Below are 72,089 nucleotides of genomic sequence, written 5' to 3'. Positions count from 1 at the left end.
ACCAGTGGGAAGAAGGGAGTGGGGAAGGGCTATAAAGGTGTAGGGAATTAAGAGTTATAAAATATTATGTACAAAATAAGCTACAAGGATATATTGTGCAACATGGGCATTATAGCCAATATTTTATAATAACTATAAATGGAGTCTAACCTTTAAAAATTGTGAATCATTATATTGTGCACCTATAAATTATACAATAGTATACATCAGCTATACTTCAATCAAAAAAAAAAATAAGAGACAACTTAAAAAAAAAAATAGATGAGATATGTTACAATCACACCTCTGCATGTAAATAATGTGATATGGCAGAGTGCCTGCCATCTTTGGATGGTAAACGACTGCTCCATGTTGACACAGTGCCCTGTTCGGAAGAAGGTGAACTGTGATTAGCCTCAACAAAGACCTCAGAAGATCCCATGGGAAGCTCTGGAACTGGGATAGTCTTTCAGATTTTCCCAAGTCAAAGCAAGGCGGAAAGACTTTGTACTTGTGTGTCAAACAATCATTGCAGACAGGCTGTCCCCAGAGAGGAAATGTAACCTTGGTTGAGGCAGCCCCCTTCAACTGAGAGCAATTCTCAGAGAGAGACTCAAAGCTACCAGCCACCAACATTCTCATAGACTTGGGGAATTAGTGCTGCTGTCCTGAAGGGTTGCTGCTCCACAGAATCCACTTGGAGAGATTAAACCACTTATCAAAGGTCACATGGTTATTACTTTTTGGTGCCATAATTAAGTCCAGGTCTATCTGATTCTGGATCCATGTTCTTTACCTTAAAATTCTTCAAGTAACTTTACTGTGATATTGTGATTTATAAGAAGAAATATATATTTAGTCTTCATCCACAGTTCCTGGCTCATGGCTTCCAAACCCCTTGGAATTTTCAGAATTAAAAGAGCAATGGGTGCACCTCTTATTATAATGTTTGGTCTCTAGTCTAAGTTCCTGAAATTGATTCAGAACCATACAAGTGAAATGGGTGTCATTATTCATAACAAGCCCCTTTCCAACACAATTGTGTTTATGTTAATGAGGTGACTTTGGGTAAGCACCTAAGGATGGCAGCTTATTGCCAGTAGAACTGGCCATGAACAGAGGGTTGCAAATTTCAGGCTCACCCCCTGATTTCTGGGGAGATGAGAAGGGCTGGAGGCTGAATCAATCACCAATGAGCAATGATTTAATTAAGCATGCCTGTGTAATGAAGCCTAAATAAAAATCAAAGGAGGTGATTAAGAGAGTTTCCAAGTTGGTAGACCAGAACGCTTCCACGTGCCCCCATACTGGACCCCAAACTCCATGAGGACAGAAGTTCCTTTGTTCAGGACTTTGCCCTATGTATCTCTTCATCTGGCTATTGATTCAGATCCTTAATATCCTTTGTAATAAGCCAGTAACCTAGTGAGTAAGTAGGTTTCCTGAATTCTGTGAGCTGCTCTAACAAATTAATGGAACCTAAAGTGGGGGTAGGAAACTGCAATCTGTAACCAGAAGCTCAGGAAACAACCTAAGTTTGTGAATGGTGTCTGGAGGGCAGTCTAATGGGACTGAGCCCTTAACCTGTGAAATATGATGTTATCTCCAAGTAGATAGTGTCAAATTGAGTTGAATTGTAGGGTACCTGGCTAGTGTCCAAGAGTTGCTTGATGGTGGGGAATGCCACACCTCCTCATATTGAAATTGGAGTCAGAACCCATGTTTACTGTAATGCAGCAGTGGGACTGGAATGTTCTCATAGAAATGCAATTGCTAAGTGAATCTGCATTATGAGATCAAAGCACAGGCCCCATGGAAATACATTCTGGGCAGCATACACTTGAAATCATGTCATGTCTCTGACCATTATCTCTTCTGGTTTCTGTTTATTTCATGATCGGTCACTCCCTCTGATTAGATGTCTTCTATCCAAATGAATTTCTTCAACCTCTGTTTGAAGGCTGATTTTGACCATCTGCTTCCTAAAACAGTTCCTTGATTATGTGCACTTGCCTTGAACAGCTGTTCTATGTGTATAACCAAACTTGTATATATATATATATATATATATATATAACTAAATGTATTTTTTATATAACTACTTTTAATGTCATTTGCCTTGGCATTTTGAAAAACTTCCAGTGTGACCACATGCATATCCTATGAGTCAAAACATTCATTAGAACACAAAACAATGACAGAAAACAACATCACAAAAAAGTAAACATAGAAATTAGTGGGAGACATTCAAGATGGCAGAGGAGTAAGACGTGGAAATCACCTTCTTCCCCACAAATACAACAGAAATGCATCTATATGTGGAACAACTCCTACAGAACACCTACTGAACGCTGGCAAAAGACCTCAGATTTCCCAAAAGGCAAGAAAATCCCCAAGTACCTGGGTAGAGCAAAAGAAAAAAGAAAAAGCAGAGACAAAAGAATAGGGACAGGACCTGCACCTCTGGGAGGGAGCTGTGAAGAAGGAAAGGTTTCCACACACTAAGAAGTCCCTCCACTGGCAGAGATGGGGTGTGGGGTTGTGGTGGGGGGGGGAGGGAGCTTCGGAAACAAGAGGAGAGCACAGCAATAAGGGTGCAGAGGGCAAAGTGGAGAGATTCCCGCAGAGAGGATTGGTGCTGACCAGCACTCACCAGCCTGAGAGGCTTGTCTGCTCACGCACTGAGGCGGGTGGGGTCTGGGAGCTGAGGTTCAGGCTTCAGAAGTCAGACCCCAGGGAGAGGACTGGGGTTGGCTGCGTGAACACAGACTGAAGAGGGCTAGTGAGCCACAGATAGCTGGAAGGGAGTCCAGGAAAAAGTCTGGAACTACCTAAGAGGCAAGAGACCATTGTTTAGGGGTGTGCAACAAGAAGGGATTCAGACCACTGCTTAAACGAGCTCTAGAGACAGGCACGAGCTACGGCTGTCAGCACGGACACTAGAGACAGGCAAGAAATACTAAGGCTGCTGCTGTAGCCACCAAGAATCCTGTGTTCAAGCACAGGTCACTATCCACACCTCCCCTCCCAGGAGCCAGTGCAGCCTGCCACTGCAAGGGTCCCGTGGTCCAGGAACAACTTCCCCGGGAGAACACACGGCACACCTCAGGCTGTTGCAATGTCATGCCGGCTGCTGCTGCTACAGGCTCACTCGCATTCTGAACCCCTCCCTCCCCAGGGCCTGAGCGAGCCGAGTCACTGAATCAGCGGCTACTTTAACCCCATCCTGTCTGGGTGGGGAACAGACGCACTAAGGAGACTACATGCAGAGGCAGGACAAAATGCAAAGCTGAACCCCAGGAGTTGGGCGAACAAAGAAGAGAAAGGGAAATCTTGTCCAGCAGCCTCAGGAGCAGTGGATTAAATCTCCACAATCAACTTGATGTACCCAGCATCTCTGGAATACCTGAATAGAAAATGAATCATCCCAAAATTGAGATGGTGGACTTTGAGAGCAACTGTAGACATGGGGTTTGCTTTCTGCATGTAATTTATTTCTGGTCTTACGTTTATCTTAGTCTACTATTTAGAGTTTATTACCATCGGTAGATTTGTTTATTGATTTTGTTTCTCTTTTCCTTTATATATATAGATATAGATATAGATATAGATATATGTTTTTTTTCCTTTTTCTCTTTTTGTGAGTGTGTATGTGTATTCTTCTTTGTGTGATTTTGTTGGTATAGCTTTGCTTTTGCCATTTGTCCTAGGGTTCTTTTTGTTTTTTCTTTTTCTTATTTCCTATATTTTTATTTTTAATAATTTAATTTTTTTATTTTAATAACTTTTATTTTATTTTTCTTTCTTTCATTTTTTCTCCTTTTTCTTCTGAGCCATGTGGCTGACAGGATCTTCATGCTCTGGCCAGGTGTCAGGCCTGTGCCTCTGAAGGCAGAGAGCTGAGTTCAGGAAATTTGTCCACCAGATACTTCCCAGTTCCATGTAATACCAAATGGCGAAAGCTCTCCCAGATATTTCCATCTAAGCACTAAGACCCAGCTCCACTCAAAAACCAGCAAGCTACAGTGCTGGACACCCTAGGCCAAACAACTAGCAAGAAAGGAACACAACCACACCCATTAGCAGAGAGGCTGCCTAAAGTCATAATAAGGACACAGATACCCCAAAACACACCACTGGATGTGGTGCTGCCCACCAGAAAGACAAGATCCAGCCTCATCCACCAAAACACAGGCACAAGTCACCTCCACCAGGAACCTACACAAGTCACTGAACCAACCTCACCCACTAGGGGCAGACACGAAAAACAATGGGAACTATGAACCTGCAGCCTGTGAAAAAGAGACCCCAAACACAGTAAGTAAAGCAAAATGAGAAGAAAGAGAAACACATATAAGATAAAGGAGCAAGGTAAAAACCCACCAGCCCAAACAAATGAAGATGAAATAGGCAGTCTACCCGAAAAAGAATTCAGAGTAATGATAGTAAAGATGATCGAAAATCTTGGAAATAGAATGGAGAAAATAAAAGAAACGTTTAACAAGGACCTAGAAGAACTAAACAGCAAACAAACACTGATGAACAAAACAATAAATGAAATATAAAATTCCCTAGAATGAATCAATAGCAGAATAACTGAGGCAGAAAGTATAAGTGACCTGGAAGATGAAATAGTGGAAACAACTACTGCAGAGAAGAAGAAAGAGTGAAGAGTATTGAGGACAGTCACAGAGACCTCTGGGGCAACATTAAGCACACCAACATTCTAATTATAAGGGGTCCCAGAAGAAAAAGAGAAAAAGAAAGGGACTGGAGAAAACATTTGAAGAGATTATAGTTGAAAACTTCCCTAATATGGGAAAGGAGGTAGTTAATCAAGTCCAGGAAGCACAGAGTCCCATACAGGATAAATCCAAGGAGAAACAGGCCAAGACACATTAATCAAACTATCAAAAATTAAATACAAAGAAAAAATATTAAAAGCAACAAGGGAAAAACAACAAATAACATACAAGGGAATCCCCATAAGGTTAACAGCTGATCTTTCAGCAGAAACTCTGCAAACCAGAAGGGAGTGGCAGGACATACTTAAAGTGATGAAAGGGAAAATCCTACAACCAAGATTACTCTACCCAGCAAGGATCTCATTCAGATTTGACAGAGAAATTAAAACCTTTACAAACAAGCAAAAGCTAAGAGAATTCAACACCACCAAACCAGCTTTACAACAATGGCTAAAGGAACTTCTCTAGGCAGGAAACACAAAAGAAGTAAAAGACCAACAATAACAAATCCAAAATAATTAAGAAAATGGTAATAGGAACATACATATCGATAACTACCTTAAATGTAAATGGATTAAATGCTCCAACAAAAAGACATAGACTGGTTAAATGGATACAAAATCAAGACCCATATATATGCTGTCTACAAGACACCCACTCCAGGATTTCCCTGATTCTTCCAGTGGTTAAGAATCTGCCTTCCAATGCAGGGAACACGGGTTCAATTCCTGGTCAGGGAACTAAAATCCCACATGCCACGAGATAACTAAGCCCTCGAGACAAAGACATGTATGCAGAAAACTCCAAGACACTGATGAAAGAAATTAAAAATGATACAAACAGATGGAGAGATATACCATGTTCTTGGATTGAAAAAATCAGCATTCTGAAAAAGACTATACTACCCAAAGCAATCTATAGATTCAATGCAATCCCTATCAGACTACCAATGGCATTTTTCACAGAACTAGAACAAACAATTTCACAATTTGTATTGAAACACAAAAGACCCCGAATAGCCAAAGAAATCTTGAGAAATAAAAACACAACTGGAGGGCTTCCCTGGTGGCGCAGTGGTTGAGAGTACACCTGCCGATGCAGGGGACATGGGTTCGTGCCCTGGTCCGGGAAGATCCCACATGCCATGGAGCAGCTGGGCCTGTGAGCCATGGTCGCTGAGCCTGTGCGTCCGGAGCCTATGCTTCGCAACGGGAGAGGCTACAACAGTGAGAGGCCCACGTACCACCAAAAAAAAAAAAAAAAAAACCACAACTAGAGGAATCAGGCTCCCAGACTTTAGACTATACTACAAAGCTACAGTAATCAAGAGAGTATGGCACTGACACTAATACAGAAATATAGATCAATGGAACAGGATAGAAAGCCCAGAGATAAACCCACACACATATGGTCACCTTATTTTTGATAAAGGAAGAAAGAATATGCAATGGAGAAAAGATAGCCTCTTCAATAAGTGGTGCTAGGAAAACTGGACAGCTACATGTAAAAGAATGAAATTAGAACATTCCCTAACACCATACACAAAAATAAACTCAAAATTGATTAAAGACCTAAATGTAAGACCAGATACTATAAAACTCTTAGAGGAAAACATAGGCAGAACATGCTATGACATAAATCACAGCAAGATCCTTTTTGACCCACCTCCTAGAGAAATGGAAATAAAAACAAAAATAAACAAATGGGACCTAATGAAACTTAAAAGCTTTTGCACAGCAAAGGAAACCATAAACAAGATGAAAAGACAACCCTCAGAATGGGAGAAAGTATTGCAAATGAAGCAACTGACAATGGATTAATCTCCAAAATATACAACAGGTCTTGTATCTCAATATAAAAAATCAAACAACCCAATCCAAAAATGGACAGAAGACCTAATTGGACCTTTCTCCAAAGAAGATATACAGATCACCAACAAACACATCAAATGATGCTCAGCATCACTAATCATTAGAGAAGTGCAAATCAAAACTACAATGAGAGGGGCTTCCCTGATGGCGCAGTGGTTGAGAGTCCACCTGCCAATGCAGGGGACGTGGGTTCATGCCCCGGTCCGGGAGGATCCCACATGCCACGGAGTGGCTGGGCCCGTGAGCCATGGCCACTGAGCCTGTGCATCCAGAGCCTGTGCTCCACAACGGGAGAGGCCACGACAGTGAGAGGCCTGCGTACCACAAAAAAAACCCAAAAAAACAAAAAAAAAAACTACAATGAGGTATCACCTCACACTGGTCAGAATGGCCATCATCAAAATATCTACAAACAACAAGTGCTGGAGAGGGTGTGGAGAAAAGGGAACCCTCTTGCACTGCTGGCAAGAATGTAAATTGATACAGCCACTTTGGAGAACAGTATGGAGGTTCCTTAAAAAGCTAAAAATAGAAGTACCCTATGACCCAGCAATCCCACTACTGGGCATATACCCTGAGAAAACCATAATTCAAAATAGTCATGTACCACAATGTTCATTGCAGCTCTATTTACAATAGCCAGGACATGGAAGCAACCTAAGTGTCCATCGACAGATGAATGGATAAAGACGATGTGACACATATATACAAAGGAATATTACTCAGCCATAAAAAGAAATGAAATTGAGTTATTTGTAGTGAGGTGGATGGACCTAGAGTGTGTCATACAGAGTGAAGTCAGAAAGAGAAAAACAAATACCATATGCTAACACAGATATACGGAATCTAAAAAAAAAAAAAATGTGGTTCTGAAGAACCTAGGGGCAGGATAGGTATAAACACGCAGACGTAGAGATTGGACTTGAGTACACGGGGAGGGGAAAGGGTAAGCTGGGATGAAGTGAGAGGTTGCCATGGACATATATACACTGCCAAATGTAAAATAGATAGCTAGTGGGAAGAAACCACATAGCACAGGGAGATCAGCTCAGTGCTTTATGACCACCTAGAGGGGTGGGGTAGGGAGGGTGTGAGGGAGACGCAAGAGGGAGGAGATATGGGGATATATGTATATGTATAACTGATTCACTTTGTTATACAGCAGAAATTATTACACAATTGTTAAGCAATTATATTCCCATCAAGATGTTAAAAAAAAAATTAGTGAATAACAGTCAAAATGAAGAAAGAAAACTCAGTATGTGCCCCAGAGTTCTTTAACAACAAATGGAGACAATAGGTCATGAATGTGTGATGGGGTCCAGCTGATGGGGTGATGTTCAATTTACCATTCACAATGATAACAAGAAGTAGATACTAAGTGTCCTAGTCAGTAATGTTATACATATGCAGGTGTGTGTGTGTTTGTCTATCTGAGATCAATAGTTTTATAATTTGCATTCTATGTATCAACTCTCAGTAAAATAGTTTTCCGAAAAAGAAAAATCATTGCATTTTAACTGTACATGTACGTTTAGCCTACGGAGATGCCCAGTCTGTTCTAAAGAAGCAATTCAACCCTGCTTTTCCTTGTACTGACTTAGCATCAAACTAGGTGAGGCAGAAGAAAATCCTATCTCACCCCCCAGCCTTCCTCAGGTAAAAAGGAGAAAGTTTTTTCTATCTCAGAAATTCAGATGCCAACTTGAAAGGATAAGAACAATCTCATCAGCTAGAGTTTTGGGAAAATGGCACTTCTTTGAACAAAGCAGTCTCCTGAGGCTAATTATTTTAGCGCTTTTTGCCCTCAGATAGCTTCACCTTTGGTGCGTCACCCACCGTCCACTTTTTCAGATTAAGTAACAAAGGGATAGAAAGGTCAGCTGGCTTTTCAAGATCAGGAAAACATATCAAGGGGTTAGATTCACAACTTTCTTATTTCCAGGAATTGAGCTTCTACTACTAGGCTGGCTCTGTTCTGGATACTCTGTTTACATTCAGAGGCTGTTGTAACGTTTCCTTGGTATACAACAACTTTTACAACACTGTCACAATCTTTTCTGTTTATCGGGTTTCTCTGCAAATTTATTATAGCAGCTGCTTAACTTATATAAGTCTCCTGATTCTAATTGTTGAGTTCATTCATCCCTGGTGTTAAGGGTGCTGATAAAGTCTATCTTCCAAAGGCCCAGAACTGAAGGCCAGATTCTGATCCTTGGTGAATTGTCCAAGGCAAATACTCCTTGGAAAGTCTTTTCAGCTAACAACCTGGTGTAGCACATGAAACTGTCCAAAGCTATGAGTCACCAATACATTAAATCACACGGCTTGCATAAATGGTCTGTAGACTTATAATATGTTGGATGAGACTTCCTTAAACCAGTCTAGGAAGCAACCAAGACGCAATAAAAGGCCAGAAGGTATGGCTCTAATTTGTCTAAAATTATTAAACTGATTATCAGCTAACTCAGTTCAAATTAATTGCAATCATGATTTGACTGAAGGTTCATTAACTAACGATACCCTCATTTTGGCAACAAGGTAAAGATAAATCTGTAATAGAATTCACTTCACTGTCAGGCAGTCCACAGTGTAATTGGCACCCCCATCAAACACTCTGAAACCTCACATGTTTGTGAATTCTAAGTGTGAACTTCACACTTCACCTTGCATTTTATATGCTTTCACTACTACTCAAATGGAAAAAAGAAATAAAAAGACAAGTGGTTGTCACTTATGGAATTATTTAATCTCAAATTACATTGTCTTTTCTGTTTCTTTTTGTGTTCCCACTTTACCAGGTAAGAATGTCCCCACCCTACCCGCCATGGGGCAGAAGCAAGTTTATGATGTTCTCAGAGAATTAACATCTTACAGAAGTATTCTTAAGACTTATCCTTCAGTTGCTGAAGAACTACTTTGGAGTATTCTATGAACTCTTGACATAGTGGGGGGATTGGGGCTAGGCATTGTGCATTTGCCTGTACTGGTGCTTGATCTTGGTTAAATGATAGGTCCTCAATGTTCAGTTGACATCCCTAAAGTACCACAGTACCAAATGCTAGCTTCAAGATGCTCTATTCTGAGATATGCCTGCCTTTGGCTAGCCGAGGGTATGTGTTCTTATCTTCTTGGGAGTGTTATCTTTCATTTTAGAGCAAATATAGAAAAGCTGTCTATTTTTCTTTGGCTAAGGTTAAGATGTCTATTTAAGACCCAAAGGAGAGTTCTCTTGGAAGAGTCAAACACAAGTTCTCAGGTGTCTCACATGGGAAGAGTTGTGAACCCACCTTCTATATCCCCTGATGGGAGGAAGGGAAGAGGTAAGGGGAGTTGGAGCTCTTCTCATAGGTTGAAAAGACGAGAAAAATTTTCCATCACTGAAAGGATGAGAGACCCAGCTTTGCAAGGAGAAGCAAAGAGTTCAGGAACTTTGGAGTCAGGGCTGGTACAGCTCAGTGATGTTAGCCTTGTGAAAATCCTTCCACAGAGAGGCCTCAAGATGCCTATCATGGTTTATGCAACCCGGGTGGTCTCCCCCACCATTGAGTACCAGCAGGAGAAGAGCCGGTGCAGGCGGCCACGAGCAGGAGAAGGAAGCGGCCAGAGCGCATCCTGCGCAGCGTCACCCCCCTCCCGCCTCCCCAGTAATTTCTTTCCTTACCTTAGCCAGTCTACAATATAAATACAGAAGGAAAAATTTTCCCCGTTTATCAGCAGAGAAAACAGAACTTCAGAGAGGCTCATGCTTGCCCCGTGTGTCAGGAGTTGGTTCTGTTTTCTTCCGTCGTCACCCTATGTCTCTCTCTAGGTCCCATATTACTTTTCCTTTTCTATCCCACTCCTGCCCTAAACGTATGCACTCAGTATGCAAAATAGCCCATTTACTGGGAAAATCATGCATATGATTATTTAATAATAATAATAATAAGCCTTACCTAAATGTTAAGATCTATGCAAGAACTTTTGCAGATTTTGCCTTTTTTTTTTTTTTTCCTATTGTGGATTGACTTTGCTTTTCCTCATTGTTTTTTACAAAATGCAGATTTTAAAAACTAAATTGAAATGTTTTAACTCCTTCGTAATTCTGATTAAATCTCTTTTATATAAAAAGGCAATGGATTTGTATTTTCTTTAGAAAATGTACATCTATAGAAAGAGGTAACATGCAGCAGTGTCCCACTTTTATAAATTATCCAGATTAACAATTCAAAAATATTTTTCCTATTTTATCTGCCTGAAGTAATGTTCTAAATCATTTCTATGAATCTGAGAGACTTAAAAATGAGGAATAATTCTAATTTACTTTTTTAGTTGTTGAGTATATTGTTCACCTCAACTGTTAAGAAAAATAAGAACAATAGATGAATATCTCCACCTAGAGCATGTTTAGGAAAAATGTAATTTCTCAAAAGAAGTCATTCTGTATTCTGATAATGGGCTGCAATTCAACAGCTCATCAGTATGTCAGGAGAAAACATCAAAGACATGACTAACCTCAGTTTGGGATGGACACAGATTTATATTCTCTGGGATGCTGGTTTAGTTTCTATTCATGTGTCCTAAGATGGCTGGGCACAAAGTAACTCAATGTTTTATAACTCAGATGAACCAAACAGAGCTCAAACCTCTCTCTGTGCCTGATACCAACCCTGCATAAGCAACAAATAAATTATTTGGAGCCTGTGTAAATTCCATCATAAAAATAAGCAAAGAGTGCATTGGAAAGAAAAGAAATGTTACTTAAGTCATGAAAAGGTATTTTTGTTTTTAATGATAATTTTATTTAAGTTGTCTTTATGGACATTTTGAGTTTTAGTTATAAATATTCACACACACCCCATTCCATCGCCTCCTTCATCTTACTCTATCAATTATTCATTCTCTATCTACATTTATTTATCTCTACTTTTTTCCATTTCTAAGGGGACCTTTCCCTTGGCTCACTCTCAGTTCTTCTTTTACTTATTTGATTTGTCAGTCCTTTGTGACGTTGTTTAATACATCTTCCTCCCAGAAACCCTTCCCTTGCTTCTCATGGCACTAAACTGTAGCAGCTACTGTTAATGTTCCATCCTTAGCTCTTAAGACTTTAACATTTCCATGCATGACAGCCCAGACTTACAACCACCAGCACATGATGCTCTTTTGCCTGAACATCAGAATCCACTCTTACTGCACATGTGTTAGGCCAGCAGTGCCAGGGAATTAACCCCTGAGACACCCCCCCCAAGGCAGTGACTAAGAGCAACTGGTATACAAATATTTGTGCTCATTCACCCCTCATGCAAGACAGTTCTGCCACACATGTCTACACTGTCAGAGTTCTGCAGTGAAACTAAGCTTCAGTTGCTCACAACTAAAAGCAACCTTTATTGGCTTTATTCTCTTCTTTGTCTCACCGCTTCACTCATCTATTGCTATGTCTTAGGATCATTTACCAACTAAATTCCTTGCACTCAAACCTTGTCTTGGCATCTTCTTATGGAATCCAAAGATAAAATTTTAGTTTTATAGTTACTTCCCTAAATTGTTCTTTTCAAGATTTTTTTCTCTCCCTGAAACTCTTTAACTATCGGGGATTTCAAAGTTTCATTCTCTGGTCGAGCTCATGTGCATTCTTGTTTGCACTGACCATCTATAGATTGGTGACTCTCAAATCAGTTCAACTAGCTGTATAAATTTCAGAGATGTTACTGTCCCCCAAACTACTGTGAATTCTTTGAAGACTGGCCTATCTTTTTTTATTTCTTTATTTCCAGGCTTTAAAATAGTATCTGACATGTCCATACATATTGAGTAAATGATATTTGAATGAAACATGAAAGCACAGGACAAATGTCAATTTATTGCATACACGCAAGTACTAGAATCATTCTGTGCCTACATAGTAACAAAATAAAGATCGTTTAATCAATTAATATGAAAATATATTCAAATCTGTGAAGAAGGAAAAACCCTACTTTTTTTGGAGCATGGTAACATAAATCACCAGCTGACTGAACATCCCATGTTCTGACTGAATTTACTGATAAATTCAACAATTAGAGTATTAATTGCTAAATATCAGTATTTAATAGCTGTAGCTTTTGTTCCCCTCTCAGTTAATCAGCTATTCAAAAAGTATCTTGCTCAACTGAAGTCAATTTGTCTAGTTTTCAGGATATCTGTTAACCACCAGGAACTATATTTCTTATATTTAAAATAAATGAGAGCACCAGCAAGGCCTCTCCTTTCCATTTAGAAAATGGAAGGCTGCCAGATAGAGTACCTAGATCAACTCCTGACATTTAAATAGATATTTGCTTAATTACAATGAAGTATTTCATGTGTAAGAATTAAGATTGTGAGCAATAAATTAGGCACATTTTTGCCATGAATCCTTTAAGGAATCATCCTCTAGAGTAGCAGAAATTTACTGTTAATTACAATTTAAGTCAAATGCCTTATTTCAGAGGGAAAGCAGCTGAGATCTAAACACATGGAGCAGCTTTTCTAGAGCACAGCATAGGTGGTGAGCTGAGACGAAGGCATCACCCTATGGTTTATACCCAGGCCCTCCTGTACCCCATTTGTATATTGCTTCAAAAACTGTAATGTCAAGATGGCGGAAGAGTAAGATGCGGGGATCACCTTCCTCCCCACAGATACACCAGAAATACATCTACACGTGGAACAACTCCTACAGAACACCTACTGAACCCTGGCAGAAGACCTCAGACCTCCCAAAAGGCAAGAAACCCCCCACGTACCTGGGTAGGGCAAAAGAAAAAAGAATAAACAGAGACAAAAGGATAGGGACGGGACATGCACCAGTGGGAGGGAACCGTGAAGGAGGAAATGTTTCCACGCACTAGGAAGCCCCTTCGCGGGCAGAGACTGTGGGTGGCGGAGGGGGGAAGCTTCGGAGTCGCAGAGGAGAGCGCAGCAACAGGGGTGCGGAGGGCAAAGCAGAGAGATTCCCACAAAGAAGATCAGGGCCAACTGGCACTCACCAGCCCGAGTCGCTTGTCTGCTCACCCGCCGGGGCGGGGGTGGCGCTGGGAGTTGAGGCTTGGGCTTTGGTCGAAGTGTCAGGAGAGGACTGGGGTTGGCGGTGTGAACACAGCCTGCAGGGGGCTAGTGCGCCACGGCTAGCCGAGACGGAGTCCAGGGAAAAGTCTGAATCTGCTGAAGAGGCAAGAGACTTTTTCTTCCCTCTTTGTTTCCTGCTGCGCGAGGAGAGGGGATTAAGAGCGCCACTTAAAGGAGCTCCAGAGATGGGCGCAAGCCGCGGCTAACAGCGCGGACCCCAGAGACGGGCATGAGACGCTAAGGCTGCTGCTGCTGCCACCAAGAAGCCTGTGTGCGAGCACAGGGCACTATCCACACCTCCCTTCTGGGGAACCTGTGCCGCCCACCACTGCCAGGGTCCCGGGATCCAGGGACAACTCCCCCGGGAGAACGCATGGTGTGCCTCAGGCTGGTGCAACGTCACGCCAGCCTTTGCCGCTGCAGGCTCGCCCCGCACTCCGTGCCCCTCCGTCCCCCCTGGCCTGAGTGAGCCAGAGCCCCCGAATCAGCGGCTCCTTTAACCCTGTCCTGTCTGAGCGAAGAACAGACGCCCTCCGGTGACCTACACGCAGAGTCGGGGCCAAATCCAAAGCTGAGCCCCTGGGAGCTGTGAGAACAAAGAAGAGAAAGGGAAATCTCTCCCAGCAGCCTCAGAAGCAGCGGATTAAAGCTCCACAATCAACTTGATCTACCCTGCATCTGTGGAATACATGAATAGACAACAAATCATCCCAAATTACGGAGGTGGACTTTGAGGCAAGATTTATGATTTTTTCCCCTTTTCTTCATTTTGTGAGTGTGTATGTGTATGCTTCTGTGTGAAACTTTGTCTGTGTAGCTTTGCTTCCACCATTTTTCCTATGGTTCTATCTGCCCGGTTTTTTTTGTTGTTGTTATTGTTTTTAATTTTTTTCTTTTTTTCTCTTAATAATTATTTTTTATTTTAATAATTTTATTATAATTTATCTTACTTTATTTTACTTTATCTTCTTTCTTTCATTTTTTTCTTTCCTTCCTTCCTTCCTTCCTTCCTTCCTCCCTCCCTCCCTCCCTCCCTCCTTTCTTTCCTTCTATCTTTCTTTGTTTCTTTCTTTCTACTTCTACTAATTCTTTCTTTCTACTTTTTCTCCCTTTTATTCTGAGCCATGTGGAGGAAAGGCTCTTGGTGCTGCAGCCAGGAGTCAGTGCTGTGCCTCTGAGGTGGGAGAGCCAACTTCAGGACACTGGTACACAAGAGACCTCCCAGCTCTACATAATATCAAATGACGAAAATCTCCCAGAGATCTCAATCTCAACACCAGCACCCAGCTTCACTCAATGACCAGCAAGCTACAGTGCTGGACATCCTATGACAAACAACTAGCAAGATAGGAACACAACCCCACCCATTAGCAGAGAGGCTGCCTAAAATCATAATAAGTCCACAGACACCCCAAAACACACCACCAGACGTGGATCTGCCCACCAGAAATACAAGATCCAGCCTCATCCACCAGAACACAGGCACTACTCCCCTCCACCAGCAGCCACTGGGGACAGACACCAAAAACAACGGGAACTATGAACCTGCAACCTGCAAAAGGAGACCCCAAACACAGTAAGATAAGCAAAATGAGAAGACAGACAAACACACAGCAGATGAAAGAGCAAGATAAAAACCCACCAGACCTAACAAATGAAGAGGAAATAGGCAGTCTACATGATAAAGAATTCAGAATAATGATAGTAAAGATGATCCAAAATCTTGGAAATAGAATAGACAAAATGCAAGAAACATTTAACAAGGACCTACAAGAACTAAAGATGAAACAAACAACAATGAACAAAACAATAAATGAAATTAAAAATACCCTACATAGGATCAATAGCAGAATAACTGAGGCAGAAGAATGGATAAGTGACCTGGAAGATAAAATAGTGGAAATAACTAGTGCAGAGCAGAATAAAGGAAAAAGAGCAAAAAGAATTAAGAACAGTCTCAGAGACCTCTGGGACAACATTAAATGCACCAACATTTGAATTATAGTGGTTCCAGAAGAAGAAGAGAAAAAGAAAGGGACTGAGAAAATATTTGAAGAGATTAGAGTTGAAAACTTCCCTAATATGGGAAAGGAAATAGTTAATCAAGTCCAGGAAACACAGAGAGTCCCATACAGGATAAATCCAAGGAGAAATATGACAAGACACATATTAATCAAACTGTCAAAAATTTAATACAAAGAAAACATATTAAAAGCAGCAAGGGAAAAACAACAAATAACACACAAGGAAATCCCCATAAGGTTAACAGCTGATCTTTCAGCAGAAACTCTGTAAGCCAGAAGGGACTGGCAGGACATATTTAAAGTGATGAAGGAGAAAAACCTGCAACCAAGATTACTCTACCCAGCAAGGATCTCATTCAGATTTGTTGGAGAAATTAAAACCTTTACAGGCAAGCAAAAGCTGAGAGAGTTCAGCACCACCAAACCAGCTTTACAACAACTATTAAAGGAACTTCTCTAGTCAAGAAACACAAGAGAAGGAAAAGACCTACAATAACGAACCCAAAACAATTAAGAAAATGGGAATAGGAACATACATATTGATAATGACCTTAAATGTAAATGGACTAAAGGCTCCCACCAAAAGACACAGATTGGCTGAATGGATACAAAAACAAGACCCTTATATATGCTGTCTACAAGAGACCCACTTCAGACCTAGAGACACATACAGACTGAAAGTAAGGGGATGGAAAAAGATATTTCATGCAAATGGAAACTAAAAGAAAGCTGGAGTAGCAATTCTCCTATCAGACAAAATAGACTTTAAAATAAAGCCTATTAGAAGAGACAAGGAAGGACACTACATAATGATCAAGGGATCGATCCAAGAAGATATAACAATGGTAAATATTTATGCACCCAACATAGGAGCACCTCAATACATAAGGCAAATACTAAGAGCCATAAAAGGGGACATCGACAGTAACACATTCATAGTAGGGAACTTTAACACCGCACTTTCACCAATGGACAGATCATCCAAAATGAAAATAAATAAGGAAACACAAGCTTTAAATGATACATTAAACAAGATGGACTTAATTGATATTTATAGGACATTCCATCCAAAAACAACAGAATACACATTTTTCTCAAGTGCTCATGGAACATTCTCCAGGATAGATCATATCTTGGGTCACAAATCAAGCCTTGGTAAATTTAAGTAAATTGAAATTGTATCAAGTATCTTTTCCAACCACAATTCTGTGAGACTAGATATCAATTACAGAAAAAGATCTGCAAAAAATACAAACACATGGAGGCTAAACAATGCACTACTTAATAAGGAAGTGATCACTGAAGAAATCAAAGAGGAAATAAATAAATACCTAGAAACAAATGTCAATGGCGACACGATGACACAAAATCAATGGGATGCAGCAAAAGCAGTTCTAAGAGGGAAGTTTATAGCAATAAAGCCCTACCTTAAGAAACAGGAAACATCTCAAATAAACAACCTAACCTTGCACCTAAAGCAATTAGAGAAAGAAGAACAAAAAACCCCAAAGTTAGCAGAAGGAAAGAAATCATAAAGATCAGATCAGAAATAAATAAAAAAGAAATGAAGGAAATGATAGCAAAGATCAATAAAACTAAAGCCTGGTTATTTGAGAAGATACACAAAATTGATAAACCATTAGCCAGACTCATCAAGAAAAAAAGGGAGAAAGCTCAAATCAATAGAATTAGAAATGAAAAAGGAGAAGTAACAACTGACACTGCAGAAATACAAAAGATCATGAGAGATTACTACAAGCAACTCTATACCAATAAAATGGACAACCTGGAAGAAATGGACAAATTCTTCGAAAGGCACAACCTGCCAAGATTGAATCAGGAAGAAATAGAAAATATGAACAGACCAATCACAAGCACTGAAATTGAAACTGTGGTTAAAAATCTTCCAACAAACAAAAGCCCAGGACCAGATGGCTTCACAGGCAAATTCTATCAAACATTTAGAGAAGAGCTAACAGCTATCCTTCTCAAACTCTTCCAAAATATAGCAGAGTGAGGAACACTCCCAAACTCATTCTATGAGGCCACCATCACCCTGATACCAAAACCAGACAAGGATGTCATAAAGAAAGAAAACTACAGGCCAATATCACTGATGAACATAGATGCAAAAATCCTCAACAAAATAGAATCCAACAGCACATTAAACGGATTATACACCATGATCAAGTGTGGTTTATTCCAGGAATGCAAGGATTCTTTAATATATGCAAATCAATCAACGTGATACACCATATTAACAAATTGAAGGAGAAAAACCATATGATCATCGCAGTAAATTCAGAGAAAGCTTTTGACAAAATTCAACACCCATTTATGATAAAAACCCTGCAGAAAGTAGACATAGAGGGAACTTTCCTCAACATAATAAAGGCCATATATGACAAACCCACAGCCAACATCATCCTCACTGGTGAAAAACTAAAAGCATTTCTGCTAAGATCAGGAACAAGACAAGGTTGCCCACTCTAACCACTCTTATTCAACATAGTTTTGGAAGTTTTAGCCACAGCAATCAGAGAAGAAAATGAAATAAAAGGAATCCAAATCAGAAAAGAAGAAGTAAAGCTGTCACTGTTTGCAGATGACATGATGCTATACATAGAGAATCCTAAAGATGCTACCAGAAAACTACTAGAGCTAATCGATGAATTTGATAAAGTAGCAGGATACAAAAGTAATGCACAGAAATCTCTGGCATTCCTATACACTAATGATGAACAATCTGAAAGTGAAATCAAGAAAACACTCCCATTTACCATTGCAACAAAAAGAATAAAATATCTAGGAATAAACCTACCTAAGGAGACAAAAACCTGTATGCAGAAAATTATAAGACACTGATGAAAGAAATTAAAGATGATACAAATAGGTGGAGAGATATACCATGTTCTTGGATTGGGAGAATCAACATTGTGAAAATGACTCTACCACCCAAAGCAATCTACAGATTCTATGCAATCCCTATCAAACTATCACTGGCATTTTTCACAGAAGTAGAACAAAAATTTTCACAATTTGCCTGGAAACACAAAAGACTCTGAATAGCCAAAGCAATCTTGGGAACGAAAAATGGAGCTGGAGGAATCAGGCTCCCTGACTTCAGATTATACTACAAAGCTACAGTAATCAAGACAGTATGGTACTGGCACAAAAACAGAAAGATAGATCAATGGAACAGGATAGAAAGCCCAGAGATAAACCCACGCACATATGGTCACCTTATCTTTGATAAAGGAGGCAGGAACGTACAGTGGAGAAAGGACAGCCTCTTCAATATGTGGTGCTGGGAAAACTGGACAGGTACATGTAAAAGTATAAGATTAGATCACTCCCTAACACCATACACAAAAATAAGCTCAAAATGCATTAAAGACCTAAATGTAAGGCAGAAACTATCAAACTCTTAGAGGAAAACATAGGCAGAACACTCTATGACATAAATCACAGCAAGATCCTTTTTGACCCACCTCCTAGAGAAATGGAAATAAACACAAAAATAAACAAATGGGACCTAATGAAACTTCAAAGCTTTTGCACAGCAAAGGAAACTGGAATCAAGACCAAAAGACAATCCTTAGAATGGGAGAAAATATTTGCAAATGAAGCAACTGACAAAGGATTAATGTCCAAAATTTATAAGCAGCTCATGCAGCTCAATAACAAAAAACAAACAACCCAATCCAAAAATGGGCAGAAGACCTAAATAGACACTTCTCCAAAGAAGATATATAGACTGCCAACAAGCACATGAAAGAATGCTCAACATCATTAATCATTAGAGGGATGCAAATCAAAACTACAATGAGATATCATCTCACACCCGTCAGAATGGCCATCATCAAAACATCTAGAAACAATAAATGCTGGAGAGGTGTGGGAAAAGGGAACCCTTTTGCACTGTTGGTGGGAATGTAAATTGATACAGCCACTGTATGGATTTTCCTTAAAAACAGTATGGAGGTTTCTTAAAAAACTACAAATAGAACTACCATATGACCCAGCATTCCCACTACTGGGCATATACCCTACGAAAACCATAATTCAAAAAGAGTCATGTACCAAAATGTTCATAGCAGCTCTATTTACAATAGCCTGGAGATGGAAACAACCTAAGTGCCCATCATCGGATGAATGGATAAAGAAGATGTGGCACATATATACAATGGAATATTACTCAGCCATAAAAAGAAACGATATTGAGCTATTTATTATGAGGTGGAGAGGCCTAGAGTCTGTCATACAGAGTGAGGTAGGTCAGAAAGAGAAAGACAAAAAATGTATGCTAACACATATATATGGAATTTAAGAAAAAAAAATGTCATGAAGAACCTAGGGGTAAGACAGGAATAACAACACAGAAAAAAAAAAAAGTGTAATGTCAAAGATAATACAATGGCTCTGCATCCATTGAATTTATGGGGCAATATTTGTTAGAACTATAAAAAAAGAAAAATGACCTGGAAGAGACTTTAGAGATTATTAAGTATAGCTCTTTTTCTTGATAAATATATCCACTCTATAATATCTAAAAAGTGGGTTTCAATAATTTAGTTTCCAGTCTGACATACAAAAAGTTTGGGATCATCACTTTTGTTTTCACAAGAAAAATAGCTGAACAAAATGAAAATCAACAACTCTTCTTAGATCCATCAGAGAATTGAGATCATAGGTCAAACTGCCACCCTGAAACTGGAGAGACAGATAATCACAGCTTACCAGGGGCAGAAGCTTCTGCTGGAGCCTTTTAGGACCACTTAAAGGGTAATTGAATAGATGCTGGAGATGAAACATTGACTAATGAATGAGAGATAAAACCTCATGGGGGCACCCATACTTTCTTGAGATTTACTTCAAAGATCTCCACTGAGTTCTCACTGTGAAAATCAGAGAAAAAGCCTTTCATGTTTCTGACAGAAGGAGGGGAAAGTAACAACTTTTAAATAAGCTCAGAGTACTTTGTTTTCCTTAACACCTGCCTGTCCTCAAGGGAAACTATTTTACCAGAGCTTAACCAACTAGGGTTTTACTAGAGCCTAACTGACCTGTAGGAAGGGACATTGCCCACCTCCAGCCTCCTCTAGACTTCTTGTCTCACCTAAAATGAGAGGCATAAGCTGAGAAGCACTTGTGAAAGTAACAGCCCAGCGACACAGACTAACTAAAATACTGAGAATTAATCATAAGATTATAGAACACTTCCCCTCCCCTATACCTTACCATCACACCAGTAGGTCTCCTCCTGCATAACAGGAGATTACAGCTGAAAAAAATGGCAAGACTATTTAAGAAGTATTTTCTAGGGAAATGCAGGACAATAGGGAAGACGAAAACAAGGACACTAAGGGAAATTTTAGCCTCTGACACCACAGCTACAGCAAATGGTAAACATAACCTTAATCTTAGCCAGATAAGTATAAACACTGACACTAAAGACCTATTTACTTCACTTCTTTTTCTCCAGTACATCATGTTTGACTTTTAACAAAAACTGAGAAACAAAACACAGAGTCTGAGGAGACAAAGCAAGCATCAGAATTAGATTCAGATATGGCAGAGATTTTGGAATTGTCAGGCAAAACATTTGAAATAATTATAATTAATTAATATGCTAATTAGCTCTAGTAAAGAGAAAGTGGACACTGTAGAAGATGAGATGGATAATGTAAGTGGAAAGATGGAAATTCTAAACAAGAATCAAAATGAAATGCTAGAAATCAAAAACACTGTAGTAGATATGAAGACTGCCTTTGATGGGCTCACCAGTAGACTGAAAATGTCCAAGAAAAGAGTCAGTGATCTTGAGTATATGTCAACAGAAACTTTCTAAACTGAATAGCAAAGAATGAGAAAAATTGAACAATATATCCAAGAACTAGGATAATTGCAAAAGATGTAGTATATTTGTAATGGGAATACCGTAAAGAGACAACAGATCAGAAAAAAATATTTTAAGTTGTAGTGGCTGAGACTTTTCCAAAATTAATTGCAGACACCAAACCACAGGTTCAGAAAGCTCAGAGATCAAGCAGGATAAATACCACAAAATCTATAACTAGACTTATTATATTCCAATTGCAATAAAGAAAATATTGAAGAAAGCCAGAGGGGGGAAAAACATGCTTATAGAGAAACACAAATTAGAATTACAGTAGACTTCCTATCATAAACCATTCAAGTGAGAAGAGAGTGTAGTGAAATATTTAAAGTATTAAAAGAAAACAAAACCTAGAATTCTGAATCCAGTGAAATTATCCTTTAAAAGTTAAGGAAAAATGACAACTTGATCAGACAAGAAAAAAAGAGAGAGAATTTGTTACCAGTAGGTCTATCTTATAGAAATATTAAAAGAAGTTCTTCAGACAGAAAAAAAAAATGTATATAGTTCAGAAATGCAGATCTGCATAAAGAAAGGGAGAGCATTTAAGAAGGAAGGAATAAGTGAAGGCAAAATTAAAAAATTACCTTTCTTATTCTTAATTTATCTAATAGATAGTTTGTTGAAAATAATAATAGCAATAATGTGTTGAGTGATTATAGCTTATGGATAGCTTATGGATAAGTAAAATGAATACAGCAATGCAATAATGAACAAGAGAGAGGATTTAAGAAGTCCCTGTTTTAAGGTACATGCACTACCTATGAAGTGTTATAGTGTTATTTGAAAGGGTAGATTAATTGTAAATGTATATTACAAACTCTAGGGCAACGACTAAGATCATTTTAAAAAGAAGTGTAACTGATATGCTAAAAGAAGAAAGAAAGTGGAATCATATAAAATACATATTTAAAACCAGAGAAGACAGAAACAAATGATGAAAAGAAAAACAAAGAGCAATGAATAGAAACTGTTAGAAATACAGTACATATTAAACCAACTATATCAATAATCACTTTAAAGGTGAATAGTTTAAAGACAGAGACTGTCAGAGTGGATGAAAAAACAAGATCCCACATATGCTGTCTACAAAAAATCCACTTTAAACCTAAAGACACAGATAGATTAAAAGTAAAGGAATGGATAAAAATAAACCTTCCCAATAATCATCAAAGGAAGCTGAAGTAGCTATATTAACTTCAGACAAAGAAGACTTCTGAGCAAGGAAAATTATTAGGGATAAAGAGGGGTATTATGAAATGATAAAGACGTCAGTTCACCAAGAAGACTTACAATCCTTAATGTGTATGCACCTAACAACAGAGCATCAAAATACTTAAGGCAAAAACTGATAGAACTCAATGAGAAATAAATGAACCTACTGTCATAACTGGAGACAGATCCAGCAGGCAGAAAAATAGTAAAGATAAATTTGAACTGACTAGCATCATCAACTAATTGGATCTAATTGACATCTATAAACACCTAGTCCAACACATTCTTCTCAAGCTCCCATGGAGCATTAACCAAGATAAACCATGTTCTGGGCCATAAAGCAAACCTTAACAAATTTAAAAGAGTAGAAATCATAAGCCCACAATGGAATTAAACTAGAAAACAATAACAGAAAGAGTTGGAAAAATCCTAAAATATTTGGAGACTAAACAACACATTTCTAAATAACACATGGATCAAAGAATATCTTGAGAAATTTTTAAATATATCAAACAAAATGAAAATGAAAATACAACTCATCAAAATGCCTCAGTTGCAGTGAAAGCAGTACTTAGAGGGAAATGTATAGCATTGAATGCGTATATTAGAAGAAATATCTAAAATTAATAATCTAAGCTTCCATTTTAGGAAACTTAAAAAAGAGCTTAAAAGCTTAAGTTAAAAAACTTAAAAACAAAAAAATTATATTCAAAGTAAGCAAAAGGAAAAGATAATAAAAATAGGGCACAAATCAATGAAATTGAAAACATCATCCCAAGTGTTCATATAACAGAAGGAAGGATATTTTTTGTTTGTGTTTTGACTGGTGACAAATTTTATTTTTCCATGTGGAAAACTCAGGCTGTGTTCATGGTCTTTTTTTTTTTTTTAAATAGATCTTTATTGGAGTATAATTGTTTCACATACTGTATTAGTTTCTGTTGTACAACAAAGTGAATCATCCATATGCATACATATGTCCGCATATCCCCTCCCTCTTGAGCCTCCCTCCCATCCTCCCTATGAAGCACTCCCAAATTCATTCTACGAAGCCACCATCACCCCGATACCAAAACCAAAATAAGATATCACAAAAAAAGAAAACTACAGGCCAATAGCACTGGTGAGCATAGATGCAAAAATCCTGAACAGAATACTAGCAAACAGAATCCAACAGCACATTAAAAGGACCATACACCATGATCAAGTGGGAATTATCCCAGGGAAAGATAGGTTTTTGAGACATACATCCAGGAGGTACACAGAGGAGAAAGCGTGGAGCAAAGAGATGCACCCACAAGCCAAAGAATGCTAGCAGCCACCAGAGGCTTGAAGAGGCAAGAAACAGATTCTACCCTACAGCCTCCAGAGGTACTGCATCTCTATTTACATCTTGATTTTGGACTTTGGGCCTCCAGAAATGTGAGAGAATAAATTTCTGTTGTTTTAAACCACCAACTTTGTGCTAATTTGTTATAGCAGCCACAGAAAACTAATACAATATTCAACTCAACAGCTAGTTTCTTTGGCAAAATTCCCATAGAAAATACCATGCAATTAGCCAAATACCAGCTAATAGCATCAAGATACAGGAAATCATTTAACCTGAATTGTCAGCCTAAATGACAAATACTGGCCTGTCAAGATATTCCAGAAATCTTAAGTACTTTTCTCATAATGGTGGGTTTTTTTGTTGTGTTTTGTTTTGTTTTAAATGAGAAGCTTTGATAAATGTCTGTGCTTCTCTTTAAAATTTATATTTATTATGCTGAATTGGCTCTTGGAAATTTCATTTACCTGTTTGAGCCCACTCAAACTGTACATACCATTTATAGTAGTCTTGAGTATGAACAAAGGGAACACAAATTTATGGTAGAGGTACATCAATTGTGAAGGTATTGTCCACCAACTCAGATAAATTGACTTATACAGTCCTCTGTTTGCAGCTCTGTAATAATGTGTACCTGATTCCTGACTACATAGTTCCCTATCTGCACACTCTCTTCGTTATAGGAGAAAATCAGAAAACTGTTTCCCTTTCCTTCTCCAACTTCAAAACTCCCATACTCAGCATTTTCAAGTCATATCATTCTGTCCTTACTGAAATTTTCTCACACATCGAGGCCTGACTCACAGCCACAGGTATTGTGAAGTTCACATGGGTTTCACTATCTCCTAGTTCACGTCAGTGAGACCACATTTTAGAAGGGAGTTCATCCTGTCTTCTTGCTTTATTATTATTATTGGGGTATAGTTGTTTTACAATGTTGTGTTAGTTTCTACTGTACAGTGAAGTGGAGTTCCCTGTGCTATACAGCAGGTTCTTAGTAGTTATCTATTTTGTACATATTGTATATATGTCAGTCCCAATCTCCCAATTCATCCTACCCTCCTTCCCCTCCTTGTGTCCGTATGTTTGTTCTCTACGTCTGCATCTCTATTTCTGCCTTGCAGACTGGTTCATCTGTACCATTTTTCTAGATTCCACATATATATGTTAATATATGATATTTGTTTTTCTCTTTATGACTTACTTCACTCTGTATGACAGTCTCTAGGTCCATCCACATCTCTACAAATGACCCCATTTCATTCCTTTTTATGGCAGAGTAATATTCCGTTGTATACCTGTACCACATCTTCTTTATCTATTAGTCTGTTGGTGGGCATTTAGGTTACTTCCATGACCTGGCTATTGTAAATAGTGTCACAGTGAATATTGGGGTGCATGTGTCTTTTTGAATTATGGTTTTCTCTGGCTATATGCCCAGCAGTGGGATTGCTGGGTCATATTGTAATTCTATTTTTAGCTTTTTAAGGAACATTCATACTTTTCTCCATAGTGGCTGTATCCAATTCCCACCAACAGTGCAAGAGGGTTCCCTTTTCTCCACACCCTCTCCAGCATTTATTATTTGTAGATTTTTTGATGATGGCCATTCTGAACAGTGTGAGTTGATACCTCATTGTAGTTTTGATTTGCATTTCTCTAATAATTAGTGATGTTGAGCATCTTTCATGTGCCTCTTTGCCATCTGTGTGTCTTCTTTGGAGAAATGTCTATTTAGGTCTTATGTCCATTTTTAGATTGGGTTGTTTGTTTTTTTGATATTGAGCTTCATGAGCTATTTGTATATTTTGGAGATTAATCCTTTGTCCGTTGATTCATTTGCAAATATTTTCTCCTATTTGGAGGGCTGTCTTTTCATCTTGTTTATGGTTTCCTTTGCTGTGCAAAAGCTTTTAAGCTTCATTAAGTCCCGTTTGTTTATTTTTGTTTTTATTTCCATTACTCTAGAAGGTGGGTCAAAAGAGATCTTGCTATGATTTATGTCAAAGAGTGTTCTTCCTATGTCTTCCCCTAAGTTTTCCTCTAAGTGTCCAGTCTTACATTTCGGTCTTTAATCCATTTTGAGTTTATTTTTGTGTATGGTGTTAGAGAGTGTTCTAATTTCATTCTTTTCCATGTCTAGTTTTCCCAGCACCAATTTTTGAAGAGACTGTCTTTTTTATTCTTTCTTGAAGTATATTTATTTAATGTTTACCTATTTATCTTTCCCACCAGGCCAGTAATTTTCAATCTGGATTAGGGGTGAGATCCTACAGAATTACCTAGAAAGATAGTTTGTAGTTTGTACCTCCCCCCTCCCTGAAATTCTGACTCAGTAGATGGTCGATGGGAATGAGCTCCTCAGATAGCACTGAAACTTACCTCCCTTCCCACTCCCTCACCTTCAACTTTATCTGCATAGCATTGGAACATTTTGCCTGAATAAAAATAAGCATTCGACAACTGCCTATTTTATTGAAATTAATCCACTCTGATGGGTTTTGTACTGCACACTGATTTTCGTACCAGCAGACACCAAGGAAATAAAATATAAGTCCTCTCATCTTAGAGAGCTTAGATTTTAAAGTATATTTTTAGTTTATAGATCCCTTTAGGAATCCCATCAAAGCTGTGGATTCATACTTTTAGATAAACATATACATAAAGTTTGCCTGTAAATTCAGGGGATCTATAGCCTTCTGAAAATCATTCTTGAAGCCCCTATAGATCCAAGAGCCTCAAGTTAGAAGCCCTAGGTTAAAGGGTAATGCAGAACATAGTGTTACATGGAGGACACCCAACAAGTATTTGTTTAATTAAAAACGCTATATAAACTTATACACTAATCTCCTGAGTTGCATATAGCAACTTTGATTTGAAATCATGAAGGATACATGCATTTGCCTATAACCAGTGTCTTGGTATCCCTGCATGAGACAAATTATAGAATGAATATATTTATAAAAAACAACACAAAAGAAAAGAAAAAGGGGAAATACACAAGAAGCAAGTCAGAGCTGAACAAATGTCATTTCTTTTGGAAAAAACAAATCCCAAAATGGCCAGTCTTATCATGCACTAAAAACATAAATCCTCAATCATTCTCTTATTACTGCCCTGAGTTCCTGAGGAAAATAAAAAGACAATTGTCCAGGCAAAGTTATTTCATTTATTTAAATATTTTCCTCAAACAATATTAAACTTTCCTGATTGGTTAGACAAGGCCACATAAGCTATAAAGAAGGCTTTGTCCCAAAATAAATGAGCCTAGAAGTGGAATCAAAAGGCAGCACACAGGTTTTACCATCTCCTTCCCCCTAGACCACACCCAATTCTCAATCCTCTGATCTAGACTTAGCATCTCAATGTTGAAAGCAAAGTTCCAGGGTAAAGAATGGAGGAAAGAGAAGTTCTCACCTAAAGACCTGACCTGTAGGACTGAACTACTTTACATATCTCCTTCCCCTGGGAGGGGCTATGATTCTCATGGGCTCTCTCAGCCCATTTTTTTAAGATAAAAATTATCTGAAGATTTTTCCTACCCATTTGTAGGGAAGAAATAGAAGACGTCATAGAGGTGAATTCCAAAATGTTCCAAAAGAGGGCCATTCAACCTAAGGGCTCAGAAAATTAACTTTTTCCTTCAATACATGACTAACTTCAGCACAGCCCAGTGGGCCAGTAATGATCCTTAGACTTGTCCTCAAGAAAGGATATTAGGGAAGAACCTTAAACCTAATGACTGCCAATCATTTACCCAATACAACTGGCTCAGAAAAGTGCTGAAACTGAAATCCAGATATTTGGATAACCAGCCAGTGTTATTTCTACCCCACTATAAACTCTAGGCTTAATCTATTATTACAAGAGATGAAATAAATTATCACTGTGGGAATAATAACCTTTCCAGGAAAAGAACAACTTTATCTTCAGTTGGATATTCCTGAGCACTATATTTCATTCCTTTGTAATCCACAGATATTTGCTTTTCACCTTGAAGTAGCACTGATTTAGCCTCATATTTTTCCACAGTTAGAAGTAAATTTCTATAGGACAGCATTTATATCTGGTTCACCTTGATGCCAAAAACTCCGCCTCTGTGTGCTGGTGCTGAGTCGAATCTCAGAGACAGATTTTTGGGTGAAGTAAAAAAGAATAACTTTATTGCTTTGCCAGGGAAAAGGGGACACAGCAGGTTCATGCCCCTCAAAACTGTGTGTCCCAACCTAGAGGGATTTGGTGAGGAGTTTTATAACATTGGTGAAAGGGTGGGGGTGCTGATAAGGATTGGGGTGTGTGCAGGGCCTGCACTCCTTTAATCTGACCTCAGGTGGTCTCTTGGTGAGCTTCTCTTGAATGCAGAATGCTAACATCTTCTATTTGTTGGAGGTGTTAGGTCTGTAAAGAGCTCAAGAATATTGTTATGTGTATCCCTTGAAGCAGAACCAGGACCCTGCCCCAAGGCTGCACTATTGCTTCTTGACTACTATTGCTTGTCTCTGCATCCCCTTCCTTCCCTGATTAGCAACTGTTCGAATCTGCCCTTTGGAACTCAGGGAAGGTCATGGAGGCTGGAGCCTATTCTCTACAAACAAGAAACAGGGGACAGAGAAAGGCTTTCATTCCCAGGAGTCCCACAGGGTCCCGCTCGGTTTCAGTCTTAGAATATCTACTACAGTATTTGCACATACTAGGAACTGAGTAAAAGACTGTTAAATTGGAATGAGCACAGGGGTAGGAAACATCAACAAAAACAATTTTCTTTGGTATTTCACAAGCCCAATTAATTGGTTTACCTGATGTATTTTCAAGTGAGTAGTACAGTAATATATCTATGTATCTTATGACACATACAGGTTGAAAAACTGCTTTCCAAAGAAGTTAAAATATTATAGATTATACATTGCTCAAATATCAAACATTTGACATCCAGATTTTAGGCAAAACTTTTCCGTGTCTTTAAGAACATTTAGTGACATATATATTTCTCAACGTCAGTAGGAAAAAAGAAACAAACAACAACAATAAAAGCCAGCCTCTGATCCTGCAAAGAACATTTCAACCAGAACACAGAGATTTTTCATATCTTTGGATACCAGTTCACTTTTTAACACATGCATGCCCTTGGCAAAAATATCAAACAAGACAAAAATGCACAAAGTAAAAGTGAGATGCCTCCTTCATTCTCCAACACCACTCCCTGGGGGAAAACACACATAAAACTGTTTGCTTGTAACTTTTCCTGATTCTCCTGTAGATGTTATTCATATCTAGAACACACAAAAATAGCCTGAGAGGTAATCCTGACATTTCTGCTGCAGCCTCAGTCAGAGGCAAGATTTACCTGGGACTCTCTAATCTCCTTTTGGCCATAATCTCACAAGTAATCCAAGGGTCAGCCATGGCCAGCCATTCAACACTGAACAAATCACTATTAAGGATATTATAAATCAGTCACCATGCTGACAAAAATACTCTCTGTCACTGTACAAACATACATTGAGTTGCTTTCCTTATTCACTGAATAAGACTAGACTTATATATGTGTGTGTGTAAAACTGAAGCAGAGAATAAATTGACTCAAGAAAGATTTCTGTTCCTGAGTGATCTACCTCCCAGACACTGACTGCATCTCTCTGTTTGGAACCCCCTCAACTCCCACCCTTGCTAAATTACCATAAAAGTGATTCCTTGCCAGCCTTGATAGCTGATACATGTCAAATGCCTCTGCTTGCCTGAACTACCCTTATAAAGCAATTTGAAGGTCCAAACTACATGCTGGATGCTATTTCTTGTAAATGCAATGGTTTATTGAAAAGATGAATGACTAGGTTGTCAGTAGAGGTAGTCTTCTGAGTCTACTCTCACAGACCATGACCTCTAGAAGCTGTCTTCCCTATCTCAGGAGTAAGTCCGCCTCACACAGATATTTGCCCAGTCCCAAGTTTTCTACTTAGAAAGTATAAGGGTGATTTCCCTCCAGCTGGCCACAAAGGAAAAACTGCTACAACCACTGCACATGGCTCATAGGATATTTTCTTTGACAGCTGATTTTGTTGTTTTATTCCATCTTCTATCTGAATAAGATTAGTTTCCCCACTCAGACCTTTTAGCTAACCCCAGCCTTGACATATATAAAATCTGGCTTTAGCAATGACTGTAAATGATTCCTATGCCTTTCTTTCCTAGGTATCTAAACAAGGCGATGTGACATATTTTCTGAACTACTCAAGCATTTCTACACAGTGACTAAATGCCACTAACCAGTTTAAAACCACTTCTGTGCCCATAAAAGCTGTTGTAGAAATCAGAATTGCTAATCTCGCAGGATTGCTGACCCCCTTGCAGAGTCACCAAAGCAAACATCTGTTGAATGGAGGGAAAAAGTCAACAACATCCTCTGGAATCAGGCAGTGTTTTGCATCCTTTTACTTTTCTTCTGCCTCAATTTAAATTTTAAATGACTAGAAGTCAGAGAATGCAGACACTTGTCACCAAATGCCACGTGCCACTTTCCAAGAGCCCATCTGCTCCACTAAATACACTGATTGGCTACTACATACAAATTCTTATTCAGGAATAGCTTTTAAATTGATCTGAGTTATCTCCGCTTTGTTAAGGCAGTTTCTCAGGCATTTACCATTGTGAATGTACCAGTAATTGGTATGTAATAGCCATTTCCCTCACCTCCCAGGACTGACCTGTAGACTTTCATCCTACTGTCATTAGATTAAGACCTATCTATCCAGTTTCAGATATCATTAGAGTGTGGTGTCATTTGAAGTCAGAGAAAAATGGGGGAAGGAAACATGTAGACATCTGTACATTTGACACAAGCCAAGCAGAATCCTGCAGCAAAATTTACAACCTAAGTAAAGACAAACACTATAAACAGAATGAGAGAGGCCAAAAAGAAAGAACCTTCTTTGTTACACAATTTTATGGAGTGCGTTTGAGAATTCACAGCTGCTTTATCCAGTCTGTGTGAGAACTGTTCCCCATCTCTCTTTACCATCATTATATTTACATGCAATTTTCCAGTCTGGCTAACATATTAATATCAAGATACCCTATGCTCAGGGTACTGGTGGATGAGAGAATACCCAGGCTTCTGGGGCCATGAAGATTCCAATTGGTACTGAAATATCTCTTGGTTTTGTGCCTCCAAACATCACCAGTACCCTTTCTGATATCCCATCAATTTCAGGCATGTATGACCATTTCTCCTTCCTCTGAGGCACATAAGAAAAATACTGGGGAAATCTAGGCTGTTTAATAGTAAATTCCAATGCTTCCACCCCCACTGTATTAGAAGGTATATTTTATGTGTAAAAGACTGACCTCTGGGGTGAGGAGATGCTGCAGGAAAGAAAATCTGAGGCACAGAGAAGTTAACAGCCTGGTCTAAGATCACAGAACTACCATGTGGCTGACAGGGTCTTGGTGCTCTGGCCTGAGGTCAGAACTGAGCCTCTGAGGTGGGACAGCAAAGTTCATGACATTGGACTACCAGGGACCACTCAGCCCTATGTAATATCAATCAGCGAGAGCTTTCCCAAAGATCTCCACCTCAATGCTAAGACCCAACTACTCCCAACAGCCAACAAGCTCCACTGCTGGACGCCCAATGCCAAACAACTAGCAAGACAGGAACACAACCACACCCATTAGCAGAGAGGCTACCTAAAATCATACTAAATTCACAGACAACACAAAACACATCACAAGACATGGATCTGCCACCAGAAAGACAAGATCCTGTCTCACCCACCAGAACACAGGCACCAATCCCCTCCACCAAGAAACCTACACAATCCACTGAAACAACCATACCCACTGGGGCCAGACACCAAATCAATGAGAACTATGAACCTGCAGCCTGCAAAAAGGAGATCCCAAACAGAGTAAGTTAAACAAAATGAGAAGACAGAGAAGTATGCAGCAGATGAAAGAGAAACATAAAAACCCACCAGACCAAACAAATGAAGAGGAAATATGCAGTCTACCTGTAAAATAATTCAGAGTAATGATAGTAAAGATGATCCAAAATCTTGGTAATAGAATGGAGAAAATGCAAGAAATGCTGACCAAGAACCTACAAGAACTAAGGAGTAAACAAACAATGATGACCAACGCAATAAATGAAGTTTAAAATTCTCTAGAAGGAATCAATAACAGAATAACTGAAGCAGAAGAACGGATAAGTGACCTGGAAGACAAAATAGTGGAAAAAGTTACCACAGAGCAGAATAAAGAAAAAAGAGTGAAAAGAATTAAGGACAGTCGCAGAGACCTCTGGGAAAACATTAAACACACTAACATTCAAATTATAGGGGTCCCAGAAGAAGAAGAGAAAAAGAAAGGTCCGAGAAAATATTTCAAAAGGCTATACATGAAAAATTCCCTAACATGGAAAAAGAAATAGTCAATTAAGTCCACTAAGTGCAGAGACTCCCATAGAGTATAAATCCAAGGAGAAACATGCCAAGACACATATTAATCAAACTATCAAAAATTAAGTATGAAGAAAAAATATTAAAAGCAGCAAGGGAAAAACAACAAATAACACACAGGTGAATCCCCAAAAGGTTAACAGCTGATCTTTCAGCAGAAACTCTGCAAGCCAGAAGGGAGTGGCAGGACATATTTAAAGTAATGAAAGGGAAAAACCTATAACTAAGATTACTCTACACAGCAATGATTTCATTCAGATTCAATGGAGACATTAAAACCTTTAAAGACAAGCAAAAGCTAAAAGAATTCAGCACCAACAAACCAGCTTTACAACAAATGCTAAAGGAACTTCTCTAGGCAGGAAACACAAGAGAAGGAAAAGACCTACAATAACAAACCCAAAACAATTAAGAAAATGGTAATAGGAACATACATATTGATAACTACTTTAAATGTAAATGGATTAAATGCTCCAACCAAAAGATATAGACTGGCTGAATGGATACAAAAACAGATGCGTTTATATGCTGCGTACAAGGGACCCACTTCAGACCTAGGGACACAGACAGACTGGAAGTGAGGGGATGGAAAAAATATTCCATGCAAATGGAAATCAAAAGAAAGCTGGAGTAGCAATTCTCATATCAGACAAAAGAGATAAATGATCTATTTTCCTAATGATCAAGTGATCAATCAAAGAAGATGATATAACAATGGTAAATATTTATGCACCCAAAATAGGAGCACCTCAATAGATAAGGCAAATACTAACAGCCATAAAAGGGGAAATTGACAGTAACATAATCCTAGTAGGGGACTTAAACACCCCACTTTCACTAATGTACAGATCATGCAAAATGAAAATAAATAAGGAAACACAAGCTTTAAATGATATATTAAACAAGATGGAGTTAACTGATATTTATAGGACATTCAGTCCAAAAACGACAGAATAAACTTCCTTCTCAAGTGTACATGGAACATTCTCCAGGGTAGGTCATATCTTGGGTCACAAAGCAAGCCTTGGTAAATTTAAGAAAATTGAAATTGTATCAAGTAACTTTTCCAACCACAGTGCTATGAGACTAGACATCAATTACAGGAAAATATCTAAAAAATACAAATACATGGAGGCTAAACAAGACACTGCTTAATAACCAAGAGATCACTGAAGAAATCAAAGAAGAAATCAAAACCTACCAAGAAAAAATTAACAATGAAAACATGATGATATAAAACCTATGGGATGCAGCAAAAGCAGTTCTAAGAGGGAAGTTTATAGCAATACAATCATACCTCAGAAAACAAGAAAAATCTCAAATAAACAACTTAACCTTACACCTAAAGCAATCAGAGAAAGAAGAACATAAAAAACTCTAGAAGGTAGCAGAAGGAAAGTAATCATAAGATCAGATCAGAAATAAATGAAAGAGAAATGAAGGAAACAATAGCAAAGATCAATAAAACTAAAAGCTTGTTCTTTGAGAAGATAAACAAAACTGGTAAAACATTAGCCAGACTCATCAAGAAAAAAGGAGAAGACTGTAGGCAGCAGAATTAGAAATGAAAAAGAAGTAACCACTAACACTGCAGAAATACAAAGGATCATGGGAGAGTACTACAAGCAACTATATGCCAATAAAATGGGCAACTTGGAAGAAATGGAAAAAATATTGGAAAAGCACCACCTTCTGAGACTGAACCAGGAAGAAAGAGAAAACAAACAGACCAATCACAAGGAATGAAATTGAAACTTTGATTAAAAATCCTCCGACAAAGAAAAGCCCAGGATCACGTGGCTTCACAGGTGAATTTTATCAAACATTTAGAGAAGAATTAACACCTATCCTTCTCAAATTCTTCCAAATTATACCAAATGGAGGAAGACTCCCAAACTCATTCTGCGAGGCCACCATCACCCTGACACCAAAACTAGACAAAGATGTCACAAAAGAAAACTGCAGGCCAATATCACTGGTGAACTTAGATGCAAAAATCCCCAATAAAATGCTAGCAAACAGAATCCAAGAGCACATTACAAGGTTCATACACCATGATCAAGTGGCTTTTATCCCAGGAATGAAGGGATTCTTCAATATACACAAATCAATCAATGTAATACACCGTATTAACTACTTGAAGGATAAAAACCATATAGTAATCTCAATAGAGGCAGAAAAAGCTTTCAACAAAATTCAACACCCATTTATGATAAAAATCCCCCAGAAAGTAGGCATAGAGGGAGCTAACCTCAACATAATAAAGGCCATATATGACAAACCCACAGCCAACATCCTTCTCAATTGTGAAAACCTGAAACCATTTCCACTAAGATCAGGAGCAAGACAATGTTGCCCACTCTCACCACTGTTATTCAACATAGTTTTGGAAGTTTTAGCCACAGCAATCAGAGAATAAAAAGAAATAAAATGAATCCAAATCAGAAAAGAAGTAAAACTGTCACTATTTGCATATGACATGATACTATACATAGAGAATCCTAAAGATGTCACCAGAAAACTACTAGAGTCAATCAATGAATTTGGTAAAATTTCAGGACAGAAAATTAAAGCACAGAAATCTCTTGCATTCCTATACAATAATGATGAAAAATCTGAAAGTGAAATTAAGGAAGTAATCTCATGTAACACTGCAACAAAAAGAATAAAATACCTAGCAATAAACCTACCTAAGGAGACAAAATATCTGTATGCAAAAAACTGTAAGACACTGAAGAAAGAAATTAAAGATGATACAAAGAGATAGAGAGATGTACCATGTTCTTGGATTGGAAGAATCAACATTGTGAAAATGACTCTACTACCCAAAGCAATCTACAGATTCAATGCAATCCCCATCAAACTATCAATGGTATTTTTCACAAAACTAGAAGAAAAAATTTCACAATGTGTAAGGAAACACAAAAGACCCCGAATAACAAAAGCAATCTTGAGAAAGAAAAACGGAGCTGGAGGAATCAGGCTCCCTAACTTCAGACTATACTACAAAGCTACAGTAAACAAGACAGTATGGTACTGGCACAAAAAAACAGAAATATTGATCAATGGAACAGGATAGAAAGCCCAGAGATAAACCCACGTACATATGGTCACCTTATTTTTATTAAAGGAGGCAAGAATATACAATGGAGAAAAGACAGCCTCTTCAATAAGTGGTGTTGCGAAAATTGGGCAGCTACATGGAAAAGAATGAAACTAGAACACTTCCTAACACCATACACAAAAATAACTCAAAATGGATTACAGACTTAAATGTAAGGGCAGACACTATAAAACTCTTAGAGGAAAACATAGGTAGAACACTCTATGACGTAAATCATAGCAAGATCCTTTTTGATCCACTTCCTAGAGAAATGGAAATAAAAACAAAAATAAACAAAAGGGCCCTAATGAAACCTAAAAGCTTTTGCACAACAAAGGAAACCATAAACAAGATGAAAAGACAACCCTTAGAATGGGAGAAAGTATTACAAATGAAGAACCTGACAACGGGTTAATCTCCAAATATACAAGCAGCTCATGCAGCTCAATATAAGAAAAATAAACAACCCAATCCAAAAATGGATGGAAGACCTAATTAGACATTCCTGCAAAGAAGATATACAGATTGGCAACAAACACATGAAAGGATGCTCAACATCACTAATCATTAGAGAACTGCAAATCAAAACTGCAATTCGGTATCACCTCACACCAGTCAGAATGGCCATCATGAAAACATCTACAAACAATGAATGCAGGAGGGGGTGTAGAGAAAAGGGAACCCTCTTGCACTGTTGATGGGAATGTAAATTGATATGGCCACTGTAGAGAACAGTATGGAGGTTCCTTAAAAAACTAAAAGTAGAATACCATACGACCCAGCAATCCCACTACTGGGCATATGCCCTGAGAAAACCATAATTCAAAAAGAGTCATGTACCACAATGTCCACTGCAGCTCTATTTACAATAGCCAGGACATGGAAGCAACCTAAGTGTCCATCAACAGATGAATGGATAAAGCAGATGTGGCATATATATACAGTGGAATATTCCTTAGCCATAAAAAGAAACGAAATTGAGTTATTTGTACTGAGGTGGATGGACCTAGAGACTGTCAGAGTGAAGTAAATCAGAAGGAGAAAAGCAAATACCGTATGTTAACACATATTTATGGAATCTAAAAAAAAAAAAAAAAAACAGACGTAGAGAATGGACTTAAGGTCACGGGGAGGGGAAAGGTAAGCTGGGACGAAGTGAGAGAGTAGCATTGACATATCTACACTACCAAATGTAAAATATATAACTAGTGAGAAGCAGCTTCATCACACAGGGAGATCAGCTCGGTGTTTGTGACCACCCAGAGTGTTGGGAAAAGGAGCATGGGAGGGAGGCACAAGAGGGAGGGCATATTGGGATATATGTATATATATAGCCTATTCACTTTGTTATACAGCAGAAACTAACACAACATTTTAAAGCTATTATACTGCAATAAATTTTAAAAAAAACATTTTTTTAAATTGAGAGGAGTGTCTTCTTTGAGGAGCTCTAAATTTTTCGTTTATTCTGTGTTTTGGAGCCTCTGGTTCTATCTAATTAGATCATTTGAAACCACCACAGATCCTTTTCTTTGACAGGTCACCCTCTATTCTTTATTCATTGACCAATTAACCTTTACTTGGAAAGAGTAAGCTATGAACATCAGCATTAACATCAAGATCCATAATTAAGTTGATAAAAATCTCTTTAGACCTTCAGATCACTTCCACTTGGTTTGTACAAATACAGAGGTGACATTTTAGTTTTCATCTTCACCTTGCACTTTGACTTTGACAAGATGTTACCATGTTTTAAACAGCCAGTCAATGTTCCCCCACCCCACCCCCTTACACGTGTGTGAGCTAGGGCAAAGGCAACTCTTTGAATAAATGGCATGTCTTAGGTACAAGCAAAAGGAAACATTTGTTCCTTCCACTCACTAAACTTGCTTTGTAACCTTCTTCCCCAGCCATAGCTGGGAATATCAGGTAGGATTCTGAGGGTTTTTTTCTTGTTTTTTGTTTGTTTGTTTGTTTTGTATTTTTTAAGTAAAACACATATGTCAGAATTAGGTTAATTATAATTCTTGGTTCATGACTCATTACTGTTTCATGCATGTGCCATTTTGTTGTGTTATATTACATACTGCATGTAGTTATTTATTTTAATAAGATAATAAACCTCCACAATCCAGCCAACCCCAGGACGAGAATGTTGCCAATAACTTATTTCTATCTAACTCATCCCCCTGCCTTGCTTCCCAACCACAGAGGTTAGTAAGATCCTAAATTTTATGCCTCTTATTCCTCTGCCTTAAATCACCCAACATATTGGCAAATATTGAAATATATTCTTTAGTTTTAATTGCTTCAGCCTTATTAAAAAAGATAATATACTATATGTGGTCCTCTGGGACTTTTTTTTCCTCTTTGATCTATAGCTACAGTTCATCTTTGTTTTTTGTTTTTTTTTGGTACGCGGACCTCTCACTGTTGTGGCCTCTCCTGTTGCAGAGCACAGGCTCCGGACGCGCAGGCTCAGCGGCCGTGGCGCACGGGCCCAGCCGCTCTGCGGTATGTGGGATTTTCCCCTGACTGGGGCACGAACCCACGTCCCCTGCATTGGCAGGCGGACTCTCAACCACTGGGCCACCAGGGAAGCCCCCAGTTCATCTTTATTATTAAATATACTTGTGCTTTATTCACTTTCACTGCTCTACAGTATTCCATTCCATAAGACAATCTATTTTTTAAATTCTTCTATCAATGAGAATTTGTGTTATTTATACTTCTTTGCTATTATGGACAGCAAAATATTCTGTTATGAATATTATACATATCTCCTAGTGCACATGTGCTAAGTAGTATATGCATATACCTTATATAATATAAAGTTTTCTTGTCATTCCCAAGCATTCAAGAATCTAATCCAGTAAAAATGAATAAATTCTAAAATATGCTCTGATGTTGGATGCATCCCCTCTTTCAGCTGAAGCCACTTGGGGGCCCAGACACCTGAAGTGAAGGTGGGCACTGGGTTGTCCATATTTCTTGTTCTACCTCCTTCCCCACTTGCTGGAGGCTGTTTCAGGACCCTAAGGCAGAGGGAACAAAGGAGGTTGGGCATAATCTTACAATTCTGGTACAGCTGTAATCAATATGATTACCTTTTATTGGTCTTTAAAAAGAATCTCATAGGGACCTCCCATGGTTTTCTCAGAGATTCTTCTGCTGGAGGACACCTCCTGCAAACCCCTTAATACTGAGAGGTCTTTTGTGACCCCCTTCTTAACTCATAGGCTTCTCACCATGTTCTCTTCTGTGGGCATCGCTTTGCCCCTCTGGGTAGTCAATTTGGCAAGATCCCTTTTAAGATGGCTTCAGGTCTGCTGTGGGTCCAGCCTCCAGAACACATGCACCTTGGCTTTTCTTTTGTTTGTTTGTTTTTTAAAGATATTTATTTATTTTGGCTGCGCCAGGTCTCAGTTGCGGCACACAGGATCTTCGTTGCACCATGTGGGATCTTTTCGTTGTGGCTTGCGGACTATTGAAGAGAATGCAGCCACCTGTTCCCAAGACAGTTATCAATACATTCCCTCTCTCTCTTGCCTCAGGCCCCAACTTAACGTGTTTTGAGGCCTCTCCAACTGGAGTTGAATAGCAGTTTTAGGGTGCTTCAAATTTGAGGGATGCATATCAAACTACCTGAGCTGTTTTATTGATGTTCTCTTTACTTGGCTTAATATGTGTCCATCACCCGCCCCTGCCCTTCTGAGAGAAGGAGAGAACAGCCTCAAAATCCTAATAGCTCCCTCCATGGAGAGTCTCTCCCAAATCAAATAGAAATCTCTCACATAGGCTGGAAGTGGGTGTTCCGCTTACACAGGCAGAACTGGTTTTACAATCTCTTGTCATGTCCTTCATAGGTATTCTAACTCCTTATTTTAAGATATGGGGGTATCTGGCACCCATTCTATCATTCTCAGGCATTAAGGTCTCTACTGAAATTCCAAGACCTAAAAAGTCTCATTTGAATATCTGTTACACTTGTAACTTAAAGGGCCTTTCACCAAATTGAGGAGTTTGAGTTCTGATTTGACTTCTTCCATATCCATTGGAAGAAAACGAGTCTTAAGTAAGACTCCAAGCTTTAATTGCAGGAGTCCATAGTCCCTGCCCAGTGGGTGAGAATCATTCAGGAAGAGAGGAGGGTCCCTTGCCTGGATCTGCAGAAGACATGGAAATCAATAAGATGTGGAGAATCACCAATCAAAAAGGAAGAATAGACAGGTTATTGAGGAGTCCTAAGGTCTCACCAAACAGAGAAGCAGTGAAAGATTTGCAGAAGCAAATAAAGAATTCCAGGGCATGGTACCAAAGAGGAGAGAAGCAGGAATAGGAATATAAGAAGAAAATTGAGAAGTGAGTCATACCTGGAGCAAGCAGTCATGTCTTTGCCTACACCAGCATGCATAGCAGGCTTGTATTGACTAAACAATGCTTCAGTTTTTCCAAGCCCTGCATCATCTTATAATAATAATGTCATCTGTGGCACCTAAACTTTAAGCTTCTATCCTCATTTTTTTCTCTAGAGAACCTGCCCTTTCTTATAGAACAGGACTCAGCAAACTTTGCGTGTAAAGAGCCAAATAGTAAATTTTTTAATTAAGGCTTTGCAGGCCATTCTGTCTGTTCAGCTCGGTCCTACAATTGTAGCATGAAAACATCCATAGATAATGTGTAAACAAATGGGAATGACTGTGTTCCAATTAAACTTTATTTATAGACATTGAAATTTAATTTCATGTCATTTTTCATGTGACATAAAACATTATTCTTTATTTTCTATCACTTAAAAATGTAAAACACAATCATTTTAGCTCACAAGTCTTACAAAAATAAGTGACAAGTTGGACTTTGATCACAGGCTGTAGTTTGCCAACTCCTGTAATAGAACATGCGTTACCTGATTTTGTGATCAATTTTTACCTCCTTATAATTTCAACTTCATAAGTCATATTTTTGTATCTTTCCAAACATTTTGGGATAACTTTCAGAAATATTTGGGTGGTACCCAAGCATTGTGAATAAGAGTATGTGCTCAGAGTCAGGCTGAGTTCAGAGGCTGACTCTGCTGTTAATTAGCTATGTGATCTAGGGCAAGTTAGTTAACATCTCTATATATCTTTAGTTTATTTGTTTATTTTTATTTATTTGTTTGTTTGTTTATATTTATTTTTGGCTGCATTGCGTCTTCATTGCTGCATGCAGGCTTTCTCTAGTTGAGGTGAGCAGGGGCTACTCTTTGTTGTGGTGCATGGGCTTCTCATTGTGGTGGCTTCTCTTGTTGTGGAGCACAGGATCTATGTGCCTTGGCTCCAGTAGTTTTGGTATGTGGGCTCAGTAGTTGTGGCTTGCAGGCTCTAGAGCACAGGCTCAGTAGTTGTGGCACACAGGCTTAGTTGCTCTGTGGCATGTGGGATCTTCTGGGACCAGGGCTCGAACCTGTATCCCCTGCATTGGCAGGCAGATTCTTAACCACTGTGCCACCAGAGAAGTCCCCTATTTTCAGTTTTTTCATTAGTTAAAAGTAGATAATAATAGCACCCATATTATAGGATCATTGTGAAGTTTAGATGTAATAATATTGTAGAGGCCCTGGAATATTGACTAAGCACAGATAATTATAAGTTGCTAGTACTGATACTAAACAGTCTACATTTCTTTAGCTACCAAATTTTTCCCCAGTATTCTTATTTCTTCACTAACTCTAGTTCATTCTTCCCAGAAGCACCTGTTTCATAGTATATGAACAGGTAGCAGGCCACAGAAAGTGCTTCATGATTAAGTCAGATTGGGAACTTCTAGATTAAATAATGTTAAATCATACCCCTCTCTGTGCTTTTGGGTTTTGGGGAAACATGTCAGAATTTCTCAGAGTTACCTAAACGTTGTTTATTTTAACTCAACAAGAGGGGTATCTCAAAAGATAGTTTGGGAAATACTGTACCAATGGTTCATGGGCAAATCTCTTCACTTCGTGTGTTACGGTTCTCACTGGCACACATCTCCTTGGCATGTCTTCTTGTTCCCTGTTTCCTGAAACTTGCATCTCTTCCCCTGGGCTCTGTTAGAGCACATCCTCTTGGTTCTTCTCATGTCCAACATTGTTCCTCAACTTCTTTTGCTGAGTTTTCTACCTCTGCCCACTCTTCAAGGTCTTATCCTGCCCATCTTCTCCTCAATAATTTCATTCACTCTCAGAATTTTAACCTATACTTAAGACTCACACATATTTATCTCTAGCCCATAACTTTCTCCTGATCCTAAACCACATATCTAGCTGCCTGCTAAAAGATACTCATGCACTCAAAGCTGAACTCACTATCTTTTTTTTTTTTTCTTTTTTGCGGTACACGGGCCTCTCACTGTTGTGGCCCCTCCCGTTGCGGAGCACAGGCTCTGGACGCGCAGGGCCAGCAGTCATGGCTCACGGGGCTAGCCACTCTGCGGCATGTGGGATCTTCCCGGACCGGGGCACGAACCCGTGTCCCCTGCATCAGCAGGCGGACTCTCAACCACTGCGCCACCAGGGAAGCCCTGAACTCACTATCTTTGATGAAGGATCTGATAGTCTATCTCTATTAATAGCATTACAACCATGAAGCAGAACTCTGATAGTAATCTCTAGACTGTTCCTTCCAACTCAACCTCCACATCTCATCAAATGTCATTCCTACCCATTCTGTCTTTTTAACTGCTTTCTTTGCTTTTCCCTCTTCTTCCTCTCTTTGTACCTCCTGCCTTTTCACCTGTTTCTCACCTCTGGTTTCACAGCCCTAATATCTATCTTTTATTATATTGGTCAGTTGATCTTTATGAATGCAAATCTGATCTTGTTGCCTCTCAATAGCTACAGACTGGCTATTTGCCAAGCTATTCAGCATGGTACACAAGGTCCTTATTTATTTCACTGCCAACCTATCACTACAAGCTGATAACTAAACACAACCCTCCACATACCCTATATGGTTTCTATAATACACAATCATTCTGTCTCATTTTTTAGAATGACCACCTAACCTGTCCCCAAAACAGGTTCTCAGTTTGTGTTCTCTCAGAAAAGAATTCTTGTTGTAAGAAAACATTATAAAAGATTTTGAAATAGAAAAAAATGAAAAGACCACTGAATACCCTGTCTAGCACACCCGCCCAGGTTATCTCCACCTTTCATTGTCTTTGAGCTTTAATTTGTAGGAAACTGTTAGCCATGCAAGTGATTCTTGTCCACACACATATAGATTGTGTCCAGTGGAATACAGTTGATTATTGTCCTGTAGATATTGATCAGTTCTGCCAGTTTTGCATCTATGTGTAAATTTATATTACAGCATTCCTTATCTATCATCTACATATAGTAATTTAAATTCTCTTTTGAATAAGGTTGTCATATTTAGCAAACCAAAATAACAAGATGCCTAGTTATATTGAAATTTCAAATAAACAATTATTTTTGGCATAAGTATAGTCCCATGCAATATTTGGCATATATTCATGCTAAAATATTATAAGCTGTTTATATGAAATTCAAATTTTACTGAGCATCCTGATTTTACCTGGGAATTCTACATTTGATTCAGTTGTGACTTCTCACCAGTTCCCTCGTTTCCATCATTAATTTATAAATTAAATAGAATCTTTGTTATGTTTTCACTTTACAGTTGCATGAGAATCTTGGTTTTACTTAGAAAAAATTATCCCACAACAGCGTGCAAGTGGTTTATTTGGAAAGTAGGGAAATAGGGAAGTGACAGGAAAGGAAAGTCAGCTAATAAATGTACATTATAAATCCAGTTCACTACTTGGGTAAGGTCTTTACTCTGCCTGGGGAACCCCCAATCAGGGTGGTACAATTTCCTCAGAACGATCTCACTCATGGGTATTGGAGCTGTGGTATTTATCCACCAGCTCCTTTACGTGACACGTCATCCCAGACCCTTGTCTATGATTGAGGACAAGCACGAGGGAGTGGTTAACTGCCAGCATGTCCCACCTGCCATGAGTATGGCCAAAGTTCCAGCTCTAATGCCATTTGAGCCAGTAGGCACTGATGTTGTAAGACAAAAATATTTATGTAGTCAGGCTATCAGCAGCTTCAGCTATATTGGCCCCATTCCTCGAGGTAATCACAAATGCCACTTTCTCTAAGACATCTTTGCTTAGTTCCCAAGAGTGATTAACAGTCCCTGCCTTAGTGAACTACTTATGCTTCGTAAAGATTTCTCTAATAGAAGCTTTGATAGATATTGCACTTATTTTTCTCAACATATATGTCTCCTCCAAATAGATTATAAACTTCTAGAGTATAGAGATTAAGTCTTATTGGTATTTATAACCCTCAATTCCTGGTAGATAATTAGAAAGTTTTATTGAATGAATGATTAAGTATGTGAGTGAATGAATTTACAGCAATTTGGGGTAAGAGGAAATTGGAGAAGTCTTCAAGAAAGAATTATATCTAAGCAGGGTCTTGAAAGATAATAAAGAGTCTACCAAGGTAAAGAAGTCACTTCAGTCAAGGAAGTCATTATAAGCAAATGAATGAAGAGAGAGGATTTATATTCACAAAGATGTTTGTTCTTTTCAGTAACAACCATTTATATTTTCCTATATTCACAAAAATGTTTGTTCTTTTCAGTAACAACCATTTATATTTTCCTATATATGTTGGGTGCTTTTCTACTCTTGTTCCTAAAGCATTTTAAAAGTCCAACCTCCAGGAAGGTCTTTTAAAAGAATGACAAAGCTATACTGTGAAAATCTTTACCACAGCTTCTGGCAGAGTAAATATAGCCCAAAAGCACAAATAAGTGTTTCATCTGAAGTAATTCAGTATTGAAAGGTACTAACACTGCTGTCATTTCCCTCCAAAGAGGTCATCATTGCATTGCATCTTCTATGCAATTAAAATTTTCACACCACCTTCAAGCTTGGTGTATATACAAACTAAATAATTAAAGTCACTCTCTTTTGAGTTCCTTACTCACCAGGAAGGTCTCAAAAATCCCTCCCTTTTATCCTGGTATAACATTAGCGTTCCCAACATATAAAATGACAGGTTTTGTCAACTTAATAATGAAAGCATGAATACCTCTGTCACTCATTCCTGGGGTTCACCAATTTTTTTACTTTAAAAGCTGGGAGATAAAAAATAAAAAGAGTTGTGCAGGCTGGCCAACGGAGAAATACATGAATCTGTGAGCAATCTGAATAAGCATGACTAAGGTGACTGATAAGGTGATTAAGATCACTGAAAACAAACACTTTGGCATCAATCAGGAAATGTTAATTGGGGACTTTAAGATTTATGAAATATCTCTAATTACACAGAGTAAAGGAAAGCCAATGCCTACCCTATGAAGTGATGGAAAATGTGGGAGGCATTCCGGGCTTTACCAGGAAGCATACTAGGTCCTTTGTTAATCAGATTTGACTATTGGGAGAAGACAGGAAGTCAAGTGTCTGTATGGCTGAAGCTTATGAACAAAAACACAATCAACAAATGGTCTTTGATGGGTTAATTGTTAATTTAATAAACTTAATATAGGAATCTGGCAAACCCAGTCCTGACTGGGGGAAGTGTTCATGTCTAATGGAGAGGAATTGTGTGTTTGTATATGAGCATTCATGTGTTCGTTGACTGTGGTCAAGTTCCAATGAAAAAACACATTGTGAGTCTGGTAGATTCATTTATTTTACAGCTGGTCTCCAACCAGTAGACATTGTCCAGCCCACAAATCTAAGAGATGGGAATTACAAGTTTTCATGGTAGGATATTTGAGGGGTTTGGCAAGATCTTTTTATTAGAGTAAACTTGACCTGGTATATCTGATCCATTTTCTCCCCTTGTTATTCTCTGTGAACTTCAGTTTGCTTATCTATAAAATGGAAATTTTAATAGATTATAATACTTTAGAGGATTATTTGAGTAGTAAATCAATCCCTGTATGAATATCCCTTAGCAAAGTGTCTGGATAATTATAAGTGCTCAACAATGTATTTTTGTTTTCTTCCTGCCTCTCTAAATCCCAGAAAATTGAGACAGATGAAAAATAATTTTGATTTGGCCAAAAAGGTGAATTTTGTAACTTATGGTTGTCTGAAGTTTTCTGTAAGAGCATACTATAATAGGTCTCTAACCTTTAACAGCAGGATTAATTTTATACTTGATCTATATAGAGAGGTTGGAAACACCAAATGCATTGCCTTCTATAACCAGAATTAGATTAGGAACTGGAGCTGAGATTGCTGGAAAAAGTGGTGTCTTGGAAGGTCAAGGATCCCTGGATTACTAGTCTCTTTATATAAAAGATGAACACATACGAGTAAAATAGTACTGGAGGGTAACCAATTGAGAAAAAAATATTTCCTTGCTTCACTTGTCTCACTTAGCAGAAAATGTTGGACTTAAATGTAAGTGTATTTCAATGATTTTTACCTATGTTTTGATAAACAGACTCAAAATAAAATACTCTCAAAATGATATTTCAAGAAAATCTACTCAGAGATTCTTGTTGAAATAGAATTGTGAGTTTTGAGATAAAAAAAATTCGGCTCCAAATGGTGGAGGATACCTTGTCAAGGATCTGAAAGATGGTTCGTAAATGAACTAGATCAAAGAAATGATCAACATCACTGGCACTGGGACAACAGCATCAGCATTTCAGAAGACACTACTCAGCCCACATTCTTTCTATTTCTGGACTTTTCTTCATTCCCACAGAGTTCCACTAAGGTGAGCTTCTTTATTTTCGGTCATCCACTGACTAAACAAATCAATTTCCTGGATGAGATGGTGTGCTTTACAGATAGCGATGTTGTTCTGGGAAAGTTGACGTGCTTACCAGTATCTTAAAAATAAAATGTACTACCAAAAGTGCCTAAATCTTTTTTTTAGCACTCTTTTGCCTAATAGTATCTTTCTCTCACTTCTGTAGTCAAAATTATTCATAAAATTTGATTGACTTTGTAATTCTGTTTACAGTTAAATTGTGCTTTCATTTCATTCTGTAGTTAGTTAAGAGATATTGGAAAAGGAATTTATACCTGGTTCCTTGTGCATATATGCTTAAAGAACATTATAAGAAAATAGTATAAATCTGAATGAAAGAATCTAGCAGACGTTTTTCCTTTAATAGGGGTTCATGCATTACTAAAGTTTGAGATATGCTTGAGCTGTACAGGAGACCAAAGCTTTGTTGTGGAGACATGGGTTCAGGCCTTAGCTCTACCATTTACTGGCTCAATGATCTTAGTTGAATTCTCTTTCTGAGTCACAGTTTCCTCATCAATAAAACATGAATGATAATAATAATACCTGCTTCAAAGAATTTCTGTGGAAAATAAAATTTACCCTATATAAAATGATTGGTTCATAGTAAGCACAGAATAAAAATAAACCCCATTCTTATTCCTTCATTTTATTGTTTTATTCTCAACAGGCAAGATAATAACAAGTAAAAACTTATTCAAGGAATAAAGGGTTTCCAAAAGAAAAGGAGTCTTTTCTTCTTAAAAGAAATTTCTAACAGAGCTTCTATTTAATTGGCATTTTACCAGTTGGTAACTGATTGAATCACACCAGTAACCAAAATAATAGAAATAAACTGACCATTCAAAGATAAGTTTAATTAATAGTAATAAGATGAAAAGTAGCTATCATTTTTGAGCACCTACTATGAGTAGGCACCTTATTAAAAATTGTAAGACCTTATCTATAATCCTCACAAAGTAAATATTATTATTTTCAAATTAGAGAAGGAGATAAAGATTAGTAAATGGTCTATTATTCCTTCAAAAATTATTTGGTCAGAAATTATCCAGTCTCAGCTACAATATGAAAATAGCTTGAAATTTATCATTCCCTTCCTTATAACAAGGAAAAGCTGAACAAACTGAAAGTTTTATGAATTTCCTTGGAGCCATTTGAGAACAGAAGTCAAAGAGCAAATCTCCATCCCCAAATCTGGAGGCAGGCAAACATCACAAAGAATCACAGAGGAAATTGATACCTGGAGCAGAAGTCCCTGGAACCATAAACTGGTAGGAATACTCTAATGGTCATTTTAATGACTTGCTCTAGTCTAAGTATGAACTAACTTGAAAAGAAGAAACTTCTGGAGACCACAATTTTAGTGGAGCCCCATATTTTCATAGGTTTTACCACCAAGAAACCCACCAGGTTGTCATTGTTAAGAGCCAAGAAATATCCCCAAAAGGCTCTGGCAGGGAAAAGGAAAACATAAGCATTGAGAAGTACTACTACAGAGAATCTTCATAACAAAGGTCTACTCTCCAGGGAAAAAGACTTTACCAGAACCTTATCCCACTAGGGGGAAGGGCATTTACTCCTGACCAATCCCCTCTAGGCTTCTTGTCTCACCTAAGTGGGGAAGGGGAGCTAAGAAACACTTGTGAAGGTCACAACTCAGGGATACAGACTCACTAAAACATTAATATTTAATCATAAGATTATAGAATACTTCTCCTCTCCCACTCCTTAGCACCACACAAATGGCTCTAATATCATAACAGTGAATTACAGCCAAAAAAAGGTGCAAGATGCAAACTCTATCTGAGGAGGAGCTCTATGGGAAGCCAAAAGTTAAGAGGACAGATGAAAAACAAAAACACTAGAGGAATTTGAAACCTCTGGCACCTACAGCTGCACCAAACATTAAACATAGTCCAAATTTTAGACAGATTAACAAGACCTCACATGAAAGGCTATTTACCTCAATTCTTATTGCTCAATAAAATATGTCTGGCTTTCAACAAAAAATTACAAGGCATACTAAAAGACAAGAAATAGTACAACCTGAAGAAACAAAGCAAGAATAAATACCAGACAAAGATGACACAGATTTTGAAATCATGAGATAGAAAATTTTAAATAACTATAATTGTTAAAATAAGGATTCTAATGGAAAAAGTAGACAACATGACAGAATTGGTGGGTAATGTAAACAGAGAGATAGAGGCTCTAAGAAATAATCAAAGGAAAATGATAGAAATAAAGAACACTGTAACAGAAATGAAGAATGCCTTTCATGGGCCCTCAATAGACTGGATATGACCAAGAAAAGAATCAGTGAACTTAATGTAGGTTAGTGGAAACTTCCTAAACTGAAATGCAAAGAGAACAATGAATGGGAAAACTTTTTTAAAGGATTGTGGGACAATTTAAAACTTTGAAATACCAGAAATGAAACACTTTAAAATATCAGAAGGAAATACCACACTGAAAAATAGGAGAGAAAAGAAATATTTGAATTAATAAGCACCAAGGATATTCCAAAATTAATGACAGACACCAAACCACATGTCCAGAAGGGTTTGAGAACATCATACAGAATAAATACCAAAAAATCTACACCTAGGCATATTATATTCAAATTGAAAAAAGAAAAAATCAAAGACAAAGAAAAAAATATCTTGAAAAGATCCAGAGATGGGAGAAAGACCACAACAATAGAGCAATGAGGACGAGAATTTCAGTGGACTTATCATGCAAGTAACAAGAGAGTTGAGTAAAATATTTTAAGTGCTGAAAGAATAAAATCACCATTCTAGAATTTTATATTCAGTGAAATTATCCTTCAAAAGTGAAGAATAAATAATGGATAAATAATTAATTTCTCAAAATTGAGCTATTTGTAATGAGATGGATAGACCTAGAGTCTGTCATACAGAGTGAAGTAAGTCAGAAAGAAAAAGACAAATACTGTATGCTAACACATATATATGGAATTTAAGGGAAAAAAATGTCATGAAGAACCTAGGGGTAAGACAGGAATAAAGACGCAGACCTACTGGAGAATGGACTTGAGGATATGGGGAGGGGGAAGGGTGAGCTTTGACAGGGCGAGAGAGAGCCATGGACATATACACACTAACAAACGTAGTAAGGTAGATAGCTAGGGGGAAGCAGCCACAAGGCACAGGGATATTAGCTTGGTGCTTTGTGACAGCCTGGAGGGGTGGGATAGGGAGAGTAGGAGGGAGGGAGACGCAAGAGGGAAGACATATGGGAACATATGTATATGTATAACTGATTCACTTTGCTATAAAGCAGAAACTAACACACCATTGTAAAGCAATTATACCCCAATAAAGATGTTTAAAAAATAAAATAAATAATAATAATAATTAATTTCTCAAACAAACAAAAACTGAAGGAATTCACCACCAGCAAATGGGCCCTGCAAGTTGTGTAAAAATAAGTTCTTCATGGAGAAGGAAAATTATATAGGTTGGAACACAGATCTACACAAAGAAGGTCAGAAAAGAATAAATGAGGATAAATTAATTTTTAAAAAATTTCTTATACTTAAGTGACCTAAAAGATAACTGTTTAAAGTAATAATAGTAACAATGTGCTGGGTAATTTAGCATATGGATATGTGAAATGAGTGACAACTATGTATTAAGGAACTGGAGGGAGGAATTGAGAATTCCCTGCAGGCACCTGCACTGCTTGTGAAATAGCGGAATGAAAGTGGATTTAGATAAATTGTAAAAGTATACTTCAAACTCCAGGGCAACCACTAAAATAGTTTTTTGAAAGAACTATAATTGACATGTGAAGAGAGGAGATAAAATAGAGTCATAAAACCCTCAACTAAAACTAGAAAAGACAGAAACAGTGTAGGGGAGAAACAAAAATCAAATGCAGCATTTAAGAAACAGTCACAAACATGCTAACCGTCAGTGCAACCACATCAATATTCATTTTATTTTATTTACTTATTTTTTTAATTTAATTTTTATTTTTTGGTTGCATTAGGTCTTTGTTGCTGTGCTCAGGTTTCTCTAGTTGCAGAGAGTGAGGGTTACTCTTCATTGCAGTGTGCAGCCTTCTCATTGGCTTCTGTTCTTGTGGAACACAGGCTTTAGGCATGTGGGCTTCAGTAGTTGTGGCATGGGCTCTAGGGTGCACAGGCTCAGTAGTTGTAGCTTGCGAGCTCCAGAGTGCAGGCTCAGTAGTTGTGGCGCAAGGGCTTAGTTGCTCTGTGGCATGTGGGATCTTCCCAGACCAGGGATCGAAGCCCTATCCCCTGCATAGGCAAATTCTTAACCACTGCACCACCAGGGAAGTCCCCTCAATAATCGTTTTAAATATGGATGATCCAAGTGCACCAATTAAAAGAAATTGTCAGAGTAGATAAACATGATTCAGTCACCTCAGGTAGATACAACCTTCTTATTCCAAATGAGTGCATTGAAAGGAAATATCAGTTTTAATGGGTTGGATTTTCATTTTAAAAATATACTTTAGGTAGAGACATTACTTTCATAAACTTGGAGTATATTTACTTATAACATGTGAGACTAGAGGTGGAAGCATTTAAGGCAGATGAAATAGAATATGCCAAGACTGGAAGTTAAAGGTGAGCTTGACTTGTTGGAAAATCTAAAGGAGTCCAGCAGGTGAGAGGATTGAGTTTCTGGGGAGGTGGAGTTGAGAGAGGGAACTGGAGAACTGAGCAAAATCACAGATGTCACAGATAAGGCCTGACCTTGTGAGAAACCAAATGACCTCCATACCAAGGTCAGTAAGAAGCCACTGCCAAGTTAGAAGGAAGATGGGAAGTTGATCTGCCTCTTAACAAAGTCGATTCTTTGGTAGGTTGGATGAAATGGGGAACAGAAGTAAGGACATTCACTCAGGACAAGGCATGATGGTGGCTAGAACTGGGGTGGAGATATCAAAATATTTGACCTTGTGACTGATGTGATGTGGGGGTGAATCAAGACAAATGGAGCATAAAAGACCCTGGGTGAGTATGAGTCCCATTTACTGGTAGAGAAGTAAGTTTAAGTTTCATCTAGTGTTAGGAATTACAAGAAATAAACAAGAAAGAATGGGAGAAGGAACACAAGAGATGTCTTATAATTCATCAAGGTAGGAGTAATGACACAAGTACTATTTATTTTTAAAATACTATGTATATGTGTAAATCACTTTATATTCATTAAAATAATACATAAATTATATAGTTGGAAAACAAATAGAAAATAAATACCTAGATATACCTACAGCATCCAGAGTCTCAAAATAATAGCTTCACCTTAAGTACAAAAGAATAAAGCAATTTTACTAACCCAAAATCTTCATGCATATATGGCAATTTTGCTTTATTATTAACTACTCTTTTTAAAAGTAGTAGTTTTATAATTACAATATGAACAACTGATAAACACTTTAACGTAGGTGAAATGGTAACTAGTCATTTATATATCTTTCAACCCACTTCACTTTACAGAAATGTATACTGTCAAGTTTTAACTATGACATGCAGCTTTAACAACCCACATGGATTTTAATCAGATTTGTTATGAAATGACAGCTACAGAGTATGTAGTATGAGATAAATGCTAGTATTCTAAGATTAGAGAGAATTGATTTAATCAGGAAATAATTGAATTTCAGGGAAAGGGTTGTATTAATCACCGAAATTAGAAAATATTTTAAACCATGTCCCAGATACGTGGAACAAGGAAACCTTCTAAAAATTAAAATTAATTAATAAGATTAAACCAAACAAGATAGATTTTCTGGTGTTCAAATCTATTTCAAATGACAAAATAAGACAGATGAGAAGACAATGGCAATTTTGTCTCATTGGTTAACCAAAGTTAATTAAAAAGTCAACTCACTTATTCTGAACCATGTGAGATGCCTAAAGGAATGTGACACAGGACTTACAGAAACTCTGTTATCACCACAAAAGTGACTGGGATTAATTAAAATGTGATTAATATGCCAAAGTTTATTGTATAATATTTTCAAATATCATAAGCCCTCTTATTCTAGAATAGATGCAGCCCATCAAAATTGACTCTCAAATGCATTCTACTGCCCCACTTCCTTCCAAAATCAGAGCTATGTTCTTTTAGGAGAAGAAAAAGGAGAAGGAAAAAAAAAAGATGAGAAGAAAGAGAAAAAGGATAAGAAGAAGGAAGAAGAGGAGGATAAGAAAGAGAAATAAAGAAATGAGGAGGTAGAAAAGAAAGAGGAGAAGTAAAAGAAAAAGGGAAAGAGTGACAGGAGGAGAAGAAATAATGGAAAGGAGGGGAGGAAAAAAAGAAGGAAGGAGACATGGGGAAGGAAACAAGAGGAGGAAGTAATGACGCAGAGATTGAAGAGCTCTACTGCAAGTAGGTGGTGTTACTGGACACTGAAGCTTCATGTGCTGGTATCTCCAGGTTCTCCATCAATTCAGAGAAATTTCTGGATTCCATTCCCTTCCTTTCACAAGATAATCTTCTTCTGAACATCCCTCACCATTTAAAACCTTCTTTCTTAGCACGGAAAACGTGCCTCTCCACCACCATGTCCCAGCTCTGTGCTCCTTTCTCTTTTATTCCAGATTTACTTCTACTAGAATAAGGCCTTAATATGCCTCCAGCTAATGGACACAGCTGCCTAACACATGAGGAGACTACACATCTCCATCTGTTTGTGTATGTGTGTGAGATTTGTTCTGTATTTTCGAAACATTATTGGTAGTATTTACTTAGAGGGAACAAAGTATAGACATATCTGATTCTAGAGAATTGGGAACTTTTAAAAATGATTTTCTAGAATGTTTTCAAAATGTGATTTTTATGCTAAACTGAGCTCATTTTTTTTTTTAATCTGAAAAGAAACTTGATCCTTCTCAGTCTTCTCTCTACTGCTGAGATGGACAGTGAACTAACCATCCTCCACTGCTCAGGAATCTAAGCCAGTACAGACATCAGCACACGCTTATTGACTACTTTTTGTGTCAAATGCTGTGGTGAGCATTGTAATCAAGATAAGGCATCTTCTAGCCTCAAGACTGTAATCCAGCGTGGTAAGTCCTGGAATAACCACCACCACACCTCCAAGATATGGAAGTGGTTCCACAAAGAAGAAAACATTTGAGAGGAGTCTTGGAGGTTATATTGAACTTAGCCAAGGAGAAAGAAAGGTCAGGTTATTGTAGCAGACACGCCTAAAGATATGAAGGTATAAAACAGCATACACAGTTCTAGAAGTCCACATAAAAGTCCACGTTGCTGGCTGCTTAAAAAAATTAGATTTGGATACACTGAAGCATGATGTAAATATGGAGCTGAGCAGTGATTGTACCTGGCCAAAAAGCAGAGTCTTTGGCTTGGTGGAAAGGCCCACACTAGCCACTTTGCTTGCCTGTCCTAAGACACTTCTCTCATTTACAATACCCAGGTAGCCCGTAGTCATTTGACTTTCCCAATCCTGGCTTAACATGGTGAGTCTAAACTCTTCAGTATGGGATTCTTGCCCTTTCCCCTCATTGACATTGACATGCTCTCTTGTAGTAGGCTTGGAGCTCCAGCTGACACCACTTACCAACAAAGTGCCAGGTATCCTGCTCTGAGTGCATTCCCCCTACAGTCACTCAGAAACTTCTCTCTCCTTCGCATACCTTCATCCACTGGGGATGCTGCCTGCTCTTCTCCAATATCTCATATCTACACTTTTTAAAAGACTCACATCAAAGATTTATTTCTTCCATGAGGACACTCAGATTAATTTTTATATCAATTCTATGAGGCTTTATCTGAATTACTTTACAAAAGAAGGAGGCTGAGGGAGTTTATGAAATTTTACTAAAATTATAGGGTTAGTGAGAAATGAACCCAGGATTTAAATCCATGAAGTCTGATTACAAAAGTCAAACTCTGTCAATCCTATGACAAACTAGAACATGCAAACAGTCACATCCATCCTTTTTTTTTTTTTTTTTTTTTTTTTTGCGGCACGCGGGCCTCTCACTGTTGTGGCCTCTCCCATTGCAGAGCACAGGCTCCGGACGCACAGGCTCAGCGGCCATGGCTCACAGGCCTAGCTGCTCCACGACATGTGGAATCTTCCCGGACTGGGGCACGAACCTGCGTCTCCTGCATCGGCAGGCGGACTCTCAACCACTGCACCACCAGGGAAGCCCAACATCCATACTTTTTAAAATTTATTTTATTGAAGTATAATTGATTTCCAATGTTGTGTTAATTTCTGCTGTACAGCAAAGTGATTCAGTTATACATAGACATACATTCTTTTTCATATTCTTTTCCACTATGGTTTATTACAGGATATTGAATACAGTTCTCTGTGCTATACAGTAGGACCTTATTGTTTATCTATTCTATGTATAATAGTTTGCATCTGCTAATCCCAAACTCCCAATCCATCCCTCCTGGCACATCCACATTATAAATGCAGTCTGAATTCTTCTCTGTTTTTGTTTGTTTTCCTTGTCTGCGTTTGCATTTAAATATTTATATATATTTATATATTCCTTCATAAATTGACTTTAAATTCCTTAAATGTCAAGAACTGGATATACTACTTTGTATATATCACTTAGATTTGGATTTAAACAATTAACATTGTTTTAGTGTCTACTCTGATCTAAGCATCCAGTGAATTTTTTTGTGTGTTTATTGATCAATATGTAAGACACTGAGATAACATGTATTACTATATTTACTTTTCAGATTTGGCCACTGACATCTAAATCACTAGAGAGTAGAAGACTGAATTTGATTGCAGGGGTTCTGGCATCAATCTCCAACTCTTTCCTCTACAAAACCTACTGCTTGGCATCATACTAGATAAAGAGAGGACATTTGTTAGGTAAATGAATAGTTAAAGGAATTCAGTGACAATGTCATAAAAGTCACTCAAGTAGAGATATGTATTTTAATAATACAAACTTCTTCCAAATCAGTCAATTACATGGATATCATCCTGAAGAGAATGCAAAACCACAGAATATTTTGAGAAGGAAATTAAATGATGGCTTTTGAAAGATCGAATAGTGGAGGTGTGCAGGGCAGCATAATATGGGAATAGGTTAGGGAAAAAATGCATAGTTAGGAGACAGTTGTAACTCAGATATGATGTGTTAAAGAATCCCTTTGCTACTGGGTCAGGATTTAAAAGGGTTTGCTCCTTCCCACATAGCACTAATGCTCTAAATTGGAATTGGGGGGCTGGCTATTTGCACATTCAGCTCCCCCTCCTCATTTTCTTCCATCCCTACTCATGTATTCCCCTGTGGAATTTGCGTACATTTTTTTCTATCCCCCATTAGATATGGTGGGATGGGGGGAGGGAATTGAAATAGACTATATCTTGTTAATCTTTGAAAACTTCAAGACCACGTTCCCCACACTGTTTCCAAATAAGGTTCAGATTTATTAGAATTAACCAAGTAAAACAGGTGTCCTTTGTAGAACTTCTCAAAGCTTTACTTTCTTAATATGTCTTATGAATTCCCAGGAGAAGGATACAGTTTACAGCTTTTCCCAAACTTTTAGAAACACAGATTCTGCTTCCTCCTCTCACCTCCAAGGAGTATTTATTTCTAGGGATCAATTTCTCTGAGTACAACTGAGATAAGGTTGTCCAAAGATTTAACATTTTTTAGTTGTGATAGTGTCACAATTGAAGAAGTTGCCCCTAAGTGTTCATTAAATGAAAGAGTGCCTCTGTAAAGGTCAATCACATTTTACATTTTAATTATGTTGTTTTACAATTTCCCTGGCATTTTAGTACTGCTACTTAGGTTGTGATATTTTTCTCTGTTTACCCACTTGTATTTACAGTGCTTGACCTTGCACTCTTAGCATTAATATTATGCATCATAAATCCTCCTCATTTAACAGTTTAATTGCCTCTACATTCGTTGACCCCTATCAATATGGAACAAAGAAGACATTTATTTTCTCATATTGGCTGGTGTGACTCTGAGTTTTGACACACAAAAGGTCAGTGGCTTACATGACTAAGGCTTATTTTTTGCTTATGTTACTTGCACTCACTGCCCGGTGCAGGTTGTCTATGACTTATTCCATGTTATCTTCATTCTGGGAGCAAGGCTAAGAAGCACTTATGGAAGATGCCAGTCTTCAGATAAAAAAGAAAAGAGAACATGGTGAAATTTTATGGTGCTCTTAAAGCTTATGCCCTGATGTGGCAGACAGCTCTTCCCTCACACTTCTTTGGGCTAAGTAAGCCAATGGCTAAATCCCATATCAGTGGAAGAGGGAAGTATACTCCTTTCACAGGATGGGAGCAACAAACATTTTTAACATAATAATGTCCATCCACTACACTGGTTTTTTCCTTGTCAGTCTAGTTCAGATCTTATAAACAGGTAGCAGATTAATTTGCCAGATCATTCTAGCTTAGACATTTAACAAGTACATAAAAAATGCAATTATTACAATTTTATCTTTTTCATTTCATGTTCTAGTAGACAAATTCAATCTGCAGATTCACTCATCTATGAATTGCCTATTAAATAAAATTCTGGACAACTTGCTCCTTCTTCTGGAATGTGAATAGCCCAACATCTCTTTCTCTAGCTAAGGATATAATGAATTTAGAGAATCATACATATTGCTATTAAGTAGTGATACCTACCACATTCTGAATCCATTCCCTGATTGCCAAACTCCATTGATGTTGATTCAAGTTACAAAAAAAAATTAAATAAAATAAGACAATACAAAATATTGTCTTTGTAAAAGTAAGTTAATCACAAGCCTTAAAGTGAACAGTTTACAATTTATGCCTGTTTACTGTGCAACACAATAAGGGTTATGTGTTCCATAAAAAGTCAGATAAACTGTGTTGTAAGTTTTATTTTATCACAGCAGTAAAGTCTGTTCATATATTCACTTGCTGCTCAGGAATCATGAATCATCTGCTCACAACCTAGAATAATAACAAGATGTGGATACACAGAACATAGTTAATAAAGTTGTTCAATTTTACCTTGAACAAACCACAATCCCACTGACAATCATAAACCTTCACCATCTTGTTCAATTAAATAAAAGTTACAGCATTTTCTCTGCAAACACAGACTGTATCTTGCATGGTAAATGGTTTAATATACAAAGTCAATAGGAAAATATATAGAAGCAAAATAAATACACTCAAAACTCAAGTTGGTGATTTTCATACAGATCTTATTTGGTCTGATCAAAGTAGAACATGTATCTGTTACATATTAGATATTATCTAGGGCCACTGTGTTGCCCAATTCCAGAGATACCATTTGCCTTGCATTTTTTAATGACCGCCACATCTGGGTGGTATGTAGAGTACAATGCAAATTGGTAGTACAACAGTGTACCCTGATCCATGGTTTCGCTTCCAGAAATGAAACAATTCATAGTTTTAAACTCATCATTCTGAGTAGCATGATGAAATCTTGATCCTTCCCACTCTGTCCTGCCCGGGACATAAATCAACGCTGTGTCCAGCACATCCCTCCTGTTAGTCACTTCATAGCTATCTCAGTCATCAGATCGACTGTCCACGTACCACAGTGCTTGTTTCCAAGTAACCCTTATTTTACTGAATAATGGCCCCAAAGCTTACGTGTAGTCATGCTGGCAAAGAGAATCCATATGCCAAAGAGAATCCAAAAAGTGCTGCCTTTAAGTGAAAAGGTGTAAGCTCTCAACTTAATAAGGAAAGAAAAAATCATATAGTGAGGTTGCTAATATCTACAGTAAGAACAAATCTTCTGACTGTGAAGTTGTGAAGAAGGAAAAGAAATCCGTGCTAGTCTTGCTGTCAACTTCAAACTAGGTTTGGTAATTGCCTAGTTAAGATGGGAAAGGTATGAAATTTGTACAATATTTTGAGAGAGAGAAAGAAACCACATTCACATAACTTTTATTACAGTACATTGTTATAATTGTTCTATTTTATTATTAGTTATTGTTGTTAATCTCTTACTGTGCCTAAAAGTAGATTAAACTTTATAATAAATATATATGTATAGGAAAAATAGTATATGTAGAGTTCAGGACTATCAGCAGTTTCAGGCATCCACTGGAGGTCTTGGAAAACATTCTCCACAGATAAGGGGGGACCACTATATTGAATCCTATTCTCTCATTTAATAGATTTGGAAACTCAGACCCAGGAATAGGAAGTTCTCTGCCCTGACAGATTCTTAAGCCTGGCTTTGACACGGAAAGAGTAAGTCCCATGAGTAACTGGTGTTGACAAGTCCTTCATGCCGTTGCTCCTGGAATTTTACATTGATATCTCACACTTATGTTCAAATCTTGATCCACCTAGAATCCAATTGCTTTAAACTGTCCCCCATCATTTATTTATGCAGCATTCTCAAAATAAAGAAGAGAGCAGTTTTTGGTAGGGCAAGAAGTGAGATATCCCAAGTGTTGGTAGAATGTACGAGAGGTAATGTGTGAGAACATGAAGGGAGGTGGTAGTGGGAAGAGTTTGAACAGGAATCTGATGATACCAAATACAAATTAAATTCATGCAATATAGGCTAAAATCAAGGCCACTCCTAATCTCACTTCCTACATTTCTTATTGGAGTATTAAAATCTATTCCTATAAGTATTTGTCTTCTTCTTATGGTTTGTGAAACCTGAAATACCTGTTCTGAGCCAAATTTGTCTGTTCTGATAATTATTTAGCTATTTAGTAGAATTGTATAGACACAAATAAGGGTAGCACCAATTTGACAAAGAATGTGGATATCCAGAATCATGACAAATTTAATGCAAAATAAGACTGGAAAATATGAGTTAGAGAAAAAAGAACTGGATCAGAAGGACAAAATATAAACAGATATTATGAACTAGACACTTTAATATTTACGTTTTTTTTCTCTTGTTGTTGTTCTTAACAACAACAAAAACTCACCAATTTTTAGCTATGCATATTGTACACAAATAAAGAACACATTTCTCAATTTCTTTTGCAACTAGGTGCTGTCATGTGACTAAATTCTGCCAATGAAATGTAAGTGGAAGCATTGTGTTACAGCTTCTTAAAAGTGTCCTCAATAGATAGCTAGTGTGTGTTCTTTGGATCTTTTTTTCATTACCCTTTCTTCCACCTGCCGGCTGGAATGCAGATGTGTTGGTTAGAGCCTGACAATGTGTTATCACATGGTAACTATGTCAGAGCAGTGAATTGAAACTGACATGAATCTAACATCTTTGTGGAGCCATATAACATCGCTAGATCTTCCATTTCAAACCATTTTTCCATATGATAAAAATAAATTTTCATCTCATCTGAGTTACATAATTTGAGGTTTCTGTTGTCTGAAACTAAACTTATTCCCAAATTATATTCCTTCAATTTAAAAATGCAAAACTTGAGAATGAAACAAGAAAGGAAAACATCCATTCAATTGCAAAATCAGTGGTAGAGACAGTATTTATAATAAGGCCATTTATAACTGCAAGATCTGTATTATTTCTCTAGAATATAAAATCTTCTGGTTAGCACTAGGGATGGTTAGAAATAGAAGACAATCCGCAGGCAAAGAACAAAGGACAGATTAACTAGAGTCCTTGAGGTCTGAAGCAATCATTCAAGTCTTACTCAATACCAACCAATCACAGAAAAATTTCTGCTGTGGATAATCAATAAATAAAGGAGTCAAGATTGTTTCCTGGATTTTATCCTTGGTTGACTAAGTAAATGGTGGTGGTATTTGTGTAAATGGAACAAGATAGATAATAAACTCATTAATCTAGGTTCAGTGCATGAGCCCTCTCAGTTCCTTCAGTCTTTTTCCATGAGATCTCAAACTAACCCAGCAGAATATAATTTATTTTTATTCTAAAATCTGAATATATTATTAATAAGCCACTCATATTATTTTTATCAAATGTTGACTTGTATCAAAGTACAGATGTATTATCTTTCTAAATGTACTGTAATCTTCTAAAATATTTTCATATCTTTACATCCCACAAAATATAAAATGAACACCAAATAACAGTTGAATAGTGAACACAGAATAGGTGAAAATATTTGCAAACTATCTATCTGATAAGGGCTTCATATCCAAATATTTAAGAACTCATACAACTCAATAACAACAACAACAAAAAAAAAAACAAATAATCTGATTAAAAAGTGGCAAGAAGACCTGGATAGACCTTTATCCAAAGAAGACATATGAATGGCCAACCGGTATAGGAAAGGGTACTCAACATTAGTAACTAATCATCAAGGAAATTCAAATCAAAACCAAAATAAGATGTCATCTCACAAATGGTCAAATGGTTATTATTTAAAAAAACAACAAAACAAACAAACAAAAAATTACAAGTATTTGAAAGGATGTTGAGAAAAGGTAACCCTTGTGCATTATTGGTGGGAATGTAAATTGGCACAGCTCCTAGAAAAACAGCATGGAGGTTCCTCAAAAATGAAAAATAGAACTACCATATGATCTAGCAATAGCACTTGTAGGTATATAACTAAAGGAGATAAAATCAGGATCTCAAAAAGATAGCTGCACCCCCATGTTCATAGCAGCATTATTCACAATACCCAAGACATGGAAACAACCTAAGTATCAACTGATGAATGAATGGATATAGAAAATGTGACATATATACAAAAAAAAAAAAAAAGACAATCCTACCATCTACAGCAATATGAATGGACCTTGAAGGCATTATGCTAAGTGAAATAAGTCAGACAAAAAAAAAAAAAAAAGACAAATACTGCATGATCTCACTTATATGTGAAATCTAAAAAATCCTAACTAATAGAAATAGCGAATGAGATGTTGGTTGCCATAGGCTAGGAGCTGGGAGAAATGGGAAATGTTGGCCAAAGGATGCAAAATTCCAATTGTAAGATGAATAAGCTCTTGAGAGCTAACCTACAAATGATGATTATAGTTAACAATGCTATTTTACATACTTGAAAGTTGCTAAGAGAGTAGATATTAAATGCTCTCACCATAAAATGGGGGATGGGGGTAAAAAATGCTTAAATGTACTCAGTACTTCTGTCATTTCCAATCCATTGTTAATTTAGAGCTAGAGTGGAATTTTTAAAGAAAAAATACCACAATGTTTCTCCCCATGTTAATCCCCTTCTTTAGCTTCCCTTTACATTTAAAATATAATCCAAACTCCTTTAGTGGCCAGTGATGCACTGCATAATCTGAATCTTGCTTCTTCACTATTTTCTCTTTTCTGCTTGTTCACTATATTCCAGCCACTTTGATCTCCCTTGCATTCCTTAAAGATAACAAGACTTTTCTTGCCTTTAGACCATTGCACTTTCTGTCTCCTCTGCTGGAAATATTCTTCACTTCTTTCTGGTACCTTCTCTGTTGACAAGGCACCTCCCCAATGAGGGCTTACCTAACCACTACATATAAATTAGCCTTCCTCTATTCCCCATCCAGTTACTACCTATGGCATAACTTGTTTTATTTTTAACGTTTTCCACAGTATGTGTCTATTCAACTTGTTTATTGTCTTCTTCCTTCCACTAAAAATGCTCCGTGATGGCAGGAAAATTGCTTTTTACACCATCATGTCCCTGGAACTTACAAAATAGTGGCACATAGAAGTGTTCAAAAAATATTTGATAAATAAAAAATAAAGGCATGGAAATTTCCACTTTATCCTAAAAACAAGTAAAAAGCTGCACAGACTGAAAAATCAACAATCTGTACGGATCCTGGGATCTATGAAAGACACAGAGCAAACTGCTGTCCCCGTGATTGGAGACACAGACAAGTATCAATAAACATAGGGAGTCACAATTTACAAAGCAGAGACTTATGAGCAGAAACTGCTGGGGTACATGAGTTAGAGTAGGAAAACCTGAACTATGATTGACAAGTTCCTGAAGGACCATTATGGACAAGTCCAAGAGTTTTAAATTCCATGGGGACTCAGTCACCAAGAGGCCCCCACAATATTGTGAGATTTACCTCCAGGAGCTTGACCAGAATTCCATAATAAATATCAGAGAAAACAATCATCTTGTACTTCTAGTAGGGACAGGGGAAAAGGAACCATCTTCAAATACCACAAAGGACTCTGTTCTTCTTAACAAGATCTGCCCTAAAGAGGAAATGGTTAACCAGAGCCTAAACTTACGGGGTATTATCAAAGCCTAACTGACCTAGGGGAAGAGAAATACTCAATTCCAGTCAACTCTAGTCTTCTACGTGGCAGAAGGAAAATACACAACTTCAGCCCCCTCTAGCCTTCCAAGTGGGATGAAGAAAATATGCAACTCCAGCCCATCCTAGCCATTCTATCTCACCTAAAGGAGAAGAGAAAACTAAGAGACACTTGTGAAGTTTACAGTCCAGAGGCATTGACTTGATAAAAACTGAGACCAAATTATAGGACAGAAGAATGCTTTCCCTCCTCACACTCCTCACCACCACATTACCAAAAGCCTATTTACAGCAGTCCTTTTATCTAGTATATTGCCCAGCTATAAAGAAAAAAAAAAAATACAAGGCATACTAAAAGGCAAAAAACACAATTTAAAGAGACATAGCAAGCGTCAGAGCCTAACATGGCAGAGATATTGGAATTAAAGACCAGAAATTTTTAATTAATTTATTTATTTTTGCTGTACATGGGCCTCTCACTGCTGTGGCCTCTCCCATTGCGGAGCACAGGCTCCGGACGCACAGGCTCAGCACCATGGCTCATGGGACCAGCCACTCTGCGGCATGTGGGATCTTCCTGGACTGGGGCACGAACCCGTGTCCCCTGCATCGGCAGGCAGATTCTCAACCACTGCGCCACCAGGGAAGCACAAGACCAGAAATTTAAAACAATTATGATTAATGTGCTAAAAGCTCTAATGGTTAAAGTAGACAGCATGTTAAAACAGACAGTCAATGTAAGCAGAGAGATGGAAATCTTAAGAAAGAAAGGAAAAAAAATGCTGGAGATCAAAAACACTGTAACAGAAATGAAGAATGCCTTGATGGGCTTATTAGTAGACTGGACATGACTGAGGAAAGAATCTCTGAACTTGAGGATATGTAAGTATAAATTTCAAAACCAGAAAAGCAAAGAAAACAAAGACTGATAAAGTAGAACAGAATATCTAAGGACCACAGGACAATGACAAGGGATGTAACACATGTGTAATGAAAATACCAGAAGGAAAAGATAGAGAGAAAGGAACAGAAAAAAATTTATAAGACAATAATGACTGAGAATTTCATTCATTAGTGGGGAGTCACACAAAATTATCAAGTTAATGTCAGACATGAAGCCACAGGCCAGGAAGCTTGGAGAATTCCAAGCAGAATAGATGCAAAAAAACTACACCTGGCATATAAATTTCAAATTGCAGAAAACAAAGGTAAAGAAAAAATCCCAAAAGAAGCCAGAGAGGAAAAAAACCTTACCCACAGGGGATCAAAGATAAGAATTACTTCTGACTTATGCTCAGAAATCATGCAAACAACTAGAGAGTGAAGTGAAACATTCAAATATTGAGAGAGAAAAAAACCCATCAACTTAGAATGCTGTACCCTGTGAAATTATCTCTCAAAAATGAAGGAGAAATAAAGACTTTATCAGACAAACAAAAATTAATAAAATATGTTGCCAGTAGACCTGCCTTACAAGAAATGTTAAAAGAAGTTCTTTAGAAAACAAATAAGTCAGAAATTGGATGTTCTCTCTCATCACTCCTTTTCAACATCATACTGAAAGTTCTAGCTAATGTAATATAAGAAAAGAAAAGGAAATAAAGGGTATATAGATAGAGAAGAAAGAAAGAACACTGTCTTTACTCACAGATGACACAAACATCTATATAGAAAATCCATAAGAATTGACCAAAAAACTGCTGAAATTAATAAGCAGTTATAGCAATTTTCCAGGATATAGGGTTAATATACAAGTCAGTCACTTTACTATGACCAGCAATGAACAAGTGGAATTTAAATTTTAAAAAATATATCATTCACCCAAAAAATGAAGTACTTAGGTAAAAACCTAACAAAACATATACAAGAGCTACGTGAGGCAAACTAAAAAACACTGGTAATTGAAATCAAAAATGAACTAAATAACTAGGGAGATATTCCATATTCATGGATAGGAACACAATATTTTCAAGATGTCAGTTCTCTTCAGCTTGATCTATAGATTCAATACAATCCCAACCAAAATCACAGCTAATTATTTTACAGATATCAACAAACTGATTCTGAAGTTTATATGGAAAGTCAAAGACCCAGAATAGCCAACACAATATTAAAGGAGTAAAACAAAGCTGAAGGACTGATGCTACCCAACTTCAAAACTTAGTATAAAATTATAATAATCAACACAATGTGGTATTGATAGCAGAACAGATAAATAGGGCAGTGGAACAGGATAGAGAGACCAGGAATAGACTCACATAAATATAGTCAACTAATCTTTGACAAAGGGGCAAGGGCAATGCAATGGAGCAAAGATTGTCTTTTCAACAAATGGTGCTAGAACAGTTGAATATCCACAGGCAAAAAAAAAAATCTAGACACAGACTTTATATCCATCCCAAAAATTAACTCAAAATAGATTACAGACCTCAATGTAAAATGCAAAGCTATCAAAATCCTAGAAGATAACACAGGAGAAGACCTAGATGACCTTGGGTATGTCAATGACTTTTCAGATTGGACACCAAAGGTATGATCCATGAAAGAAATAATTGATAAGCTAGAGTTAATTAAAATTAAAAGCTTCTGCTCTGCAAAATACAATGTCAAGAGAATGAGAAGATAAGTCACAGGCTGGGAGAAAATATTTGCAAAAGACATATCTGATAAAGGAGTGTTATCTAAAATATAAAAAAGGACTCAACATTCAATAATAAGAAAACAAACAACTTGATTAAAAAATAGGCCAAAGACCTGAACAGATACCTCACCTTAGAGAATATACAGATGGTAAATAAACATATGAAAAGGTGCTCCACAACATATGTCATCAGGGAAATGCAAATTAAAACAGCAGTGAGATACTACTACACACCTATTAGAATGGTCAAAATCCAGAACACTGACAGCACCAACTGATGGTGAGGTGGAGCAATAGGAACTCTCATTCACTGCTGGTGGGAATGCTAAGTGGTACAGCCACTTTGGAAAACAGTCTCATAGTTTTATAAAACCTAACACACTCTTACCTTACGATCTAGCAATCGCACTCCTTGATATTTACCCAAAGGATCTGAAAATAAGTACACACAAAAACCTGAACAAGGATGCTTATACCGGTTTTATTCATAATTGTCAACACTTAGATGCAACCAAAATGTCTTTCCATAAGTGAATGGATAAACTGTGGTACATCCAAGCAAAAGACTATTATTCAGTGTTAGAAAAAAATGAGCTATAAAGCCGCAAAAAGACATGGAGGAACCTTAAACGCCTATTGCTAAGTTAAAGAAACCAATCTGAGAAGGCTACACACTGTATAATTCCAACTATATAATATTCTGGAAAAGACAAAACTATAGAGACAATAAAAAGATAAGTGATTGCTTTGGTTGGGCAGGGGAGGGGGCGGGGGGCAATAAAGCTGAATAGATGAACCACAGAGAAACTTTTGGGTAGTAAAATAATAGAATGTGTAACCCCAAGCATGAACTCTAATGTAAACTATGGACTTTGGGTGATGATGATATGTCCATGTAGGCTCATCAATTGTAACAAATGTACTATTCTGGTGGTGGATGTTGATAATGGGGGAGGTTATGCATGTGTGGAATCAAGGAAATATCTCTACTGTCCTCCTAATTTTACTGTGAATCTAAAATGGCTCTGAAAACATAAAGTCTAAAACAATAAAGTGATGAAATAGTTGTGAAGTGTGAAGAGTAATAAAGTTTCAGAAACCATTCCTCAGTTTCTGGCTTGTTCCTTGACAGGTGATGGTGTCAATTACTGAGAAAGGGAGCACTAAAATAAGACCAGCTTTAGGTGGAAGATTATGAGTTTTGAACATGTTGGCTTAGATATGCCTTTGAGACTTTCATGGAGATATAAAATGGGTAATTGGATTTATTGACCTGGAATGCAGAGAGCAGAACTGGACCGGAGATAGGAATGTATCCACCTGTCACCAACTGGCATGCAATCAGGAATTGAAGACAGGGACTGTAGGCCCAAAGATAAGCTTGCACATGTTCTGGCAGTGCTTTCTTGTGACTCTCAAGCTATTTCACCTGCATGTCTTCTCTTTAAACTTCATTGTCTGCACAACTTCTATTTCCCCAAGGTATCTGGCACCGTGCATTGCCTTATGCCTACTGTCAGTTTCAATGAAATCTTGCCAGATAGGTATCCTTGAAAGAATACTTTTTTATGCAGCTTTATCCAGTAAACCTCACCAATAGAAAAATAATCCTTCTTTTCCCGTTATCATTTGGTATTTTTGTTTCCCTTATCTCAATTTGATTTCTTATGGTGAGTAAGCAGAGGCTAAAAGAGAGGCCTTCCATTGATGTGATATAGAAAGAAATTTTTCTTCTTTCTTTAACAGCTTGGTACAGTCTTCTTTGGGGATCTTATATTCAAAATCAGAGAGTCTTTTGGTTCTGTGAGGGACCCGTGATAGGAAAGCAAGAGAGGAAGTCCACATATAAGGAATTGGCCTCCTTAACTTGGGTCACCTTTCTGATTGTTTTTGTTTTGTTTTGTTTTAAGCTATGCTGCCTATAGCTTTGGGTGCTAGATGGGTATACAAAGCAATATGAAATCAGCCCTCGGGACTCAAATGCCTAGTATATTCAGTCAGAGAAAACCATTTCAGGGAAGGAATTAGTTCAACTAACTGCTTGACTGCTCTGACAAAACTGGCCAGTTGTCTGACCTTCTTTAGAAGCTGGGAAGGAATTTTCTTCCCTCTATGACTCTGGCAGAGATGCTGTTTCTGATTTCTCCACATCAAAGGGGAGCAGCAAACTCCTGGTGCTCAAGTGACTCAACATTTTGTTTCATTAAACAGAGGCAAGGAAAACCAGTAGATATCCATTCGTGGATTGTGTGGGAAGAATCTTTTTTCAAGATTAAGTGAAAATTCAATTGTTGAACCTTGAGAGTATCTTTTGATTTTTCATAAAGTATACTTTGAAGTTAGTCTTCTGGTCATATATTGAAAAATTCAGTAAATATGTTTCACCTGTTGATGAATCATTACCCTTTTCTGAAAGTCTGCTATTCTAGCTGTTGCTTTCTGCTGGTGCTTTCCAAACTGTGGACCCTAGGATTTTCAAGCAGACTTTCAGATTGCCACAGAGGAGAAAATGATGCTAATGAGGCAAGACTTAGACTTGCATAGCTCTTTACTTTTTTTCACTTTTCATTATTTCTGTTGATTCTTAAAATAATCCTGTGGTGAGGACAAGGGTTAATATCTCCATTTTTTTTAATGAAGAAATAAAGATTCAGAGATGTTAAGCAACTTTCCTACCACTACAGCTAATTAAGGATGGAGTCAGGCCTTTAATGCAAGTCTTATTTCCTTGTCTCTAAAGCCAGTGCTCGTTTTGCTGTACTACACCATTCCCACTCAAAAATAAACTCTTAAGATCAAAAGTCACATATATACACCATGCCATCTACTTGCAGGGTCTGTGTGTGTGTGCGTGCATTTGTGAATGTATTTAAAAGACTTATGAAATATTTAAAATGTGTTTCCCAATGATTGAAAACACATACACACCAGACTATACAAATTATTAAACCTACCTAATACCTTTATTTTCATGCACTTTACAAACTGGAAAATGCTTACATAATTAGACCAGGAGATATTATCAAATGCATTCCAAAAATGCATATTAGACAAAATTCAAGTAATGTGTCCAAGGTCATTTAGCTAGCTTGTGGTAGAGCTTGAATTTATCCAGGCTTGTCATTGTCTTCAGGGATGCACAGTTTCAGGTGTTTTATGCAAATAAGGGAAAGAAGTGCAGATTTTCAGAGCAGGATTAATTAACAGAGGACATTTAAGAACAGTGAGTATGTGTGTGTACCAGAGTCTGCTCTGTAAGTCACTCTGGGTGAGACTGGCTTGTCAGGAATTCCTTTTAGCTCTTGGGTAAGTAAACCTCCTTGTGTGAAATCTAAGGATCACCCACCTTACACAAAATCTCCCTTAGAGCAAATTGGGCTTTAGGAAAGCCTTAGGGCATTTGTTCAGAAGGACACCAGCAAGACAGTGGAAAGTCTTTTTAAAAAGAGATGAGTCAAAACCAGCAGAAGAGGGAGACATGGTAACTTTGAAAGAAAACATTTTAGAAATAATAGGAAAAAGTAGGTCAGAACCTGCCAGAGCCAGAGCCTGTCTGTCAGCAGTCTTCATTTTCTTCTGTGTCCCTCTACAAATCCTGATGGCCTCGGGCCACAGCTAAGGATTAGCTGGAACCTTCAAGTCAAATGCAGCCACATTTCTGACTGAGGCAAGAGCCTGCCGAAGTGATACCCAAGGACCTTGGGCCCGTCCAACAGCTGTATATTTGTACTTTTGATGTCCCATCTTGTTCAGTCCTCTGTAGTTTGCAATTCCATGTACATAATTCTAGACTAAGGGGTCAGTAAACTACCACCAGCCACCACCTGTTTTTATACCACAAGTGAGTTCAGAGTGATTTTGATATTTTTAAATGCCTAAAACAAAACATAAACAAAAGAAGGATAAATAAAATTCAAATTTCAGTGCCTATAAAATTTTATTGGAACACAGCTTTGCCCATTCACTTACAGTTTTCTATACCTGCTTTTTTGCCACCATGACAGAGTTGAGTAGGGCTGACAGAGATATTTAATGCCCCCAAACCTAAAATATCAATATTTACCATCCAGCCTATTATGAAGTCTGCCAGCTTCTGCTATAGACTTACTGCTTCCTATGAACCTCTCACTTTGTAAGTCCCCTACCTGGCCTACCTGCTCTGAACTTGCTGGAACCTCTTGCCTCATTTGTCAGGCTTTTTTTAAAGACGTCTTTGCCTTGACACCTCATCTTGTGTCCACAACCAGTGAAACCCTGCATCACAGCACAATACTATTAAAAATAAATCTGTAAGTCCTATTCAATTAGCATTCGATTTACTAAATTAAAAAAAAATATCACTTTCTGCCTCATGGCTTTTCTTAGCTTAATGAACACATTGGCAGCTAATGAAGACATGAGTGGTACTATTACCTGGTATGGGGTTTGTGTTTGCCACGTTTGTGCCAATTGTTTACCACCAAGCTCAGGGAGATGGAGCATTCCTTTGGAGGGTAGTCCAGCAGTAGAGCAGCCAGTTATGAGAGCTAAAATAGAAGGAAAAGAGAAACACCTTTCAAATCTGTCTTCTTGATGTTATGAAAAGACAATTTTCTATGGAGAACCAAAGGATAAAATAATAAAGATAATTATTTTGGGCGACTTACTGTGTTCCAGCTAATATGCTTAAAATTTCATTGCCATTGTCACACGTAATCACTGAAATTTCTCCATGAAGTAGGTATCATGCTTATTTTACAGGTGTGAAAACAAGGCAAGGTAGGGCCACACAGATAGCAAATGGCAAAGCTCGGACTAGGACTCATGTCTCCCTGACATCAGAGCTGTGGCAGTAACCACTACACTGCATTGCCTCCTCAACTCCATTTAAGGATCTGGTTAAGTAGAAATGTGTTCTGAAAATCCTAATAAAACAGGGCTAAGTTTGTATGTGTTATGGGGGATGGCGTGGTAAAAAGGAACAATGGGTAGAGTAGGAGCTTGTGTTCTAGGTTCTATAAAAGGAAAATGTTACCGATATTGTCCACTACACGGTGAAATTCAGTACAAAATTAGCTGGTAAGGGGGTCTCATTCAAAGGAGGATTATCCTCCAAGTGTCTGAAAGAGCTTAGGCCGATCAGCTGCTCTGCAAAGGCAGTAAAGTTCCAGTGCATTCAACCACAGCCCATGGGATAGGTACAATGGGAAGGCATGTCAGGGTCCTAGCGATCATGTAGTCCAGCCCATTCCTTTTACAGATTTGGAGATTGAAGCCCAAAATGGGAAGTTGAATGTCCTGGTGTCATACAGCTGTTAGTGGCAAGTGCCAGATTGAGTGGCAATCTCCATTACACTACGAACCATGACAAGGTGGCAGGAGAGTGGACTTTGTTTTGTTGTTGTTGTTTTTGCGGTACGCGGGCTTCTCACTGCTGTGGCCTCTCCCGTTGCGGAGCACAGGCTCCGGACGCGCAGGCTCAGCGGCCATGGCTCACGGGCCCAGCCGCTCCGCGGCATGTGGGATCTTCCCGGACCTGGGCACGAACCCGCGTCCCCTGCATCGGCAGGCGGACTGTCAACCACTGCGCCACCAGGGAAGCCCCAGGAGAGTGGACTTTAGATGCAGACTGACCAGTGTGAGCAAGCCCTGTGGAGCTGGCCCAACAGCTCGTGGTCAGCAGATCTCCTCCTTTTGACACCCTCCACATATCCAGGAGTGCAGCAATCTAGTCCCTTCTTATTGATACCTTAACTCAAGTTCATTCATCATCTTCCACTAAAGATTACCACTGGCACAGGGCTTTATACTCTACAAAGCACCTTCACTACAGCAGTTGTTATCTAACAAAGGAGGAAATCTGAGGGGAGAGAGATGGATGGCCTGGATCTGGGTCACCTGACATGGCAATGCCCTTCCTCTACCTGGAAATGACTCCCAACAAAGAAAAGGAATGTTATCGTGGGTTCTCTGGTTCCTCCAGAGAAGCATGCTCCTTTCTTCCTGGGGGCTTTTTTTTTTTTGGCTGTGATGGATCTTTGTTGCTGCCCGCAGGCTTTCTCTAGTTGTGGCAAGTGGGAGCTAGTCTTCGTTGCAGTGCACGGACTTCTCATTGCGGTGGCTTCTCTTGTTGTGGAGCACCGGCTCTAGGCACAGAGGCTTCAGTAGTTGTAGCACGTGGGCTCAGCAGTTGTGGCACACGGGCCCTAGAGCACAGGCTCAGTAGTTGTGGTGCAAGGGCTTAGTTGCTCCGCAGCATGTGGGATCTTCCTGGACCAGGGCTCAAACCCGCGTCCCCTGAACTGGCAGGCGGATTCCTAACCACTGCACCACCAGGGAAGCCCTTCCTGGGGGCTTTTGCCATAAATAAAGTTTTTGTGCCACAGTGGCAGAGTTGAGTATATGTGATGGGTAAGTATAATATCCTCCAGCAACCTAAAATATTTATTATCCAGACCATTACAGACAAAATCTTTCATGAGCTTAAAACCTATTCATGGGTCAGATATTACTTCTAAGTTTTTATGAGCAAAACTTCTCCCAGTTTCCCAAATCAAGTTGAAATGGGTTCTGTTGTACTTTCATTAGCAAAGTTCTTTAGAACATAAAGTTCTTACTATATTTATCCATTTAACAAACATGATTGCACTCCTAAAATGTCCAAAAACTATTACCTGGATTGTGAGAAATCCTCACAAGAACCCTGTGAGATGAGCATTGCTATTTCCATGCTGCACATAAGTCAACTGATGCTCTTTAATGATGAGATAACTTACCAAGGGTCACAGTAAGTAAGCGGCAAAGAATTTAAATA

Source organism: Delphinapterus leucas, chromosome 13 (assembly GCF_059928025.1).
Source record: "Delphinapterus leucas isolate spDelLeu-1000000601 "Yukka" chromosome 13, BTC_Dleu_Yukka2, whole genome shotgun sequence".
NCBI classification, from domain to species: domain Eukaryota; kingdom Metazoa; phylum Chordata; class Mammalia; order Artiodactyla; family Monodontidae; genus Delphinapterus; species Delphinapterus leucas.
Note: the sequence above shows the minus strand (reverse complement) of the source record.